Source organism: Glarea lozoyensis (assembly GCF_000409485.1).
Source record: "Glarea lozoyensis ATCC 20868 chromosome Unknown GLAREA8, whole genome shotgun sequence".
NCBI classification, from domain to species: domain Eukaryota; kingdom Fungi; phylum Ascomycota; class Leotiomycetes; order Helotiales; family Helotiaceae; genus Glarea; species Glarea lozoyensis.
In genome coordinates this window covers 680041-747555 of record NW_007361003.1, presented here as the reverse complement: position 1 = coordinate 747555, position 67515 = coordinate 680041, and the positions used below count along the sequence as shown (strand labels likewise).

The 67515-nt window shown below is 46.7% G+C and overlaps 24 protein-coding genes across 24 annotated transcripts in view; 13 read left to right on the top strand and 11 right to left on the bottom strand.

Moving 5' to 3' along the window:
• Window positions 1-86: 86 nt before the first annotated feature.
• GLAREA_11638 (uncharacterized protein) lies at window positions 87-236 on the bottom strand (the record flags this gene model as incomplete). Its single annotated transcript, XM_008089781.1, has 1 exon — window positions 87-236. The coding sequence occupies one exon, from the start codon at window positions 234-236 to the stop codon at window positions 87-89; it is 150 nt and encodes a 49-aa protein (XP_008087972.1).
• A 3132-nt stretch (window positions 237-3368) lies between these two features.
• Window positions 3369-4936, bottom strand: GLAREA_11637 (Protein kinase-like (PK-like); the record flags this gene model as incomplete). Its single annotated transcript, XM_008089780.1, has 2 exons — window positions 3369-4141; window positions 4201-4936. 2 exons carry the CDS (start codon window positions 4934-4936, stop codon window positions 3369-3371), a joined length of 1509 nt encoding a protein of 502 aa, XP_008087971.1.
• A 6229-nt stretch (window positions 4937-11165) lies between these two features.
• On the top strand, window positions 11166-11702 carry GLAREA_11636 (Acyl-CoA N-acyltransferases (Nat); the record flags this gene model as incomplete). Its single annotated transcript, XM_008089779.1, has 1 exon — window positions 11166-11702. The coding sequence occupies one exon, from the start codon at window positions 11166-11168 to the stop codon at window positions 11700-11702; it is 537 nt and encodes a 178-aa protein (XP_008087970.1).
• A 1191-nt stretch (window positions 11703-12893) lies between these two features.
• Window positions 12894-13480, bottom strand: GLAREA_11635 (Prefoldin; the record flags this gene model as incomplete). The annotated part of the gene is made up of 4 exons (XM_008089778.1): window positions 12894-12959; window positions 13011-13071; window positions 13122-13246; window positions 13295-13480. 4 exons carry the CDS (start codon window positions 13478-13480, stop codon window positions 12894-12896), a joined length of 438 nt encoding a protein of 145 aa, XP_008087969.1.
• Window positions 13481-14058: 578 nt separating this feature from the next.
• GLAREA_11634 (P-loop containing nucleoside triphosphate hydrolase) lies at window positions 14059-15454 on the top strand (the record flags this gene model as incomplete). The annotated part of the gene is made up of 3 exons (XM_008089777.1): window positions 14059-14684; window positions 14734-15184; window positions 15233-15454. The coding sequence occupies 3 exons, from the start codon at window positions 14059-14061 to the stop codon at window positions 15452-15454; spliced, it is 1299 nt and encodes a 432-aa protein (XP_008087968.1).
• A 440-nt stretch (window positions 15455-15894) lies between these two features.
• GLAREA_11633 (Nop) lies at window positions 15895-17553 on the bottom strand (the record flags this gene model as incomplete). Its single annotated transcript, XM_008089776.1, has 3 exons — window positions 15895-16164; window positions 16212-17331; window positions 17384-17553. 3 exons carry the CDS (start codon window positions 17551-17553, stop codon window positions 15895-15897), a joined length of 1560 nt encoding a protein of 519 aa, XP_008087967.1.
• Window positions 17554-18291: 738 nt separating this feature from the next.
• Window positions 18292-18994, bottom strand: GLAREA_11632 (uncharacterized protein; the record flags this gene model as incomplete). Its single annotated transcript, XM_008089775.1, has 2 exons — window positions 18292-18878; window positions 18970-18994. 2 exons carry the CDS (start codon window positions 18992-18994, stop codon window positions 18292-18294), a joined length of 612 nt encoding a protein of 203 aa, XP_008087966.1.
• An 875-nt stretch (window positions 18995-19869) lies between these two features.
• On the top strand, window positions 19870-23392 carry GLAREA_11631 (Bromodomain-containing protein; the record flags this gene model as incomplete). The annotated part of the gene is made up of 3 exons (XM_008089774.1): window positions 19870-20986; window positions 21033-22183; window positions 22232-23392. 3 exons carry the CDS (start codon window positions 19870-19872, stop codon window positions 23390-23392), a joined length of 3429 nt encoding a protein of 1142 aa, XP_008087965.1.
• Window positions 23393-24611: 1219 nt separating this feature from the next.
• GLAREA_11630 (uncharacterized protein) lies at window positions 24612-25699 on the bottom strand (the record flags this gene model as incomplete). The annotated part of the gene is made up of 3 exons (XM_008089773.1): window positions 24612-24699; window positions 25103-25363; window positions 25425-25699. The coding sequence occupies 3 exons, from the start codon at window positions 25697-25699 to the stop codon at window positions 24612-24614; spliced, it is 624 nt and encodes a 207-aa protein (XP_008087964.1).
• A 713-nt stretch (window positions 25700-26412) lies between these two features.
• GLAREA_11629 (NAD(P)-binding Rossmann-fold containing protein) lies at window positions 26413-27512 on the top strand (the record flags this gene model as incomplete). The annotated part of the gene is made up of 2 exons (XM_008089772.1): window positions 26413-26877; window positions 26925-27512. 2 exons carry the CDS (start codon window positions 26413-26415, stop codon window positions 27510-27512), a joined length of 1053 nt encoding a protein of 350 aa, XP_008087963.1.
• Window positions 27513-27858: 346 nt separating this feature from the next.
• GLAREA_11628 (GroEL equatorial) lies at window positions 27859-29734 on the top strand (the record flags this gene model as incomplete). The annotated part of the gene is made up of 6 exons (XM_008089771.1): window positions 27859-27883; window positions 27953-28019; window positions 28069-28277; window positions 28325-28915; window positions 28963-29600; window positions 29648-29734. The coding sequence occupies 6 exons, from the start codon at window positions 27859-27861 to the stop codon at window positions 29732-29734; spliced, it is 1617 nt and encodes a 538-aa protein (XP_008087962.1).
• Window positions 29735-29935: 201 nt separating this feature from the next.
• On the bottom strand, window positions 29936-30526 carry GLAREA_11627 (DUF1168 protein; the record flags this gene model as incomplete). The annotated part of the gene is made up of 1 exon (XM_008089770.1): window positions 29936-30526. The coding sequence occupies one exon, from the start codon at window positions 30524-30526 to the stop codon at window positions 29936-29938; it is 591 nt and encodes a 196-aa protein (XP_008087961.1).
• Window positions 30527-31085: 559 nt separating this feature from the next.
• Window positions 31086-32742, top strand: GLAREA_11626 (Phosphoglycerate mutase-like protein; the record flags this gene model as incomplete). The annotated part of the gene is made up of 3 exons (XM_008089769.1): window positions 31086-31140; window positions 31230-31685; window positions 31751-32742. 3 exons carry the CDS (start codon window positions 31086-31088, stop codon window positions 32740-32742), a joined length of 1503 nt encoding a protein of 500 aa, XP_008087960.1.
• Window positions 32743-33759: 1017 nt separating this feature from the next.
• On the bottom strand, window positions 33760-35927 carry GLAREA_11625 (Protein kinase-like (PK-like); the record flags this gene model as incomplete). The annotated part of the gene is made up of 2 exons (XM_008089768.1): window positions 33760-33796; window positions 33847-35927. 2 exons carry the CDS (start codon window positions 35925-35927, stop codon window positions 33760-33762), a joined length of 2118 nt encoding a protein of 705 aa, XP_008087959.1.
• A 763-nt stretch (window positions 35928-36690) lies between these two features.
• On the bottom strand, window positions 36691-36894 carry GLAREA_11624 (uncharacterized protein; the record flags this gene model as incomplete). The annotated part of the gene is made up of 1 exon (XM_008089767.1): window positions 36691-36894. One exon carries the CDS (start codon window positions 36892-36894, stop codon window positions 36691-36693), a length of 204 nt encoding a protein of 67 aa, XP_008087958.1.
• A 4147-nt stretch (window positions 36895-41041) lies between these two features.
• Window positions 41042-41555, top strand: GLAREA_11623 (uncharacterized protein; the record flags this gene model as incomplete). The annotated part of the gene is made up of 2 exons (XM_008089766.1): window positions 41042-41420; window positions 41476-41555. 2 exons carry the CDS (start codon window positions 41042-41044, stop codon window positions 41553-41555), a joined length of 459 nt encoding a protein of 152 aa, XP_008087957.1.
• A 1993-nt stretch (window positions 41556-43548) lies between these two features.
• On the top strand, window positions 43549-44669 carry GLAREA_11622 (uncharacterized protein; the record flags this gene model as incomplete). Its single annotated transcript, XM_008089765.1, has 2 exons — window positions 43549-44127; window positions 44178-44669. 2 exons carry the CDS (start codon window positions 43549-43551, stop codon window positions 44667-44669), a joined length of 1071 nt encoding a protein of 356 aa, XP_008087956.1.
• A 798-nt stretch (window positions 44670-45467) lies between these two features.
• Window positions 45468-46394, bottom strand: GLAREA_11621 (uncharacterized protein; the record flags this gene model as incomplete). Its single annotated transcript, XM_008089764.1, has 1 exon — window positions 45468-46394. The coding sequence occupies one exon, from the start codon at window positions 46392-46394 to the stop codon at window positions 45468-45470; it is 927 nt and encodes a 308-aa protein (XP_008087955.1).
• A 787-nt stretch (window positions 46395-47181) lies between these two features.
• Window positions 47182-47982, top strand: GLAREA_11620 (uncharacterized protein; the record flags this gene model as incomplete). Its single annotated transcript, XM_008089763.1, has 2 exons — window positions 47182-47591; window positions 47649-47982. 2 exons carry the CDS (start codon window positions 47182-47184, stop codon window positions 47980-47982), a joined length of 744 nt encoding a protein of 247 aa, XP_008087954.1.
• Window positions 47983-48499: 517 nt separating this feature from the next.
• Window positions 48500-49311, top strand: GLAREA_11619 (uncharacterized protein; the record flags this gene model as incomplete). The annotated part of the gene is made up of 2 exons (XM_008089762.1): window positions 48500-48564; window positions 48633-49311. 2 exons carry the CDS (start codon window positions 48500-48502, stop codon window positions 49309-49311), a joined length of 744 nt encoding a protein of 247 aa, XP_008087953.1.
• Window positions 49312-51280: 1969 nt separating this feature from the next.
• GLAREA_11618 (uncharacterized protein) lies at window positions 51281-52948 on the top strand (the record flags this gene model as incomplete). The annotated part of the gene is made up of 2 exons (XM_008089761.1): window positions 51281-51757; window positions 51806-52948. 2 exons carry the CDS (start codon window positions 51281-51283, stop codon window positions 52946-52948), a joined length of 1620 nt encoding a protein of 539 aa, XP_008087952.1.
• A 6149-nt stretch (window positions 52949-59097) lies between these two features.
• On the bottom strand, window positions 59098-59931 carry GLAREA_11617 (Ribonuclease H-like protein; the record flags this gene model as incomplete). Its single annotated transcript, XM_008089760.1, has 1 exon — window positions 59098-59931. The coding sequence occupies one exon, from the start codon at window positions 59929-59931 to the stop codon at window positions 59098-59100; it is 834 nt and encodes a 277-aa protein (XP_008087951.1).
• A 928-nt stretch (window positions 59932-60859) lies between these two features.
• Window positions 60860-63229, top strand: GLAREA_11616 (RING/U-box; the record flags this gene model as incomplete). Its single annotated transcript, XM_008089759.1, has 3 exons — window positions 60860-61743; window positions 61794-62306; window positions 62356-63229. The coding sequence occupies 3 exons, from the start codon at window positions 60860-60862 to the stop codon at window positions 63227-63229; spliced, it is 2271 nt and encodes a 756-aa protein (XP_008087950.1).
• A 726-nt stretch (window positions 63230-63955) lies between these two features.
• Window positions 63956-67515, top strand: part of GLAREA_11615 (alpha/beta-Hydrolase) — a gene marked incomplete at both ends in the record, with an annotated part of 3594 nt that continues 34 nt past the window's right edge. The window contains one exon of the mRNA XM_008089758.1: window positions 63956-67515. This exon is cut by the window's right edge and continues 34 nt beyond it. Within this exon, the coding sequence (XP_008087949.1) occupies window positions 63956-67515 (3560 nt within the window).

The following is a 67515-nucleotide window of genomic DNA, read 5'->3' as shown; positions in this document are numbered from 1 at the left end:
GAACCTCAGGCATCAAAAAGTCAAAATCTCATCACGTCAAAAGCAAGAATTTCACCCGCCCCACACCGCTCCCCTATGCACATTCCTCAAGCTAAAACGCCCGGTCTTGATGCAGACGTGTGCATGACTTCCACGACGGGGGTTCCATCTGCATGGTTTCCGCTAGCCCATGCTTGGTGCATGTCAGATTGTCTTTTTGTGTCCATGCTAATCCACTTTATATCCGTCTTGCCCATGTTTGGCCTGTTCGAAATGCTCAGCAGCCAATAGCCAGAGACGAGAGATAAATGACTGGGAAGGAAAGGGCGAGCGTTAGCCTTATGACGGGGATTCTGGGTAATAAAGGAAAGGCAAGGCGAACGGTGGCGTTTGCTAGACATGGCCGAGCGTTTTGGGCGTACGAACGGAGGTCGGAGAAAACAGCGCTAGAATTGATTTCAGTAGCGGACTCAGTAGTTGGGCGGATGTGACCAATTGAGAGGCGTTGGACACGAGGTGTGTCACCGTCACTGTGGACGTCGAGGCGTTGACAGCGTGGTATCTGGGGCGTATCGTGATACCGTTTTCTTTTGGAGCAAGGGGCTGAAGTTTAAGATTATTATGACTTTCTCCAAGACATATTTACGGGAAGTTACGGCGCTGCTGTGAGTCAATACTGGAAGTCGGTCCCATGTTTTACGATGTGTATTTTAGGAATTTTTACGGAGATTGGTGCTGGTGTGGCCGACGTCGAAGAGCAATCCTTCAAAAACAGCTGACATGAAGAAAGCTTCAGAGAGGCACAAATCCCATCGCCCCTCAAGGACGCCGTAGATCGCCGTAGCCGACGATGAAGATAGAATTGTACATCTCGAGCGTCACGAGAAGGAGCAATACACATCTCATCTCACCACGACCAACGAACTGACTTTCGTGAGGGAGGAGCAAGCGGTGTAACCCGCTGTGTACCCTCCATCACCAAAATGTTTCCCATGAACCGGAAAGGACTCCTTCCTTAGAACTTACGGCAGCATCCAATCACAACCACCCTTCATGGCAGAGAATATGCAGAAAGACTCGGTTGTTTCGGTAGATGGGCCTTCCATAGAAACATCTGTCTGCAAACTCAAGGCAAAGTGCTTGCACATCCGATTTCCATATCGGTTGATTTCCCTGCAAAGCAGGAGTCTCGCTCGGTTAGCCAGATTTCCTGAGAGTTGACTGCATACGATTCTTGAGGAAGACGCGTATGGATTTATCTCCCAAATTAACTGCTCGTCATTGCAGACGTCAAAAGGCAGTTTTGTCTGGGAAAAAGAGTGGTTTGCGCGATTAATGAAGGTGTTGCACCGCATCTTATCGTCAATGTACAGTAGGAGATACCTGCCTCCGTTGCACCCTCGAATGGCAAGATTTCATCTATACCAACATCTCCCCACCGCCGAAACCCCCATGCGCTCATGATCTTGTCCCAGCTTGTCCACACCACATCTTCAAAGAGTCAGCAACACGCAGTCATCAATCTAAACATCTCACTCTCATCCGCATTTGCATCCCTCTAATCCTCCTATATTGGAAGACACCGCAAACGCTGGTTGGATGTGGTGGCCAGACGGCTGGTCCTTGACGTATGCGAAGGAGGCCAGAGCAGCATCACCGCTGGGATTCGACGTACCACCCGCCGACATCTCATTTCACGGGATTGGATATCGACAGAAGATGTTGGTAGAGGGAGTCGTAGTGTACATATGCACAACCATATGCATGCCCCTCAACCAATAACATTTCGCCGCTGCCCTCCCACACCAATACAGTACACAACATCTCCTCCCCCCAAGCACCAACCAATACACCAACATATACCTCCGAGCACTGACATACGCAGTGCGTCCCACCCACCCTAAAAACCAAAACCAACCAAGCCCAAAGACTCGTCGCCTCGTTTTTCCTCCCTCCCTCCTTGCCTCGCCCGGCTAAACTGCCCCCCCCCCCCATAGATTAAACACTCACCAGAACAGTCCAGATTCCCAGAGATAACGTAGGGCTACCACTAACCAACCAGGCGCTGTTACATTACTCGCTCTAACGCAACCGCCACACCACCACCCACGCAAGCGAACCACACACCACTGAAAGTCTGAACTGCTCGATACTTCCAAGAAATGACGGTGAATCGGTTAAACCCCTCCGCAACGAGCTTAGAATACCGATACGCAAAAAGCAACGTACAGTACGGTATTCGCATGCCCCGTCTGAAAGTTCTATGGGGTGGTGTTCAGACCTCGTCTAGGAAACAAGATGGGGTTTACTGTGCTGACTGGGTGCTGTTTCGTTTCGCTTCCTGTTTTCGGTTTTCTTGCATGATTGCGAAAAAAGCCAAGGGCAGTCAGTGGTGTCGTCGGTATTCGGCCAAATCTTGGAAGAAAGCCTCAAAAGATTCCATGAGATGGATTGTGAGACCCAGGTCAGCGGATGTTGTATCCAGAACCAGAAGATACCGCGCCCCAGCCGCTGAATCGTCCCAGCTGTTAACGTGCATGAGCAACTGAATTTACATGGTTCACTTTTCCGATGAGAGAAATTTTTGTTAGAGAATTATAATCTAATAGTATATTTTTTGCTTTTCTCCACGAGCACTTCGTGGAGATCCAAAAGTTTTTAGCGTGAAGATATAGAATAGTACATATCTAAAAGGTGTGAGCTTTCAAGCTCAACACCAACGTATTTCATTCAGGTATCGCTAGCGATCCTTTTCGGCAGATAAACTGCAATCAAGCCTCTTCCACTTCAACGCACACACCAGGGTATCTGTTGCCATAAAAATCCGTCCGAACACCGCGAAAATAAACCACCAGTATATATATCCAAGCAAAACGAAGAGAAACATCCCAAACATCTATAGACAAATAAGAAGTGTAAAAGCCCCAAACTCCAATGCAAGCGAATTCTCCCGCTGCATGATGCAATGCCCATCTTTTGTCGTCCTCTTTCAAATGAGCGGACGAGCAAGCCAGGCTCCGCGGCAGAAACTTCCGATCCAGGAAATAGTAAAAAGATCTGAAGTTCATCCGCAGGAAAAAGAAAGTGTGGAAGAATTGCCATATTTTCCAGTGCACCTTATATGCGAAATGAAAATTTGCGGTCTGTACAGGTATAAAATGTGAAACAGCCAGCGCGTGGTCCGTATTGTCTAGGTTCATGTGGCGACGGTCCTCGAATAATTAATTTGTTGAGTCGACTCTGAGTGACGCAACATGAAGATGAGTCTAATCAATCTCAGCCGACGCATATGGGGTAAAGCCGGCATCCATAGACTAGTCCAAAACGAATGGGAAGGTCACAAGGGTCAAGGCCATACTCAACCAATGTCCAGGACAGGACACCATCCATCAGTATGCTTGAGCCTGTTGGCTGTAAAAGTTGTGTGGATGGTAGTAGAACGGTTGCCCATGGTTGAAGTTGCCATACGAGTAAGGCTGCTCATACGGCGAGTAGCAATGAGCAGTGGGTTTCTGAAAAGTGTTGCCGTGTGGCGGAAGCGAGTAATATTGCATAGGCATCTGGTTCGTAACATCAGCCAAAGGCTGACGGTGGGTGGGACCTGTAGTCAGGGCAGAGGTCGAGCTCTCATCCAAGGGTTGTGTAGGGGGTTCAACATCCATTGAAGTAGGAGAGGTCTCCGGACTGTCACAGAAATCAGACTCGTCCGAGGAAGATGACCCAGACGAGAGCATGGAGCCTTCATCCGAATCATACGATGACTGTGAGCCAGAAGAGGTGGATGATATGTTGGAGACATTGAATTGAGCGGCGTGTGGTGAGGCGGGTGGTGTCGCAAGCGAGATGCGTCCAGTTTGCTGTGGTGGGGCGGAGAAACTCTGGCAGTGGAAAATGCGACTCTTCAGCTCGGAAACGCTAATCCTGTCCCTTGGGTCGCTCTGGAAGACCTCACCAAGAATGTCGTTCAGCTCATCTGATAGAGGCAAGATGGTCTTCAAGAAATTCGGGTCCTTCTTGAACGCCTTGTAGGTGGAATCTTCATCAGAAGCTTGCTTCCATGGATTACGGCCACAGGCAAGGTTGACCAGAATGACGCCAAGAGACCAGACATCGTTAGGGGCAGATTTATATGATGGTTTTCTTGAAGATTGATCCAGGCATTCTGAGAAGAAAGGATGTCAGTAGGTGAAAGAGATATTCGGGACTCTCGAACGGGCCTACCTGGGCTCATATAAAACGTGGATCCGCAACCATGGTCCTCGGAGTCCTCTTCGGTGGTCGCCAAGCCAAAATCCGCAAGCAGGACATCATGGCCACCGTTGGAAACCAAGATATTCTCGGGCTTCAGGTCTCGATGGTAGATCCCAAGTCGATGGCAATGCTCAACCGCATCCAAGATCTGGAGGAAGGCTCTCTGGACAAGAGTGTCATTACTCACGTATATGCCCTTCTCAGTGATGTTTGAGAAAAGGTCTCCTTCTGGACAGAATTCCAGAATAACGTAGATACACTCTGGGTCATCCACAATCTTGAGCATAGAGACTATGTTAGGATGTGCAGACGCCGCATAGTGAAGTTGGATTTCCCGGGATTGGAACTCTCGCTGTCTCCTGTCCAAGGGTTCTCCATTTGGGTTGGTTTTGCTCAGGGCCTTGACAGCATACCAGGTATTAGAAACGTAGTCGAACGCAGAATAAACAACTCCGTAGGCACCAGTCCCGAGGATACTTCGAAGCTGTAGCGACTTTCCCAGGATGATACCTATTCTCGACTCTGGCGTGGGAGGAAGAGAATATCGACTTGCTTTCGCTTGTTGAGGTTGGCGTGCTTTGTACCCGGGTTGGGAAGAGGCAGGTGTAGGATAGTCTGCGGAACAACCTCGTGGTCCACGGAAGTTTACTGATTCTGAGCCGGCTGGGGATTGTGGTGGTGAAGGGGGGAACTGAACATTATGCATGGCAAGAAAGGGAATCCAAATATTAAATCGTCGAAAGGAATGGCACTGTTATCTGGTTCCCAAAGAACAGAAAAGAAAAGGGCCAATATATAGATCTGAGGAACAGAACAGGACCTGGATGTGTCGTCGAATTCGATCGCAGCCCAGGAGAGAGAGAGCAGGTGGAAAGTTCCAGACGGAGGAAGTGAACTGGAAGTAGTGGCTAGATAGATGCGACGGAGAAGGAGTAGTGATGGTATTCGTGACGAGAGTAAGTTGAGGTGGAGGTGGAGGTGGAGGTGAGGTTAGGTGGTGGATGGACTACTATCGTGGAGGGGAAGGTCCAGAGTAGTTAAGTCGACGATGGACCATTGGGAGCAGGAAGATGCGCATAGTCATAGCGTGGGCCAATTCCAATATCGCTGGATTGCAGGTGGGCTAGGCGGGCTAGGCGGGCTAGGCTAGGGCAACAGGGTGTGGCTGTATGTCACTCTAGTCACGCCAATAAGCAGCCCTGCTTGCGTGGTGTTGGTCCCATGCAAGGGCTGCCCAGGTGGCAGAATGAGCTAAATACGATCTAGAAAGAACGAATTAGACTCCCAAGCGGGAAGCGTAGCAGCAGATCACTACTTCGAGTAAGTGGCCCGCTACTACGTTAGTTTCTTGCCCATCCCGCCGTCGACGCCTTGGACCCCATCGGCACAGCGACTACGGTACAGTAAAGAAAAGGCTATTTCGTTTCCACGTACGCACACAACCGCAACCATCCCAATAGCTCTGTGCCGATGGGTATGACATAGATGCTCGATTCGACATAAAAATAGCAGGTGGTCGGAGAAGGCTGGCGACGGGTGAAGTTGAATCACGCCAACCGACAATTCCGGTCAAACTGCACGCTTGCAGATGAAGTGACCACTGAGCGGTGGCCTGTCTGACTACTGCAGAATCCTGCTCTGCCCCTCGACTGAGAAATGGGAAGGCTTCTGCTTGTCCTTTGCTGCTGAGTTTGGCACTGGCAGTGACTGGCAGCCTGCTGCTGGGTTCTGTGTTAACCCGAGCCTGCCAGGATGTTATTCACGGCACGCCATTGAGGAGGCACAGATGCAGACGCCCCAAAACAGAGCTGGTCAGAGACTCAGAGGCATCGGTGATTCGGACAGGGAAGAGGCCGCCGCGCCTGTGTGATTGGTTTAGGTGAGAAAAGCATCAAGGTGGCCCGGTGGCGGGTTGCTCGACTGCTGCTCTTTGCCCTGTGCCGTGCAAGGAATTGGTCTGATCGGGCGCATGAATCGAGCTTGCACCAGAAACCACAGACCCGAGACTTGAGACCTGCGCCCAGCCAGGACCAGGAGATTTTTCACCACAAGCCAGCACACTGAGCACAGGCGAGACCAGCAAAGACCAGGTGACGGGTCTCTCAACTTTGGGACACTTTGTTCGCCATCCACGCTGTCCCTCGTGGCTCTCAGCGATCAATGCGACATCTTGCAAACTCTGTTATGGCCGCGCGGTTATGATTGGTCATACAAGGAAGTTCCATCTCCACAAGATTGTTCCAAGCTTCCTTTCCAGTTCGACAAGTCTCTTCCACCTCCTGCTGATCCAAGGAGACGCTCATAGGCCGGTATGCATGGTAGGGGAATTGCGCTGCTGCATCATGATGTGTCGACCGTACGCTCCACTGCTGCTCGTCTCAAAGAAAGTGTAGGATCTCCATCAAGCTGCCAAACCACCCAAACGCATCACGATAACCAATCTCCGACTCGATCCTTCCAGACCGGCAAGCGTTAAAGCGCCGTGTGGTAGCAGAGATTAACAATTGTGTAAAACCAATAGCAGAGCGTTGCATGATTATCAAAGGTTCAATGTCCCCATTTCCTGGCTGTGACTGGCTACAAATCTGCCGCCGGTGTAAACTCCCCGCTGCCTTCAGCGTGTATCGTCCGTCTAGCACTCGCTTCCTGTAAGATCTAGTTGTGGAGCATGTTTGTATCGTGTAATTCGTGTACGGCGCTGCGCCCGATCGGTGTGACAGCCCTGTTGACGACTACTCGCAGCCACACTGGTCATTCTCGAAGTTCTATTTTCCCAGCGATCACCAATCATGGGTCTTGACTGGGCCATAGTGAGGCTGCTCACGGTTTCGGGGCTGGTGTATTGTGATTGATTGGTCTAAGATTATGTATGGGTGTGGAGGGCTAGGCGACTACTGCACGAGAGTTAGTTTTTGACCAGGTATGAAAGTTATGGAAACATGACCTGTAATAATAATTCTCCTTTCCATCTGTGTGTCACAGTTGCGAATACGGAGTAGTTATCCACCATTATATCCTTCTGGCCAATAACAATGCTTCCGTGACAGAATTCGCCTCCCGTGTTATATAAACTAATTAAGGCGACTGCATTATTTATTGCATAAGTCTATGCTTGTACGGTACGGTACGTACTCATGGGTCAGAGTCACCCTCTCAATTGTCATCGCTGATTATATGCAGAGAGAATGCTGTCTGGTGCACCAGGGTCCAGGGAACAATTCGTTTGATGTTTTCCCCAAGCTTCGGAGCTTTTGATCGATCAAAAGGCATAATTGTGTATGGAGAGCATCCTCTGAGCTGAGCGCTGTGACTGCAAATCTTCTTAGCCGTTCGAAATAGAAACGTCGCAATTCGGCACTTGCTTCAGCCGTTTCCCTCTTCAAGCAATTCTTAATCGATCGCTTCTGACGAAATTCCCGAACCAGCCCTGAAACTCACCGCCAAGATGAAGTTCTCCCATGAAATAATTCCCAAGCCGATTAAATATGCAACTTGGGCTGGCGTACTAGCCATGCTGTACTATCGATTTTCTATGGCCCTTCCATGACCCCATACGCGTGTGAAGCAAATAGCTTCATATTATCCGAGGAAACGAGATTGTGTTGGTGGACCGGGAAAGGTTTGGTACTCTTCGTACTCCGTATTGTTTTGCTCCGTGTTGTTTTGTGGTTCGTGAAATTGCTCAATAATCTCAAAACTGTGGGCTTTTACCGGGACCCTCGTAGTTGTCGCATCTGTGGCAGCAGCGGTACGCTCGTGCGACAATGCCCTTTTCGTTTCGTTTGGTCATTGGGTACGGACGATGCGTACCGTAAGCGCATAGGATTCCTTGTGATGTTGTAGTATTGAATACTTGCCCTTCCACGTCTCGGTGGCCTATGCGGAGGGCACAATAATACGCTTTCGTACAAACCTGTTGGACCGCTCGGTCTAACAGTATAATGGTCGAAGGATTGACGATCATCATGTGAGTGATACTGATGAGGGAAAGTCCTGACAGTATTCTTGAGGTTGAGCGCTGCCGTTCTTGGGGCAAAGGGTTCATGTTTTTTTGTGTGACTTGTCGCGATTGCGTAGAGGTGTTTTGTGGAGGGGTCAAGCTGGCGCAGGGTCTTTCCCCACCACGTCATCATGTGATCCGCCCGTTGCTATTCTCCATCCTTATTAGACCACTTAAACCTTCTCAAAAACCCCCAAAGACTAACATCTTATCCATCAAGGTCCTTTGATTTAATCGATGATAATACAGCCCCGTCGGGGGCATAAGATCTCTGATCAAAATATGCAGAGTTACAGGGGAAAAAAGCTTCTGAAACTTTGATATCCATGGCATATTTTTACACTATCATTTTAACATGATCCTCTTCGAGTACTGAGCAGCTTTATAAGGCTTTAGCTGCGAACTTCTCATCTATCTGGAGCATGTCTTGTCGTTCTATGCCTCGGAGTAATCGATTTAGCCCTTAAGCTCCATCATGCTTCCGTGTTAGGACTTGCGTGTCACTTTTCTATTTCTCGGGAATTGGATAAGCTCAGAACCTCTGGATCTTGCTTTCATGTCGGGACTTATGAGCTGATTAGTTCTGGAACTTGGATAGCATGCTTCGCAAACGAATCGATGAATACCAGGGGCACCTTCCATTCCGGGTGGGTTGATTTTGTATTCCTCAAGCTGCTTGTGATGTGCTCAACCACTTTTGTTATTTGTTGTGTTTCCATCTTGAGCAACGGTCCAGATCGTCCGAACATGTTCCCATCATACAACTTCTTAATCACTAATATCTCTAGGTGTGGGAACTGCTTGAAGCTCAACAGCCATCTCGATTCTGGCTGAGTGACACATATACCATCGCCATATGCATAGGCAAACACTTTCGATTTGGGCCTGAGTATGAGTTCTTCCAGCACCAGATGCTTAATATTCGTACAACCGATCATACTACGTGGACACTCAACCTGCCATGGGCGTGCGAGGTATAGAGGTGTAGCTAGATTTGCCATAAACGTTAAAGCATATCGCCTTTCTGATCTGAATCCGTGGCCTGCCCAAGAACGAAGGATTGCAGCGTTCGATTCAGCGTGTTTTATATTTGGAAGTTTAAAAAGCAGTCAGAAAAACTCTCTGCGAGACTCTGTGGATGCGTTGAATTGCCAAAGCGTGTTTCCCCGCCTGGGGTGGTCAAGTTTCTTCACCGTGACGCTGTTTGGCAAATACACAATTGCACTCTGGAAGTGGTCTTCGAATGCAATCTCCCATATTTGGCACCTTATCTCATATGGAAGTTGTGCGAAGTTTCGGAACTGATTGTGTACTAAAGTGCCTGTCCAAATCCGTCCGCTTCTTTTGATTTTGGTATTGTGCTCGATTTGCTGGTCGGTATTCGCTCGAGGAAAACATTGTTGGGACACATGCCTCAAATTCTTTGCGGAGTTATCTGCCACCAAAAGCATAATTCCAAGATTTGGTCCACACTGCTTTAAGAGAAGTTAAACTATTTGTCAATCATCGCCTGCCGAAGAGTAATAAGGTTGTAGAGTGAGGGTCGGAATGGGTTGCCAAAACTGGTCTTGGGTTTTTGTTACGATTGTAAACCTTTCAGATTTTCAACCGATCTAAGTGACACTAGAAACTTTTTTCTAGGTTGTCTTTGTTGTTTGGGACTTATGTTTGCTTTGGGTAATGGATGCATGCAAACAATCAAAGCGCATGTTGATTTACAAATTCAGATGAACAAAGAAACTTAACTTTTCTTTTGACAACTGGTTGCAACGTTGAGCATTGTTGAACAGTTTCCTTCATCTTGTCGAAATGAGAGTATAATTTGACTCGTACCGCTCTTCTTATGCGAGATTATGAAACTGTGTCTTCTGAACTTGGGGAGGGAAAATTCCCAAATTCCAAAAACACTTGACAAATAAGGCTCTTCTTTCTCACGTATATAGAAAACGTATAAGAGGTTTGAAATACTCATACCCTCCTCACCTCCTCTCACTCCATAAAATCCACAGCCCGTGGGTGTTCGTTCGGCTCTGAGATGAACTTTTAATGGCTGCATGGGACTTCTACCCTCGATCAATATTTTGGTCAATACATTTAATTTAGAAAGGTGTATTCACTTTACTAATGAAATTGATTTCAATTAGCCAAAACATACCCCATAAAACACTTTGAGCTTGCTGTGACAAACGTTAGGTGGAAACGAAACTCAAAATTTGAAGTACCTTAAAAGACGGCTTTCAAACCTGTGAATACAACGGCAATTAGTTACTGTACCGACTGTATTCTCTGATATGCTGATATCTGTGGTTTCTTGATGAAACCGACATGGGAGCTCTGAAATACTTCTAGCTGCCTTTGAAGTCCAATCAACATAAGTGACACTAATCACCCAGCTTGTTGATACCTTAGATCAATGGCTACAGACTCAACCCACGTTTGTGTTGTTACATATAAACTTAAAGCTCATTTCGTATACTATGGGGAAAAGAGATATAAGCAAATTCTTAAAACTTGAGTAAAGCAAAAGTTCCTCTATCGTGGATTTTGGCCATTAAGACAAACCTATGTCCAAAAAAGAAGTTGCTGAGATTTTTGCACGGATTTGCCTAAATGTTTTTATTGGATTTGAGCCTTTAATCAGTGGTTGTTACATGTTCTAATAAACTGAAGCTTTGACTTGAGTCTGACTTAGAAGTACTTCTACATTTGAGGTGTGGATATAATGACAAGACGTAATTTTGGGAATTATCACTGCTTAACCCCATTCTTGGAACACTTGACAAACATACGATTTTATATAAGCAATATAGTTTGAATAAGCGAAGCATGAGTCAGACGAAGACAAGAGTAGGTACACAAGCAAATAACATTTGTTTAGCACCATTAAAATAAATTATCGACAAGGTCCCAGAATTAAACATTATCATATCGTACCATGACCGATTTCATTTCAAATTCGGAACATCCAGGTTTCCAAATTAAACAGGCAACGACATTCACAGAAATCACCCAGATCCGAGACCTCTTCACAGCATACACATCATGGCTCGACCTTGACCTTAGCTTTCAGGGCTACGAAGCCGAACTCGCTTCACTGCCTGGCGTATACAAGCCTCCAACTGGTGCCTTACTCATCGCCACCTCGACGTCGTCATCTTCATCACTACCCGAGGGCTCGGCAATAGGTTGCGTGGCTCTGAGACCACTCAAATCCACGTCTCCGTCAAAGACGTGCGAGATGAAACGTCTGTACACGGTATCTGAAGCTCGGGGTCTTGGTGTGGGAAAAGCTTTAATTGACAGGGTCCTGGAGGAAGCGAGGAAGTTAGGATATGAAGAGATGGTATTGGATACGTTGGATGCTAAGATGGAAGGTGCTGTAAGATTGTATGGGAAGTTTGGGTTCCAGAGAATTGAAGCTTATTATGACACACCGTTGGAGGGAACATTGTTTTTGGGACGGAAGCTTTAAACCCTGGAACGGCGCGGCCTGCCTTAGATTCCTTATTATTCCTTATATCGGATACTTTCTTCCTCCAATGTTTTCTATTCTACATGTTCGGTAGTCTTGCTAGGATGAAATGGAGCGAACCGAAGCTCGGTCGAGGTAGAAGGCTCAACAGGAGCCCGATTGTATGGCCTACAAGAGAGAACTATATTCCAAGTCAGGCTTCGATCAATGGAACTAGTTGCTGACTTAAAGAAGGGTCGACTTGAATCTGTATAAACAATGTCAAAGTTTATCAACCCAGCTAATTGATAGATAAGCCCAGAAGTGACTCGTTGCAAAGGTAGACGATGGCTCTCGAACTGGGATGAACTGAATAATCAATACGAACTCCAAACATGAAGTTCAAGTGAGAAACTTCTTCGGAGAGACCTTTGTTCTCCAACTAGAATTTATTCTGGGTTGAAGCGAAAGTGAGGACTGCACTTAACGCAACAAACTATAGTAAAGGTCGAGGAATAGATACTCCACATGGGTAAATGAACACTAAAGGGAATTGATATCTAGAAATTTGAAATTTGACCGCCCAACTGACAACTTTGAAAGTGGGAAATCATCCAATACTTGCTTGTGTCTCTGAAATAGCTTGTAGGATGACAGCATGAACGAATCGTTGACTCTTAATGGCAGAAACAATTTATACAAGTACGCACTGCATCCAAGAATTCGCTTGAGATATACCTAAACTTTTGCTATAAGTCAGAGAATTTCAAGGCAGGTGGAAACTTCTATATTCAAGTCTCCAACCAAGACGTGACTTTCACATTCTCGCATGAGACATTGATCTCCTTGAATTCAAAACATACGACAAAATCTAGAAGTATGTAGATTCTCCATGTCTGCACGACTATATTCAACACTGGCATTAAACGAGTTCATCCGCCGACACATAGGCCTCTACTGTAGCAGAACCCGGTTGTTTCTACTTGATGAATCTCATTCTTGCCAGTGGCTCTGCTTCTGACGTGTTCGGCTGGGTATAGGATGGAATCGATAACAACAATCTCGAAACAAGAAAGCTAACCCCATGCTCACGCTCCTTCGCGACTTGTGTTCCTGATCTGATCTAGATATCCGTCGTCTATGATGGAGACACTTTTTATACGCCAAGCAATGCAAATACCGAAAGCAATGAATCTTGCAACATCGAAACTGTTATGCTGCAACTTGAGCTTGCGAACCCTGATCCTGTGGCTGCGCTTGTGACTGAACCTGTATTATCTGGAATATCGTTAAATGTGTACAGAACCACTTCAGAACGAAAAGACACACCTTTGATCTAACAGCATCACTCTTATCCTCGGTATCCTTGATCTGTTTCTCAACCCTCTTGCTACCCAGGAATTAGCTTCCATCACCCATTCAGAGACAGAGATGCCATACATCTCGTTCACAATGTAGTCGAGCCGTCCGTCCACCGCCAGTACCGCCTCGGTCTTCTCCTGCTTCAAGAGCACAGGCCCAACCAATTTATAGATCTTCGCGTCATCTGCCAGGCCTGAAAATTCCTACATCTCTTAGCCGCCGACTCATTCATCGTATTCCATTCCTCGAACCTTCTGAACGGCGCGGTTTTCTTGTTGCTGGGACTCGAGTTTCTGCCGTGAGTTTACATGGTTCTGAAGCTCTGCACAGAAAATTAGATTTTTGTGTTCACTCCCATGACGGCGCATAAGGGTACCTTGCTGAACTGCTTGATATTCGGCACTGAGAGCTTGAAGCTGTTGCTGGACTTCTGCCATATTTTGAGGTTGTCCACTAGAAATGTTCAAAAAGACCAAGAGCCGCGGCAAAATAGCAATAAAAATCTCGATTAATGTCTTATGTCGAAGAGAGATAGTATAGACAAATTCGTTGCTTTTGAAATTCTTAGCTCACAGAATCGCAATTCGATGGTCTGGATGCTAATCACGTCCCGCTAGCGCGGTTGCCGCATGGCGGGGCAAGGCAACGGGGACTTCGACCATGGAAGTAAACATCCTGTACACCGTACTCTGTGACTGATTTTCTCAATCAAAAGAATACAGACCTGAATCCCTTCAATATCTCGGACTCTCATCCGCCTGCAAACGATATATGAGAACTGGTTCTGCGAGTCTCAAAACCGCAACCGCGTGCCAAGATCTTTGGAAAGAATCACCACACTTCCGCCCACAGCACCGTCATCAGAAGAGTAGCTTCGCAACGAGTTCGACAGGCCTCAGAAGAGCTGCAAACGCTATTCCGCATTCTAGACAAGCATTACTGTGAAGGTTTACACCGTAATCGCCTCTGGTCTCGATCACCTCCGCCCCCGCGATTCGATTACCCCACCCCCAAGATGTCGAATACCGACTTTCTGGGTCGTGCCATAGACATTGTGAAGAAGGCAATCGAAGCAGACACAGCTGCTGAATATGAGAAGGCGTACCAGTTATACTATCAGTCCCTGGAACTTTTTATGCTAGCTCTCAAATGGGAAAAGAATGCGAAATCAAAGGAGATGATCCGCGCGAAGGCAGGGGAATACATGGAGCGAGCTGAAAAGTTAAAAACGCATTTAGACACAGACGGCGGTAAAAAGAAACCTGGGATGGTAGGCAGTAATGGTGCGACAACGGGAGGCGCTGGAAAGGGGGAGGAGAAGGAGGGCGAAGATGCTGATAGCAAGAAATTGAGAAATGCGCTTGCGGGTGCGATTTTGCAGGATAAACCTAACGTCCGATGGGAGGATGTAGCAGGGTTAGAGGCTGCGAAAGAGGCGTTAAAGGAGGCGGTTGTACTGCCTATAAAATTTCCTCATCTATTTACCGGGAAGAGACAACCTTGGAAAGGAATTCTACTCTATGGACCACCAGGAACCGGAAAGTCATATCTTGCAAAAGCAGTTGCCACAGAAGCGAACAGCACTTTCTTCAGTGTAAGCAGTTCGGATTTGGTCAGTAAGTGGATGGGAGAGTCAGAAAGGTAAGCTGGTACGATGATTTGGCCTGTGAAGTAGCTCACACGATGTTAGGTTGGTGAAACAGCTGTTCGCAATGGCGCGGGAAAACAAACCCTCTATCATCTTCATCGACGAAATTGACGCTCTATGCGGTCCAAGAGGAGAAGGAGAATCTGAGGCGTCCCGACGTATCAAAACGGAGATGCTTGTTCAGATGGACGGAGTAGGCCGTGATAGTAAAGGAGTTCTAGTACTAGGAGCAACCAACATCCCTTGGCAGCTAGATGCGGCTATTCGTCGCCGTTTCCAACGTCGTGTACACATCTCTCTTCCTGATGCCGCGGCGCGAACTACCATGTTCGAGCTTGCAGTAGGCACCACACCATGTGACCTCAAGAAAGCAGACTTCAAGAGACTGGGAGAGTTGAGCGATGGATATTCTGGAAGCGATATCAGTATTGCTGTACAAGATGCACTCATGCAACCTGTCCGACTCATTCAGACAGCCACTCATTATAAAAAGGTATGTATTCCCTTTCTCCATTGAGCCACCGACTAACAATTTGTCTAGGTGATGGATGGAGATGTCGAGAAACTGACACCCTGCTCTCCCGGCGCGCAAGGAGCTATGGAAATGAATTGGACTGAAGTAGACTCCGACAAGCTTTTAGAACCACCACTCCGCTTATCCGATTTCGAAAAGGCCGTTAAAGGTGCGAGACCGACGGTCAGTCAGGAGGATATCATTAGGAGTAAAGAGTGGACCCAGGAGTTCGGTAGTGAGGGAGTTTGATGGGATTCTAGAGCCGATCTCAAGGACGTACACCTGGGAGAGGAATTTTGAACATGTATGCAATGGTGAAGCATGGCGTTCTTATAGGAGTCAAGGATTTTCTTGCATCCACGAGCGGGTGACGGAGCAATGGGTGAAATGTCATATAGAAGTATAGCAGACTACAACGAAGCAAAACGACAAGTAGAGGTGATTGTGGATTGAAAGACATTGCAAATACTTTAAATACAAGGTATCTACTAAAGTATCATGCTCTAAATCGCAATCCATACCATGAGGTGCATTTTTCATTACAAATAAACAAGCCATGTCCCCAAGCGCCAAGTTGATGTTATTCAACACAGGAAACAAACCAGATGAATCGTCCAACTCCGTGCCAGAAGCCCCACCCAAAATATACAAAAGCAAAAGTGTTAGATAAATCATGCGCCAAACTTGTTCTATTCAGAGTCGGCAGATTCTTTCTTGCTCTTCTTCTTACTCTTCTTTTCTGATGGCTCCTGATCACCGTTTACTTCACTATGTCTTCGCTTCTTGTCTTTCTTATCTTTTTTGGCATCCTTGTCTTTGGACTTTTCCTTCTTCTCTTTCTTGTCTTTGGCTTTCTTTTCCTGCTTGCCTACCGCTCTTGGGGCGACATCAGCCATTTCAGTGTCCGCTGTTGGGTCTGCAATGTTGATGTCACCTAGAACCGCATCCATTGCTGATTTCTGCAAGACGTTAGTGGATGCATTATTTTGCGAAAGTCAGTAATTACCATAGCATCCTCATTCTTTGTTGGCGCAGCGCCGGTAGCATAGAAATCTAATCTCTCCTCAACCTGTTTTCTTAAAGCCTCTCCAAATTTGGTAGATGGCTCTTCGGAAAAGTTGTCAATTCTGCTTGCAATACTGCATTTGTTGGCAAGGAATCTTGAAATACGGCCCTTATTCTTGGCTCCGGCACGACCAATGAAACTTGAGTGGTAAATCAGTCCATATTTCGGTGTGTTTCCCTTGGTTTTCAGTGCTCGGAAAAGGGCCTTCTCAGCACCCAGAATTTGAACAGTGGAAGCTGGGTACTTGGACAAATTGGTGAGAGATCCAGCATGGGAAATAAGTCTGGCAGCAACAACCTCGCCAATCAGGGAAGCCAAATTTGGCGCGACGATGGCCATCTTGTTGACTAGGTATTGAAAGAGTGACCGGCGGTATTCGGCAAGCTTGACGACTCTGTTCGCGAATGACGACACATTCTCCATATCAGTCACAGAGATTTCCTGGCCCATACTTACACGAGCAGCATCGATGATAGCCTGTGCGATATCTCCATCATCGTTAACAATCGCTGCGATATCATGTAACGACTCTTGGGATAAAGTCTGTTTGTCGCCAATTGCTAACGCAAGTTTTGCGTATGTATGGTTGTCGGAGACGATACGGACAAGTTCTGGGAAATGCCATCCATACCATTCTCTGACGCGCATAGAAAAGGTGTTGACAGCCTTGTCGAGGTGGTCAAGCGTAGCGATAGCTTGGATAATGTGGTTGTCGTTCTTCTGGACTGAGAACTTGACCTTTGCACGAGAGTATGCGTGACCAAGACCAAGCTGAGCCCGCTCAACATCTCCCTCTTGAAGGCCCTTCAACAGTTTTCCTGCATGAAATCGCAATCCTCGGAGCAAGTCTGCGCAGACCTCGGAGGTCTCGCCAGTTTCGCACTCGACACCTGAGAATGCAGCCTTGATACTACCAGCCAGATTCTTATCCGACACACCCAGTACGACCTTCTTCTTCTTGGAAGTTTTTGGGAGGTTCAACTCGAGGTTCGATCGTAGATACTCAGACAGGACACCTTCAGAAACAAGATTTATGTTTTCAAGAGCTTCGGCAGCTCCTCTGAGAAATCCTGTCAGTTCTCACTCTTGTAACATTAATTTTCGCAGCGTACCTGTATGGCGCAAAGTTTACAAGCTTCACCATCTTCCCGAACTTGGCAAGGTCCTGAGTCGCATCCTGAACCTCCTTCAATCGGTTTCCCACCGTATCGCCTTGGTGAACGACTTCAAAGATCGCATACCCCACCGAGCTCTCGTGGAGCAAGTAATTGATATCCGACATGTTGCAAAAACACAGTAAGGTTTGCTTCCTTATGCCGTCCCTCTACACCACATTGACAGGTCGATCCTGCAGTTTGATATTTGTTGCGTGGGTTTGGTCGTGATCGTCTTTTGCTCCCAAAATTTCTCGAAGCTCTCTGGAAATTTTCTCGCGGCGGTGCGATTGGATCTGCGGGCTGCACGCTAACCACTAGCGGCAGGGACCTTTAGACTTCCACGTGACGATACTCCCCTCCAAAGTTACTGATACTTGCAATATCATATTAAGATCATATACAGTAATAGCTAGAAATTCCATAGTGCAACAATGAGATTATAATACCATGGTTGATATAATGTTACTATTTCAGTATTCGATATTGGGACTCTTCATAGCTAATTGCATTTAGACTACCATGCTGCCTCCAAAAGGCAGAGGAAATGGATTGCTGGAGTGAGATACGACTACGCTAGTTTAGTCACTACCTATTATACAATGCCTGAATGATCGAGAATGCTAAGAAAAATTGAATATGGTGAGTTCCCCTCAGAACGATCAGATATACAAAGTGACATCTTTATGAATTATGGTCAGACTCCTATTGCAGAGTCCACGAATGATGAAAATGTCAGCATGGTATGGCTGTTACAAACGCCGTTCCTGAATAGAAACACATGAGCAGACTGACCCTAAACCTATAACCCTGTTCGCCTGGCATACCATAAAATCGTCTCACTCGTACATTCATGCCCCTGCCACCTAGTCAGCTCTCTTTTTAGTTTCCTCTGCTTCCCCAGCACTGCTGGCACTCGGAGTCTTAGGACCGTCGCCCTCGTCCGTCCCCGTAGGTTCATCATCATCCCAATTATCCGCAACATTCTCGTCCCAATTATCAACCTCCTGCTCGAGCGACCTTGTAACCCCAACCGTTCCACTCTCTTGTACTCCAACACCTTCTCCAAGCTCGACATCCTCATCGCCTGGGATGATTTGGTAATTCTTCGCAAGCCGTTTCCTTTCCAACATCCTCGTGTGGTACCATGAGCTCAACGCCAAAGCGGCCAAACTCCCCACTACATTGGCTACTATATCATAGACATCGAATTTTCTGTCATTCGGCAAAAAGTACTGAAGAAACTCAGAACCGACTCCGAGGATGCCTGTGCAAAAGATAAATGTCAAGTTGAGATTCCGCCTTCGCGAGGTATCAAGGATCCAGTAGAAACATGTCGTCAGCGCGAAGAATGTCAAGCTGTGTAAGACTTTATCGTTGACTGGGAAGTTCTCTAGCTGCAGAGAGGTGAGGCCAGCGTAGCCTGCTGTTGCGATGAGGAAGAGGAAGGCGCCTACAGGAGGTGGGGTATTAGGACTAGGAGATGGTAGAGAATGGGGAGCTCCAGCTGCATCAAATGGAGCACCGTGATGGGCTGAACTTACCTGCGAAGGGCAGTCTTATGCGCATTGTGAGGGGTTAGGTTGGTTCGAGGCTGGCCTAGAATCAACTTGGATTCATAGCTGATCGTTGGAATTGTGTAGATTGTGATACTCGGAGCTCCAGCTTATGGTGCGTGTTCAACTGGTCCTCTGTGTTACCTGCTACGACGCAATTGATGCTTGTATATGGATTCCTCGAATGTGAGGCAGAAAGTGCATCGCGATGTGCGGGAAAAGCGGCAGTCCATGTACATTAGTAGTAGATGTGTGCATCATTGGTAGGTATCATTAATGAGTTTCAAACGGCCGAGTACAATGCAGTTAAGCTGGCCATAGAGAGGAACTTGCAATTAAGTTTGTTTTTGGCAGTATAGCAGAATCTTGCTTCTCGCATCGAATTCCCCATGCGGAGAGATCACTTGCCGCCCTTCCACGAACGATTCTTGAACATGGTTCGGGAAAGCGCAGATAGAAGCAGAACAGTTTATATAACCACCTTGGAATGCGAAAAACGTTGCTTGTCTGGATGTAGCTTGGATCTCCAGACCGTAGCCACATGTGCAGCCCCAAAATAATAAAAACATTCACAATTGTGCTTGCGCTTGCTGCAAACGTGTAGTTCTGGCTCCAAAATGATGAGCCGCTAAACCCCTTCCCCAAAGGTCCGCAACGACGGCCGTCCTGACGACACCTCAACTCCTGTGCCAAAAACGACGAATTTCAGCCATCAAGAAAGCGACCACAACCATCGAATTTCGAGATTAATTCAACGGAAGCAGACCAACCAATGTGGGAAATTCGCGATTTCGAGAAGTAACGAACTTCCAGCGACGTTTTTACGAAAGTTGGTGCATTGTCGCGAACGCCCATTTTCCGCGCTGGTGCGCGTGGGAGGGGGAGAACATGTCGAGACCTGGGCTTCAAGGACCCACGGTTTCCATCACCAACGGCGCCGCTCATCACGCCCAACACCACTGGCTGCCTTCATCGTCACATCTCAAGTCTTTCCACCATCGCGACGATTCTCCCGCACGTTCAAACACCATTACTCCCAATCATTTGCGCGAAGATGCCACAATGGCAGAACCGACCGCCGTACAATCTGAGGGAGACAACGCGGAGGAGGAGCATCAGAAGGCCCTCTTCCAGGACCTATACCGGCGCAGTGAGGCGCGCATCGCTGCAATCTTCGGCGGAGGAGAATATATAGCCAGCGAGTCTGTGGAAGATGCAGCCGCGGCGGACGAGGACCAATTGGCGGAGCAGTTAGGTGTTGTTGAACCTCCAAAGCAGGAAGCTCCCAAGAAGGCCGCGCGGGTGATTGACGAGGACAACTATGATGATGACGATGAGGACGAAGACGAAGAAGACCTGCCAATCTCCGCTGTCAAAAACAAGAACGCTAATGCATTGATGTCGCCTTCGAAATCCGGGAGCTCGCCTGTCTCTTCGGACATATCTCCTGTCAAGTCTAACGTTGAGTCAAAGGCAGATGGATCGCGGGATCAACCCAAGTCCTCGGAAGATGCGCGGAAGCAGCTGGAGGAACAGAAAAAAGCTACGGAGGAGGCAGCAAAGCGCAGCTTCCATACTATGTTCTATACGTTGGAAAACGACCGGGTAGCTATGTTGGAACAGCAAAAGCTTGAGGAGGCGGAAAAGCAGATTAATGCAGAGATGGACAACAATGGAAACGAGCCCAACACAAGTGGCACCAATGGCGAACACCATGGTACTCTAAGTAGTGCCAACCTTGGCGCGTCAAGTTTGACATTAAAGCATCTCATCGCCCGGATCGATCTCAAGCGCGACCTGGTCGCGGCCTCCGACGCTGAATTGCGAGCCTTGATGAATGAGGTTCGTAAAAATCGAAGTAAATGGGCAAGCGAAGAAAACGTAAACCAGGAAGAGTTATACGAGGCAGCTGAGAAGGTCTTGAGCGAGCTCAAAGCTATGACCGAGTATTCGGCACCGTTCTTAACGAGAGTAAATAAAAGAGAGGCACCCGACTATTACAACAGTGAGTCTTTCTGCTCTCGTCAATAAGTGCAAGCTAATATGTCCAGTAATCAAAAATCCCATGGACCTTGGTAGCATGACCAAGAAGTTGAAGTCACTCGGCTATAAGTCTAAGGCTGAGTTTGTGTCTGATTTGGATCTCATATGGTCAAATTGCCTCAAGTATAATGCTGAAATGACGCATCCATTAAGACGCAATGCGAATGCGATGAGGAAAGAAGCTGAGAAATTGGTCCCGCTCATTCCTGATCTTGTTGTAAGACCTAGAGCAGAAGTCGAAGCAGAGGAAAGGCGAAAGCAGAATGGCGGCGACGATGAAGCGGTTGATGACAGTGATGACGAGCCGATCATGTCATCAAGAGGTCGCAAAGCTGGTGTCAAGGGATCAACAAAGGCCAGGAAATCAATTCGGGACGAGGGAACCCCTGGAGTTGACCAGAAGCCGTCACTCCAAGTCAATGGCGTATTAAGCAGTCTCCAGCATGAAGGCTCGGAAGCAGGGTTTGATGGCAGCAACGGATTTGCTACCCCGCCGATTGGTTCCATTACACCAGGAGGCATGAATGGCGTACCGGGCCTTGGTAGTCAGGCTGATGGCATGGACGTAGATGGGCCTTCAGTCAACGGACTTTCCCTGGGCCAAGCACTGGGAGCCGCTGCCGACAACCTACGAGAAGATGAAGAATATAAGACCTGGAAGCAAGTGACAAAGAAGGACCGAGCACTTGTGGCTAAGGAGAGACATCGACTGTTTAAGGGCGACAAACTTAACCCAGAGGAGCCTGCCCTGATAAGAACTAAAGCTGGCATGAGGAGGTGGCTTCGACAACAAAAGCAGGCTCATGGTGATGTCTCTCGAGCCGAGGCAATTGGTAAAGATGGCAAAGACGCAGCACCCCAAGCTGCTGAGACTCTTGCAGAAGGTATGGAAGGCGAAGAAGAAAAGATGCTACCTGATTATTACGAACCCTTGTCAGCAATCCCAGATATCCCACTCAGAAACCAATGGATTGAAGATTCAGAAGGGCACGTGATAGACCAGAACTCTGAATTTCTTCGTTTGGTCCCAGCTGGCCATTTTACAGCACCAAAGAGCTTCCTGGCCAGCAAAATCGGGGCCAACATGAGGCAAATGCAGGAGACGAGGAAACTTTGCTCGAAGATTAGCGTCATAAAGCAGATGCAGATCCAAGCTCAGGTGAGTCTAGAGCTCTAATACGATAAAAACAAGCTAACCATATATCAGATGTACAATAACCAATTTCCAAAATACGACCCGGAGCCATTTATCGAAGCTGATATAGAACCTCATGTTACTTCTGACGATGGACCTATCATGTCACCTTGGGTCTGCCAAGCAGCTTTACAGCGCTCCGTAGCCGAGCTTTGTTATCATGCTGGATTTGAAGAACTCCAGCCTAGTGCTCTTGATGTGATCACTGAAATTGCAGGAGACTTTTTCACTAAACTGGTACGGACGGTTAGTGTATATAGGGAGACACCAAAAGTTCCTGCAACAGGTTTAGCTGCGGCAGCTGGACAAAGATGGCAAGAACGGTTCACCGATGAGGAAGTCCTGCTTCATGCGCTTAGCGAAAATGGTCTGGAAGTCGAAAGCTTGGAGGGCTACGTCAAGGATGATGTTGAGCGCCAAGGCACAAAGCTTGGGGTCATGCACGAACGTATGAAAGCTCATCTTTCTGATCTTCTACGGCCTGCTCTTACAGATGCTGGCACCGACGGGTCAGGGGCTTTTCATGATGGAAGTGAACAATTCGTTGGTGGTGACTTTGCAGAAGAATTGGGAGAAGATTTCTTCGGATTCAAGGCTCTCGGCCTCGACTCAGAATTTGGGATGTCAAGTCTCTCAGTACCACTGCATCTACTGCACGCCAAAATACATCGAAGCTATCCGGGACCTGCGGCAGCAGTACAGTCCGCGGAGATATTCCCACCCTTACCTCCGTTGGAGCCAGTCACTCGTGAGAACCTTCAGGACCAAATTGGCCTTATCAAAAACTTCTTCCTGGCAAAACTGCATGCCAACGATGATGAGCCTCTTCTCGAAGACGAAGAACTTCCTCCCAAACAACGACCATCGCGCCCTCGTCTTGGCCCTACAGGGAAGATCACAAGTCCACGCAAGAGACCTCTAAAAGAGCAAGGCGGAAATTCGAAGAAGAAGAAGAAGCTTGATAATGGCACAGCCATGGATACATCTGCAAAGCCTGGTGGTGTCAATGGTAGTCCCGAGAAAGGTGGAGCAGCTGCTACAAAGAAAGCGAAGTTAAACCTTCCGAATGGAATTTCAATGGAAAGGGGAGAAAGCGGACAAGGCAGCGTTCATACAGAGAAAGATGACACCTCTGCTGTCGGTATGATGAGCCCGGAAAGCATCGAAAGATGAAAATTCCATGATATTTAGTACTTTGCTTTAAGGCATTTTTTGCCCCCACTCGGTTCCTGGACTCATTACAGGGACATTAATCCGCTTACACACTCGTTCAAATCTAATTACGTACATCTGGAGATTACGCCATCGTCAATCTCCGGGGCTCGACCTTCGATTTACCAATACCTTTCTTGTGTGAGAAAGCTTTTAATATGTACTACGAGCCTTATTCGCGGACCATGTTCTGTTCAGTGGAGTTTTGGGAATCATCAACAAACGCAGGAAGATAGAAGAATTTTCCCTATATCACTTGGAGTAGGGGATAAGATATATGCAGAAACATGGGGATATGTTTCGAGGAGATAGACTGGAAGTTATGGGGATATTTTAGCATGAAAACACAACGGTATGCTGGTGTTTTCTAATTTTTATTGGTCCCATCAATCGGTTGGAGGATTTGATGGAGCATCTTTCTCTGGGCTTGGGTAGCGGGAATAGGGTATTGGGTGGGAATTTTGAGGGGCATGGATACCTGGGTCCCTACCTGTCTATGAGGTTGGATGCTTTGATCGTGAAGGGTCGTGGTGTACTTTAGGGATGATAGGTATAGATCAGTGGTGTGATAATATATACATTATTAGTTGTACCAGTGCAATTTGTCTGATTTTCGACTTACTTGATGTAGCATTTCGGTAATCGGAAATACATCTGAGCTAAATTTGCTGCTTCATATTTCCACATCAAGCCAAAGTAATTCAGCCACTGGATCGACCACTGGGGGTTAGAATGAAAAGCAATGGATGCTTTGAGCAGTGAGCTCGTTTGAGGACAACCTTCCGTGGGAAATCTGGTATGTAAATTCGAAGCAGACCAGTTTATGCAAACTCCAAACTCCTTTACAGCCTTCGGCTTTTCCAATTCGTAAGAAATAAACATACATTTCAGCAACAAAGTACTTCACCCTCCAAGCATACATTCGAATTTCGGAATACACAAAAGTATAACAGGGAATATGATCCCATCTTGCCTTGATCTCAACGCCTCTAATGTGCGAAGCTTAATAAAAACACACTATTATTCCACATCTAAAAGGATTCGCACACTAGTAGCTCCATGCCAGACCGTCCCAAGTCCATATACTGGTATCAACCCATAATAAAACCACGACATTAAATCCCAGATACATTTCCCAAAAGCCGCTCAGACCCATGAAGCCCCCAATTCCAAACACCAATTACACCGGCCCACCACCTTTTCGAGATCGCTTTTTGTCGCCGTGCATTTTCTTGAATTTCAACCTATTGAGATTCTCTGCTTTTTGTCTGTGAGGGAGTGTTAGCAAGTGTGTTGCAGATGAATGATGATGTGTGCACCTCATCGAGTTGTAATGTTATGCTCGATGACTGTGTGTGTGTCACTTTTCACTTTCGTGGGGATTTGACGTTTTTGCTGCTTTCTGGAGCAGGAGTAAAATTCGCTTTCCGATTTTTCTTACACTGCATAGCGAAAAGTTCTTTTTTTCTCTCTTTCTTCCGCGCTTGCAGCAATTGCTTGTATTTCTTCTGCTCTTTGCCCTCCAAGCGATAGTCATGCCGCGTTCTGTGAGGCAAATGTGTGGTATCAGAGGTTATGGCAAGTAACAATGATGCAAATCCCACCCCAGAACGCATGGAAGCAAGAGTATCAACCGCCTGGTGATTCGAGAAAGAGAAAATGGCTACTTACAGTGCTACTACTCTTTCTTGCTTTACGGCTGTAGTCACGCCTGGTACATTGGTTTTATAGATTTTCTCAATCTCGTGGGCTAGCCGTTGGTAACACGTCAGTTTGTTTTGCGTCTGGCTTCTTTGCTCATCGCACTTTATCCTTATTGAGTCGCTGGACGCGACATAATAGGAGCTCGCTCGAAGACCTTGGTAGAGTATTTTTGGCACGACGGTTTCCAGGTCCTTCATACTCCATTCTGTGTCTGCTTTGGTGCTTGTCCTTGGAGAGCATTAGACTCATACATTCTCCAACACATATCGACATGAGAATGACAACTTACTTATTGGTTTTCTGACCTCCAGGCCCGCCTGGTCTAACGAATCTTGTCCTGGCTTGTTTTAGCGAAAGCATATTTGATTGTTGCTCAGTCATTCCGGTTGATTTTGACATTGGGCTGGGATTCTGGTCCTTGGAGTGGAATTTTGCGAACCACTGTCTGGCTGCCTCGTAATCTGCTTCCTCATCACTGTGAGAACGTGATGAATATGCGCTCTGCAACGAAGCAAATTGATTGGGGAGTGGTCTGATGTATCTCAACACATTGGCTTGAAGCATGATGAGGCCAGTTTGTGAAAAAGGAGCAATGAGTATATGATTTCAGTTCGTATTACTGTTCACAGAGACAACCTGAGAACGTTCGAAGCAATGCTTCTGTATTTATACGCCACCCCTAATAAAAGCGGGCTAAGATGTCTCTCTTGCCTTGAGTCTGCCTGAATGATGGCGTCAACTATTGGAATGACAGACAGGTTGGTGGTCAAAAAACCAACACAATTCTGCTGTATACCAAGAGTAGTCACACAAGCGCCTCAGTTGGATGCCCTGCATACAATTTACAGATTGCAAGCCATAGAGGAGTCCGCTTGCACAGTGTTTTGCGAACGGGCGCAATGACACGTTAGCCTCGTAAAAGAAGGATCCAGCACCTGTCGCTTTGGTAGAGTAAGAAATGCGATAGACACGAAATAGACTGATACTGTAGTTCGGTTAATATGTTGTCCAGAAGGAGCCCGAAAGGAATATGTTTGGTGCGAATCGCTGAGCTGACGAGCCTGCGAGGAACGAATGAGGTCGAGGATGCCCGTGCGACGATTGGCCTTACACACACTCCGTCTTGAAACAAACTCCTGCGAACCCCTCCGTTTCAAAACCTCATCCGATCTACAAAATGTAGCCAGATGTCTGATCTTTCAGTTTCCTGACATTGTTTTCATTTCTTCAATCTGGCATTTAACTTTCACCTATAATCTTTACTCCCTATTCAAATCATGTCTTCTCTACCGCCAGACCAAGAGCTGTCCTGGGCAAAGCCTCTTTCGATCGACCTACTTCTTAAAGTCCTCAATGTAACATTTCTACACCCGTTCGTGGCGTGGATGATTCCGCTGTGTATGCGCGCGCAAGCTATGCGGTGGAACAATCCGTATATTCAAGCAGCCATCGGATACGCATCGTTCTTGACGTTCCTATTCTTCGCCAACATCCTGAATAAACAGATCGCATATTCGAAGCCACGCAAGGTCAAGCATTCGGACGAAGTAATTGTGATTACTGGCGGTGCAAGCGGATTGGGGTTGTTGATCGCAGAAGTTTATGGGATGCGAGGAGCTTCTGTTGCCGTGTTGGACATCAAGGGACTGGATTCCGGGGAAGCGCGAGGAGTTTCGGTATATCAATGCGATGTGGGAGACAAAGAGCAGGTCGCAAAAGCCGCATTGGAAATTGAGAGAGATGTGAGGATTTCAAAACCCCGAAATGGGCTTTACTGACGTGTGTGTAGCTTGGGGCTCCAACTGTCCTGATCAATAACGCAGCTATCGTCAACGGGAAACCACTTCTGGAGCTGTCGGCAGAGGAAATTGATCAAAATTTCAGAGTGAACCTACTCTCGCACTTCTACACCATCAAGAGATTTCTCCCCAACATGATTGCTGGAAATGGCACTATAGTTACTATTTCCAGCGTTCTTGGACAGCTGGGAGCTGCTCAATTAAGCGATTATGCTGCGTCGAAGGCCGCCATCACAGCTATGCACAAATCTCTTGAGCAGGAGCTGAATTCTACTCCCAATGTCAAGACTGTGTTAGTGACACCGGGGCAACTAACGACACCACTATTTCACGGCGTGAAAACACCTTCTTCCTTCTTCGCGCCAGAACTAGAACCCGTGGAAGTTGCGAAGGAAGTCATTGCGGCGATAGACGCAGGTAGTAGCATGGAGCTGTCTATGCCCTTGTATGCTAGGTGGGTTGGCTGGATGAATGTGATGCCTGTAGGAGTACAGACAATTCTGAGGAAGTTCAGTGGTGTGGACACTGGCATGAAGTCGTTTATCGGAAGAAAGGGAAATAAGGAGTCCTTGATATGATACCCTAGTATGGTGCCGGCGCCTGGATAATGTTTAGACATGTAAAATATGAATCTTTGTCTGAACTATGATAATGTATATCTGATCAACTGCGTATTCTACCACATTGCTTTTCTAAAGCCATGTGGCATCAGGCGTCAGCCCAGTTGAAGCTATTCAAAATCCCGGCTCAAGTTCGGCAAAAAATTCGCGTCTGGAGTCGCGATTCTCAGCACCCCAGAAACACAAAAATAACATAGAAGTCCCCGCCAGTCATCCAAATTACATCCAAATTGTTCACTACCCGGCAGCACATCAGTTTATAATTTAAAGATACCCATATCCTGTTTTCTGTACAGCCGTCAAGATGCAGGCCCCGGTGCTGGTTATGAGTATGTTTTTATAGCTTCTAAGCTCTTCCACATTCTACAAGCTTGGTCTCCTACTAACTCAGCTATCAGACACGCAGAATAACGATAGACAAACTGGAAGAAAAGCTCAGTTATCGAATATTACGGCTGCTAAGACGTAAGCTGGGCACAATATTTTATACCTGACAGGAAACTTATATAAACAGTGTCGCAGATATCATCCGATCATGTCTAGGTCCAAAGGCTATGCTGAAGATGTTGTTGGATCCTATGGGCGGTATTGTTTTAACAAATGATGGCCACGCTATTCTGCGAGAAATCGAAGTTTCACATCCAGCGGCGAAGAGCATGATCGAGCTCAGCAGAACACAAGATGAAGAAGTTGGAGATGGAACGACGACAGTTATCATTCTGGGTATGCACTCTCCGTTTGAATGTGGAATCCATCTGACAATTTTCAAGCTGGAGAGATCCTTGCGCAAGCACTTCCGCAACTCGAGCGAAACATCCACCCCGTTGTAATCATCTCTGCCTTCAAGGCTGCCCTAAAAGATGCTCTCGAAATTATTGATGAGATTTCTCTCCCCGTTGATATTAATGATGACAAAGCCATGTACCAACTAATTTCGTCCTCGATCGGCACAAAATTCGTCTCGCGGTGGTCAGAACTTATGTGTAGTCTTGCGCTCAAGGCAGTACGGACAGTGCAGCATGAGGCAGGTGGTGGAAAGATGGAGGTGGACATCAAGCGTTATGCGCGGGTAGAGAAGATTCCAGGAGGGGAGATTGAGGACAGCAGAGTGTTAGACGGAGTCATGGTTAACAAAGATATCACTCATCCCAAGATGAGGAGACGGATCGAAAATCCAAGAATTGTTTTGCTTGACGCTGGGCTGGAGTACAGAAAAGGAGAATCACAGACCAACATTGAGATCACAAAGGAGGAAGACTGGAATAAGATTTTGGAAATCGAGGAGGAGCAGGTCAAGCTTATGTGTGAGGCAGTTCTTGCGCTCAAGCCTGACTTGGTCATCACAGAGAAGGGTGTTTCTGGTAAGTTCATGCCACTTTTCAGGAGAAACGACTGCTAACATTCTTAGATCTTGCCCAGCACTATTTCGTAAAAGCTAATGTAACAGCTATACGTCGTGTTCGTAAGACCGATAACAACAGAATTGCACGTGCTACGGGCGCAACTGTTGTCAACAGAGTGGATGATCTCCAGGAGTCCGATGTGGGTACGCTTTGTGGTCTATTTGAGATCGAGAAGATTGGAGACGAGTATTTCACATTCCTTACTAAGTGCAAAAACCCTAAAGCATGCACCATTCTTCTCCGTGGACCATCGAAGGATATCTTGAACGAGATTGATCGAAATCTGGCTGATGCTATGGCTGTTGCTCGAAATGTCATGTTTCACCCAAGATTATCACCAGGTGGTGGTGCTACAGAGATGGCTGTTGCAGTCAGATTAGGACAACTAGCAAAGAGCATCGAGGGTGTTCAGCAGTGGCCGTACAAGGCTGTTGCAGAGGCGATGGAAGTCATCCCAAGGACACTTATCCAGAATGCCGGTAACAGCCCTGTGAGAGTATTGACAGAATTGAGAGCCAAGCACGCCGAAGGTGGTAGCTCCTGGGGTATCGATGGAGATGTAGGCAAGCTTGTCGACATGAAGGAATACGGAGTTTGGGAACCAGAAGCTGTCAAGCTTCAAAGTATTAAAACAGCTATTGAGGTACGTCCATTCAGTCCACTATTTAGATGTATACTAATCTATTGTAGTCTGCGTGCCTGCTTCTTCGAGTTGATGATATATGCAGCGCGAAGGCTGCTCGACAAGCCGGTGGCGGTGGTGGAGGAGATGAGTAGATGGCTTTGCTTGCTTGTTAGTGTAATAATAAAAAGCAAATGATGATATGAAGCGCATACCCCTGTATCATAGTATAGAATCTCGGGCAAAAGCATGCGAGAATTTATGATGCCAAAGCTCTCATCCCACCTGATGGTCAAAGTGACCACCTCCCTAAGTGTGTATGTGTCGCCAAATCTGGACGTAATACAAAGGCCATCTCAATCATCATCATGAATTATAACCCCCACGGGCTCAATTCCGACATGCTCCTCCATTCCTGCTCCAACAGACCGATCATTTTCATCACCACCCAACTTGCTGACTCTCGGCTTCATCCCGCCTACTTTCCCCTCGCCATCGGCCTTCTCATCAGCCTTGCCCCCCTTCTTCTTATTCTTCAGCCTCTCCCTCTTCTCCCTATTCTTCCTAGTCTTCTCCCTATCCCTCTCCTCCCTCTCCGCCTTCTCCTTCTCCCACAACTTCCCCTCCTCCCCCTGCTTAACCTCCTCATCCATCGCCCTCATCCTCTCATATTCCCTCCTCCTACTCGCCTTATACACATGGAACTCTCCGCTTCCAGCTCCAGCACTACTTCCCTGGACGTTGGCTACTATTTCTGGAGGCGCACCGCCATGGTGTGTGCTTAGGGACGTGGAGCCTGGAACTTGGATTACTTGGTCTGGTTTCGCGAAGAGGGCGGATATTGAAGATGCGGTTTCTGAGCGTGGTGTTAAAGCGCGCTTTTTGGTTGGGCGTTTGTTGCGAGGATCGAAGGATGTTGGGACGGATTCGGGAATTGGTTCTGACATCGTGGAAGTGAGAAGAGGGAGTATGCTGTGGCTTTGGCTGAGGTGTGTATAGTTTGTTTCCAATTGCGCCTGGAGACACCTTCCTCGTACTCCGGGATTTACAATGGATGTTTCCGTCCCTGCGGTAAGATACTTGGTTGCTCTACTACGTGGGGGTATGTGGTAGTAGTGTCAGCGTTATGAGCGACTTAGGCGTGAAGACAAAGTTGTTGTAGTCCAACATTGAAGTTGACCTGAGCTCGTCGGAAATATATTACTAATTCAAGCCTCTCGATTCACTAAGCCGACCCCTCCTCGAGGCACCCCTACGTTCTAGAAGCGATATCGCCTCCAGCGCAGCCCGATAAGCCTTGCCACGATTTGCTTTGAAACAGCTCTCGAGACAAGAGCGCCCCTCTGTTCTTCTGGATTTAAACATTGCAAAATTGCTGCAGGAACTTTTCTTTGACACATATCATAATTCTGACCTTCAAAGAACACATAAAACTTATATCTTGTGAGATTTAAATCGCATATTCCAAGTACCACTCGCAAGGCTCGAGGCGGGAAAAAAGTCAGGATGGGGAAGCCTCGCATGATTATACTTATTCGACATGCTCAGAGTGAAGGAAACAGTACGTTGCCACAAGCTTAAGTTCTTAGCATTCTACGCTCCCAAATATTTGTGGTTTCTATAAAAGAATCAGCAACTAATTCCACATAGAAAACCGCGATATCCACCAGACAATCCCTGATCACCGAGTAAAACTAACCCAGGATGGGTGGACACAAGCCTACGAGGCCGGACGACGTCTACGCACTCTTCTCCGCGCCGATGACACCCTTCACTTCTTTACTTCTCCATATCGACGTACGCGAGAAACTACAGAAGGAATTCTCTCTACCCTCACCTCAGACGAACCCTCCCCATCCCCGTTCCCCAGACATTCTATAAAGGTGTATGAAGAACCACGGCTGAGAGAACAGGACTTTGGAAACTTCCAGCCATGTAGTGCGGAGATGGAGAGGATGTGGCAGGAGCGTGCAGATTATGGTCATTTCTTTTATAGAATTCCTAACGGCGAGTCTGCGGCCGATGCGTATGATCGTGTTAGTGGTTTCAATGAGAGTCTCTGGAGGCAGTTTGGGGAAGAGGATTGTGCGAGCGTGTGTGTTCTTGGTAAGGTTTTACATCTTCCCGTATTTTGCTCTCTCAAGAATCTTAACACTGACATTTGCAAATAGTGACTCACGGACTGATGAGTCGTGTTTTTCTGATGAAATGGTACCATTTCAGCGTCGAATACTTTGAAGATCTCAGAAACGTCAATCACTGCGAATTCCTGATTATGCGAAAGAAGGAGGATTCAGGGAAATACATCCTTGAGAATAACCTACGAACTTGGTCAGAACTGAAGCGAGAACGCATAGCCGCTGCGGCAACGAAGGAAAAGTCCGGCTCAAGTACCCATCTATCTGAAAAAGACAAGGAAAAGGAGAAGAAACTACTTGATGCTGCAGCTGGAACTTCATCGCCTATACCAGTTCGTAAGAAGTGGGGAGGATGCCCAAATGGATGTGATCATGGAAAACATTACTACAAGAAAGAAAACTCCATGCATGCCATGCAGCTCAATGGCAAGCCACTGAATCACAGCTCTCCTGGCACTTCACCAATTGCCGGACCTGGCGAGTCTCTCGCCTCACGCCGTCCAGCTGCTCGCCGCTGGCAATCGTCTAGCGAAGAAGAAGACGACCCTAGGGGCCGTCTGGGTCCCCCAGCTGTCGATGTGCAAAGATCATTAGACGAAGTAATTTCAAGTCCTGATGGAACACCTTCCTTCATCACGGTCGACGGTCGTCTACGGAACCACATCCACTCTCCGCCCCTTAATAAAGACACCCTTCTTGTACGAGGTGGTCGCGATTTTGGCGGATCTGCGTCTGGAAATACGAGTCAGGCGGGCTCTGACACGGAATTCAGCGCTGAAGAGGACGCTCGCAAGCGTCTAGCGAATGGAAGAGGTTTCGCGCACCTCAAAAGCGAAAAGAGAGAACAGAGTGGGATGAGGAAGAGCGCGATGGCTGATGCTCTGGGCGACCAGATTGACGTCGGGAGTGATGCTGGCTCTGAAGCGGAACCTGAGAACGAAGCAAGCGCGGAGCTTGAGGAAAGTTTGGTGAAATTGGAGAAGGAGGAGAAGAGGGATAAAAGTTTGAGAGGGAGTGTCTACTAAACACAAATCTTTCTGTTGACCTAAAATTCGAGATTGAAAATTCAAGGTGCATGTGTTGTTAGACTGTGTTTTGGGTTGACTACATAGCATGCGAGAAGCATTTAGATGGCGCAGCGTGGTGCTGGGAATGGAAATTTTATATCCTACACATATCCTTGACATTAGTGTCATGCTTCGAGTAGATATCTTCGGCCGTCCAACTTCAGTCTTTGCAGGAAATTGAGCCTACATAAGCACGTCGGTTTTGTCTGGATGAAATATGGTTCGTCTCGTTAAGAGGGTTTTGTAAATTCATCTATCCCATTTGGACATTGGAGAAGTTTTTGTTGCACATCGCATATTCAAGTGAACTTTTACATCTTTTCATTTGCTCAGTTCCCTTCCGCTAAGGTGATGTCTCCGTTGACCCCCCTTGATCGACATGTTTTGTGGAAAATAGACGTATGTTTGGTTTTCCATTGCCCCAAGAAGAAGAGGTTCCTCGAGCTGTAGAAGCCGAAAGATAGCGATCTACAATCTCTCACTCGTTGATTATTTGTGGCATATGTAATAGTTTGTTCATAAATCGAAAGTTGTACTCCCCATAGAGAGTTTATCATTTTTGATTAATTTGAGCGATACTACTGAGTACCATTGAACTAAGCAATGTGAAACTCTTGCTTCAGACGCACAAACGATCATATTATACAAAATCAAAATCAGAAATTAGTGGGTAATACAAGAAGGTATTGAATCAAGCCGACCAACTCCTGCGTAAAACGCTCACTCCTGTTGCTCCTCATAGCTCTGCCGTTGAACTCCACCTGCACCGGTACGCAAGACGAAAAGATATATCAGAACACCACCTATTTACTCCATGTACCCTACCCTGCCGTTCTGTTGCTCTGCTTTTGAGAAGTAATGTGAACTTCTTGAAGCAAGATTGCCAACTGACTGAAGCATTCGGCCTGAATTTGGGTCGAATCAATACAACATCCGTTCCCGTTACGGCCATCCTAAGCTTTTCCAGTGCCACTTTCATTCCCTCTCAGCACTCAATATCCCCAAGTCATTTCTGCTACCAAGTCAGCAATCGAAAGCACATCTCGCGAGGACAGAGCTTACCCACCGGCATAAACTGGCGCCTGCCAGGCCTTTGGTTTCGGCTTGATTTTCCCTCCTCCGTTACCACTTCCCGCTCTCGATTTGCCTTCACTACTCTTGCTATTCTTAGTATGAATACTCGATTTATCTCCATCCTTGTCACTTCTTCCCCTAGGTGCTGGACTACGCAAGACAGTCCGGTCTGCAATCAGCTTTTCCAAATTCATTGTAGGATAAATGACGGTAGTGTTACTGCTGATATTACCGATGAGCGTGCTCACCGGAGCGACAGAGGCACAAGCTGCTGCGGCCGCACGCTGAGAAGCGAGACGGAGCTCATCGAAGCCGAAATTCCATTCGGTGGCTTTGTTTTCGCGGGTCTCGCAGTGTATACGACCACGGTTCTCGTCTGGAGGTCCAGCTTTGGGTTGTCCCATCCCACTGTATTCCGAGAGAATAGCATACAGACTTTCCTGTACCTCTTTGGCGGTGGGCCGATCATCCGGGTGAACTGATAGCATGTTGTTCACCAGTAATAAAATATGACTGACGCCTCTAAATATCTGATCCTCCTTTTTCGAAGCATCTCTAGCGAGAGTACTCATCCAGCTCTCAACTTGTCCTAGATTCTTGTGGAATGATGAATCTGGAAGGCCGCCACCACGACCAGGAGTCTTGTTCTTCGAAGCTCGGTGCGAGGCAAAGTTACGAGATGCCCTTTTCAAGAGAAACGTGATGATCTCGAGGAAAATCGTACCTAGAGAGAAAATATCTGACTTTTGAGGGTCGTGAGTCGATTCCAACCTCGAGGAAGATTTTGTGGGGGAACTGGGTGGATTTGATCCCGTCGAGGACGTTCTTATCGATGCGGTGTCAGAAAAGAATGTGGCAGACGTGGTTATTGTCGGAGACACAGGAACTCCGTTTGTACTGGGACCTGTTGACCTTCGCGCCATCGTCCCTCTTGTAGTTGAGCGAGTGTTTGGTGAGTAAACTGGTGCTGCCTTTTCTGTTCTTGCGGCTTTTTCTGGTGCGGAATAATCGTAAGTCTCCTTGTCAAATCCTTGCTTTGTGTTCAGCATTGGAGAGCTATTGAAAATGCTGCAATCACTTAGAAAAATGTGATTATCAATATCAAGCATGATATTTGAAGGCTTGATGTTGCGGTGTGACAAGCCTTTGCTGTGCAAGAAGGAAAGTGCATCAGCGAGACAATGCATCCAGTTCATCATCATTATGCGACGTTCCTGCTTCGCGAGGATCTTGTACGATTGTGGTGTAACAGTCAGGAAAGATTTCAGTGAACTATTGTCGACTGGATTCATGATGAGGTAGCCATGTTCCAAGTGCGTATATGATGCCCAAAGGCATGTTAAATGGTCATGCTCAACATTCTTCAGAGATTCGACTCCAGCGAGGAAGTCTTCCATCGGCAACCGACCTGGCGTCGTTCCAATGGGTATCTTTCGTCGAATGAAGATATCATCTGGTCGTCCTGGGAGATGAACCTTATCGAAGTTGCTTTGGGTAAGTCCAGGTACTGCGCCCACTGGCCTTTTCTCTGTGAGCTCTAATGGAACTACCTCATCGTCCGCATAGACGAGTTGGGCTCCTTTTTGCAAACCACGAAGCAAGTAGACAAATTGTCTTTGGAAAAATCGCTTATCCATCCGCTCGTCTTTCTCGTACGTCAGCCGAAGTCGCTCAACATGATCCAGCGGAACAGGCAAATCATCATCATCCCACGAGTCGTCAAGAACACCGAATATTTGATCAGGAACCCCCAGGTCGACCAAGATCAGAAATATCCGCTTCGCCTTCGATTCGATCCATTCCATATACGTATCATCTGTTAAACCCTCGCCGAACCGCAAAGGCTCGTCTAATCGCAGTTGTTCGTCAGGTCGTAGGTTCGCTAAGACGAACTGACGAGTAACCGTCGTCTCGATCCGATCTTCATCCCACCACATTGTTGGTGTTTCGGCAAGAATTCCATTTGCGTTGTTTGTTCCAGCGGGCCCGGCGAAACTGGCATATATATGAGCATTTGCGATAGCCTGCTGTTTCCTGTTCACCACCAGCGACGTCCGGCGATAGTCCATCGGGAAAATCGCCCGGCTCCTACTGGCTAGAACCGAGAAGGATTATTTATTCTGATTGGTGAATTGTGGGTTAAAGATAAGCGCCACCAACAATCTGGGGTGTGGGAGGGGGGTGTCGCAGCGTTGCGTGGGATGAGATATTAAATCGAACTCGGTTATTGAATCCACGAGCCACTGGTGTCATGAGTGAGGCGAGACTTCAGGAAAAGAGCGCATAACAGAGGGGCGAAGCTGCAGGTCACGAAAAGAAAAGTCTAGGAGATGGAAAAATCTCCAAACTACAGCCGGGCATCGACTCAATTTTGACCCAAGTTGTGGTGTCCAGCTGCAAACACAGGCGAGCTGCTGTGCAAGCGGCATGGGTGACGCTCTGTGTGAGAGCCGTGGTCGTTTCTGGGGCAGATCCGAAAAGTGGCATTATGGGGGAAAGTGGCCTTGTGTTCATCAGTCTGGTGGAGCTTGTTGGGTCGGAAAAAGCAAGCAATTGTTATCTCGATCCCTGCAATCTCATTGATGCAGGGCCGCCGCGGGGACATTGTTCTATCACGGCGCCATGGTGCAGGTTTTCGTCTTCTCTTTCCCATCCCGCATGCTTGGGATCCAGGGATATCGTCACATTAAACCATTTGTCGGGTTCGGCGGCGTTGCTCTGGCTTCTAATTACGCTTAGATCCCGCGCTGAGCGTGTGGCAGGGTGAAGCTCTTATAACATAGCTTGCACTTTAAACCATCAACTAGGAAATCAAGCAGACCAACGGCAGCGTCAACGATATCGTTCGCGATATTCGCTTGCCACGAGATATTTCTGCGGCTCCCCACGAAAGAGAGCGCTCTGTGGTCCAAGTTGAGGGTCATAGTTCTCGCTACATCGGATTCCAATGTCGTGGCTGCCTCGTTGCAGATGCCATTGCACAGAGGCAATGAGGGGAGTGCGCTCCGCCTGTTGTTCAATAGCCTGGTCATACATCGCGGGATCGTGTAACTGAAATTCTGTACTCGTCGAAAAATAAGCCCACAGGGTAGGGTTTCATTGGCTTGTTTGTTTCCAATTCCCATCGAAGAGACGATATGCCATGTGTGGAGATGAGTTTGGTCTCTCTCATATAAGAACATGAACGTGGGCAGATAACAGAGACGATGAGCCTCCCATAGGTACATACTTTTGCAGGTATTTTCCAAGAGGCATTTTGAAAGCATATGCAAATCAATCGTTCCAGTCAGATACGTGACGTGTAAATTGCTGATTCCTTACACGTCTGAAGCATCAGCTCTCATCTAAGCAGCTAGCACCAGGTCGCGTGGCTGAGTGATACCATTCTGATTCGGTCTATAGTGGTTGCACGGTAACACGCTTCCTCTCAAGCCGGGCCACCGCGGAGGCCATGTGAATGTGCTATTGACCGTAGAGATACCGGGCGTCCAAGATCAAGCAGACTACTGACCGTTGAATATGCCACGCTGCTGAACTAATGCAAGAAGACCTCGACCAGCCCGTCAGCTTACTCGACTGGAGTTGTGCAATGTGGAGTTTGAATGAAAGCGGAATTTGAAATTCAAGAAGAAATGAAATGTAATATGGGTGGCTGAGATGCAGTCTGCCGCATCCAAGAGTTCATTAACTTCATTTTGCAAGCATATCGACGATAATGGAGAGATTCCGCGGGCGTACGCGGCTTCTTTTGTCCGGAGGCTGTGGTCTCCAAATGATAGATCAACAGAAGGAAATGGAAAAGAAACACTGGGCGTCGAAAGCCTGGACAGTTATTCTGTGCTCCTCTCGCTGAGTGTAGCCTCGCGTGGATGTCATTGCCGTCGCTGCGGGCGTTGCCGAGACTTGAGGATCTGAAGCACGGATCTGCACCTAGGTTGGGTGCGTCTCCTGCAGAATCGTGGTTCGCATCCTGCTCTTGCTGTCGTGTACCGGGGGAGTTGCTTGCGATTGATTCGTATCCTGTAGAAGTCATGTAACCTCGCGGAGGCATGTTCAGATCAAAAGGTCAGAGACGAGGTTGCGAAGAGCAGGGGAACATTCTCGCTTATCGACGATCACATGACCTTGGGAACGTCCTCGAAATCGTTTTTAGCTCAGTCGCTTCTTGTTCTTCAGCAAGATCGCCGATGACGTTCATGAGGAGTCCATCTCAAAATAGAGTCTTCTTTTTGGAAATTTATATGTTTCAACCCCTTTGCGCGTGCCGCATGAGAACGTGGGGTATTATTTCCCGAAAAGCTGTGAGTCGGTGCGTATCTTTTGTTTTTATTGCAAGGGTTCGCGGCATGAGACCATGTGGCTTTCACATGTTTTAAAGAGACGAGTGCTGAATTTTAGACACAGTGTAATTGTTATTTGTTAGGAAAATTATCTTTAGATACACAGTTGTGGTTTGGAGCCTGATTGAAAGTGGTTGGGAAACCAACTCCCAGCTTTTGGTAAATATCAGTGTATTGTAAGACTGACGGAACACCTTATCCTAGTAACTACTGAGTAATTTGACTTAATACAGCACGTCAGGTACAATTCATGAACTTTGCCTGGAGGTAAGTGTCCCCTCATTCTCGCAATACACTGTTGGAAACGTATCTCTTACTACAGGCGCAATAGTGTCTAGAATTTGTTACACTAGATTTATTGTCATAACTTTAAATGACTCAAGCATTTTATCTATTTAGTCTAAGCCGTTACCGTCTGGTTTTTGGGCCCCAAGTGCTAACCCTGCTAGAAGTGCTGCCGACCTAAGAGACTGCAAGCATATGAAAGGTTCTAGTCTAAACAGTGTAGACTTTCAAGGTACAACATCTCAATGGTATTCTGAAACGCTAAAACTTAGCCTATAGTTACCTTTAGTCTTACACATCTTTCATCTAACTGATCTTAAGCTCAACATTGCTCGCATATCATCAGACTATGAGAGAGGTTATACTTGTTTTCCAAAAACCATCCATGTCAGGACAACTTGGGCTATTTTAGAATTATGAGAATTTTCAAAGAATAAGTCAAAATATCAGTCAAAATAGCTTAATGTAGACTGTTTAGAATGAAGATCAACACTCTAGAAGAAATCACTAACCGTCGAACAGCCAGCATGTACGCCTCTCCTTCTCAGGGAAGATCATTGAGGGACCCTGAAAGTATTCTACTACCTGACCTATCGGGACCATCCCGTCGTATTATTGTTTTGATTAGCGAATTGAAGACCAAATTCGAGTGCGAAGATAGATGTTCGAGCCGCATCCCGGGGACACTTACTAACCAGCATTTCACGTCTGGGATAATGATGAATAAGTATATGCTTTTGGATTCGCCCTGCACATTATACTAATCATACCACCCCACAAGAAACCCAGAGCGATTTCTGGTGGACGTCACGGGAAGTCATGGATTCTGGGGACGTTCCATAGCGGAACTTCAAATTTTCTCACGATGACTTTGTATTGCCTGCTAGCATACTAAGCCGGAAGGCTGGATGGAAATGTGATAACAAAACTAGTTATCACATTTCAGATGTCACAAACAGCCACCTGAATAACATCTCTGAAGCTTCTGAACAAATACGAATCGTCGGACTGCTAGATGCCATCTTGGTTCGGCAGGAAGCGGTTCAGTTGGTTCCGTATTTGTTGTCGATTGAAAAACTTGGGTGACGAATCAAAGAAAGCTGTCAGGGAAAGAAGCTGCGATTTCCTTCACTTGAAAAGAAGCCTTACTTCAAGAGGTGGGTTGAAAATAAAGCTGGTGATGATAAACATTTGCCATACCATGTATTTAGGACACTTCAAATCTGTGAACTGCAAACATTCAAAGGCCCTATAACTCCCGAAATCTGCCTTCTACCTAAAAGTAGATAATTATACTATGTAATATCCAAGCCATTTTTAGACAAGTGCGGTGTTACAGATCAAAACTAGCCTGCGTGATGGCACAAAGCCGATCTCGCTTGTGGCAGGATTGACCCCGCAAGCGGTTGTAACAAAAGTCTGGATGCAACCATGCGGCCAACGCTATGACCAGATTCGAAGATGGATGGGATGATTAAGAACCAGATGTTGAAGATTAAAGATAAGAAGGGCAAATCAAAAACACTGATAACGTAGTCTCAGTCCAGAATTTGCAAACCTGTCATAGGGCTAGTTTTCTGAAGTTTGACAGCGGCCCGTGCGGCTATGTTGACCTGATGACATATGGGGCCTGACAACTCATCTCAGATCATCATCTCTTGACGGTCTAGAACTGTCACGGGAATAACCCGCTTTGGACGTTTGAAGCCATGATTCCACTTCGAAGATTCTTTTGCAACTCCAAAACGGCATCCACTTCGACACTTGTACCGCAAGTACAAGCTCATGACTGGATGGAACCCCTGTCTCGGCAGTCATCCCTTTTTTCCTCGCTTGACTGCTTCCTACGCCGACCCTCACCATGCAGAAATGTACTCGAAAAACGCAAAACCTTTCATACCAAACGTCATGCCGTTTGTTGACAGCCTACGTGATTCGAGTCGTCAAACTTTGATTTACACATAGCTGTTATATCATCGGCAAACATTCTTTCACCGCCCCACAAGGACAATCGGTCACCGAGTCACGATAGGTTGAGATTGAATATCGTAAGCACAGTGGGCTTAGCTGTCCTGTATGTATCTGTCGTGTTTGGTGCAGTCGTGCTGACCACGCATCATCTTCGGATCCAGCGGAGTCGAGAATCCTGGGTAGGAAGAATACCTTTTTCCTAGTAAATTGTAACATACGGCTGTCTTATGTGGTTGACATAAGGATTTTTGATAGGTTTGGGTGGGCTGATGGATTCCGTGCACACGACACCCAAATGCATCCGTGGTTTAAGAATGCTGGGTTCCCCTTTCCTCGCACACCTCCTTTATTTTTTTGTTGTATGCTTTAGGATTATCCTCCCCGCATGACTCAGTGGTTATCTTGTTTTCTTTGTGAGTCTTGTTAGCTGCTTCTTTATATGAAAGCTAGTCGCCCTGAAGTATTTTTCAACTGCAAAGATTTCGCAACAGTACCGACAACTTCAGCCATCACGTGGATCAACATTCCTCGAATATCTTGAGATCAGTCAAATTCATCACCTGATTCGAGGATTACAAACGTTCAAAATGATTTCAACTCCAACATTCCTCCGTAATTCTTCTCCACATCGACGATATCTCTCTTCCCGTCGTTCTTCAGCTCGCTCCTCAACTTCCACCTCACCAGCACCATCATCACCAAAGCTTCAAGCTGCAACTCTCACACTACCCACTGGTACTACAAGAAATTCAAGTTATACAAGCACTCCAACGTCGGAAAATGGAAGCCGCAATGGAAGCAATTCAGGAGCTGGAAGCGAACTTTTTAGCGAAGTGATTGGAGAGACGGATGCACAGTGCTGGCAAAGAATGTTACGGATACAGAGGGAATATCACTGCTATAACTCAGCGAGGTTGAGCGCCGCAGTAGAGGCTGAGGAGAGAGGAGAGACCAATGTTCCTGTTCGTAAGTAAAGCACTTGTGCAGGTTAAATTCGAAAACATGCTAATCAATATTTTAGCAAGTAGATTGTGCTTGGATCTGTTAAACGAGAGTTTGCAGAGTTGGATTGAAGCACATAACGGCGGTTATGTTGCTTAATCACTTCGTCGGCCACTGGATTCTGGACTTTCTTATCGTAGGGATTTTAAATGATCATGTCGAGGTCTGTCAAGCGAGATCACCAGCTTCAACTTGGAATCAGACCGGTTCGGAATTTTAGCGATTTTTTCACCAGGAAAAGCATTGAGCGCATTCGGAGTTTTGTTTTTTGGGGCTTCTTCATGGAGACAACGGACTGGAAGCCCGTCAGATTGTTTGCAAGTCGTAATTTTCGATGGCTTGTGGTAGCGGTGGCGTTCAAGACTGGATACCTGTTCTCATTAGGACTTTAATTGTCGTTAGTATACCATTACAGCCTTCTTGCCAGAATGAGCTATTAGCAATTCAACATTTTTAACAGATATACGATGCTCATGAAATTTGTAGTTGACTTCTGAATTTGATAAGAACTGCTTTACTCTTGTGCTAGCTGCTGCACTCCAGAAAGCCTCTCGACTTGTGGCTTCTAGCTTTTGAGTCTACAGATACTGCGATCTATTTACCACCAATATGGTTTCCCAGATCGAATATTCTAGGTCTAGATTCTCTCGTCATCCCTATACATCTCCTTAATACCCCTACGTCAATCACCCGAAGTGTTGAACCCACTTGTTTTTCGCAGGGTGTAGCTTGTTTTGAAATCTAAAACAGTACAACACCAGCTCCACTATTTGCAGCAAGGTCCAGGCGTCAGTAGAGTGTGCTGTTCGTCTGAACGCATTGTTGAGGCTGACAAGCCGGCATGTTTCAGTAAACCTGTTAGCAGAGTTGGGAAATTTGCTGGAAGATGTATAAATCATGCTTTACATTCTAGAAATAGGATCGTCTGCGGAAGTCGGTTTAACTTCCGCTAGGAGATTCTTTGAGATGGTATCTTATCAGATGATCACGGACATATTTCCGCAAGAACAGTGATTCTTACGATTGGAATTAGTCTGAAAACCCTTTAACGTGAGGTATTCTCGACGAGTAGGTTTCCTGCTCTAAAGTTATAACATTACGAAGATATGTTCTACTGATCAGCAAGGAAAAGGGCCTCACCAGTATTGTCAACCGTTGGAAAAAGGTTATTGAGTTTGCGGATCGAAACGTAATAACTCAGACTCATCAGAAAGCACCGTTAAGGACTTCTACGTTGTAATTCTTTTGGCGAAATACTACTTTCCGTAATGGTTTTCGTGACGCTACTAGTACAGTAGTCAAGACAACTACATTGGAGACAGTCAAGATCTAAAATAAAGGCTAAGAGTTGAGGCTTTACCATATTCTAGTTCCTTCCAAATTCCTTCCATTTTCTGTCTCAAAGAGTGAGTATTAGATCAAACTGCTCGCTCAGTAACCTGTGACCAAGGTACTTGTAGCTCAGGAGCAGAAGCTTGTGGATGTATAGTGCATGCAGACTTTATGACAATTAGTATGTTCAGATGGTGAAGTGACAAACTCCGTTTCATACTGTTTGGATGCCATCTCCAATCCGAAAGTTCAGTAAGTGTTGAATAGCCAATGAGATCCAAGTAGATCGATCTCAAACCCCTGTCGATATCCTGTGTAACCAATATCCAAGTGCCTTGTAAAGTAACTTGTTGGCAGTCAAATCGAAGATTTAATCACTGTTGTAGAAGAAATACACTGATCTGTTTGTTATATCACTCTTCGATAAATTAAATATCCGACGATAATCTTGCAAAGCACTTCAGACCTGGAATCAATCCTGGTTGAATTTCTCGCTTAAGATTTCCCTGACGTCAAGTACAAGCTTGCTGAATTGGGGAAAGCTCAAGCCAAAGAGCTCTTTGAGTTTGGAACCACAACAACTCAGCTCTCCTCTCCTCTTTCAGACCATCTCGTTGCACAGTCCGGAAATCCCGTCCTTTCAGCACCGCGTTCAGATTTGGATTTCCGTGGGGATCTCAGATCTTTTCAATTGCTCTCGACGAAGACGTTCCTTATCGCAACAGATTGCGGGGAAGCTCTATACGAGCAACACGACAAGATGCTTCGTAACGCAGCCACGCGATCGTTACTGAAGAGCTTCCCGAAACCTACAACATCACGAGCAAGCTTCACTGCAGCTTCCACCAAGTTTCGGAATGCCACACCTCGTCAATTGACACCGTTATCGCGTCCCCAGATCCTCTTACTCGCCCGACCAACCCAGATCTCGTTCTACGCAACTGGTCCTCCATACGACAGGAAAGATGTAAAGGTAGAAGAGAAAATTGCTGGAAAGACCTTGCAACCACATCCTGAGGAAATCTCAGCCGATTCGAGTGTCCGTCCTGTATTCGAGGAACGAAGTCACCATGATGATGAGGATATGATGGCTGGGATCAAGGCGGATCTGAAAACAATCAAAGAGACTTTTACTTTGGCCGACGTGCCAAGAGACACGCTCTTACTTGGTGCAGCTGGAGCCATACCTTATGCTGTCACATCTTTGTCAACGGTATACCTAGCATGGGATATTAACCAAAGTCATGCTACAAACGGTGCTGGAGTTTTGTTCAGTCCAGAGCAGGCGCAGCATTATTTGGAACTGATTACGCCTGTGCAAATTGGATGGGGTGCCATTGTAAGTTTAGTACATTTAGAAAAGGAGACGAAACTAACAACATGGAATAGATTATTTCTTTCTTAGGCGCCATTCATTGGGGATTAGAATATGCCGGATACGGAGGATATCACAGCTACCGTCGCTACGTATACGGTGTTGCAGCACCTGCAATCGCATGGCCAACTATTTTCATGCCTGTGGAATACGCTCTGATCACCCAGTTCCTTACCTTCAACTTCCTCTATTTCGCCGACGCGCGTGCGACTGCCAAGGGATGGTTTCCAGCTTGGTACGGTACATACCGTTTCGTCCTTACCTTTATCGTTGGAGCTTCGATTGTCTTTACCTTGGTTGGCCGAGGTCAGATCGTGAGCGCGGAACATACGACACTGAGAACCGCCGTTGATTATTTGAAAGAAGATAGAGACGCACAGTGGGAAGCTCTAGAGAAGGAGGAGAAGGAGAGGCGAGCGTTGGCTGCTAAGAACGAGGATGAGGACGAGGAAGAGGAAGAAGATGAAGACGAGGAGAAGTCCGACGAGGACGAGGACGAGGATTAGACGGTTGTGAATACTGATCGAGTTGTAGAGCGTTGAACTGCAGAGCCTTGGGTCCTGCAGCGTTGCTTGAAGAGATGTGCGCTGGAAGATCGAGAGCGTGTGTGAAGTTGTTATGCGCCGATAGGGGTCATATTGTGTAATTGTATTTAGGCCACTGCCCTTGCCCTACACGCAGAGAGGAAATACCATTAATGATTGCAAACACTATTCTTAATCCGACTAAGAAATTGTCAGTCATCTATATAGCTCATATATCGCCGAAAACATACGAACGAAACTTTGGGCTACAACATCTTCAGCAAACGCGGCATTGGGGCGGCAATACTACCGACGGATGAACTGCCCAATCCACATTCCGCTCTACCGAAAATATACACCCATGATGATTGTACCACCGCGGGTCGAGTTCGGACAAATCTGTAGATTTTAATCTCTTTTCTAGAGTACCAAATATATTAGCAGAAAAATAACAAGGAAGCACTGGGGAGAATAGATAGGTAGATGTTGTAGCAAGTTACTCTGGAAGATAGAGAGGTGTTGTGAAAAGCAAGAAAATTCAAAGTTGCCATGAAAACAAATCTAACTAAAGGCTGCCGCTATGCTCGATCGAAGAATTTCCTCCCTCCTATAATGCTATGGTATGCTAATGTAAACGCCCATGGTTTCCCATCCGAAAAGTCTATCTATGTGTCATGCAATCGTTGCTGTCATATCCATCGTTCCAAACGTATATTCAAATCTGCCTCCTGAACGTATTGTCTTTTTTTGATTTTCATCCCGGGAAATGGTGACTCATGTCTAGTCGCCGTATTCATCCTCATCTTCCGAATCCACGTCCATGTCCTGCACATAATATGGCAATTCTCGTAGACCCTGTCCCTCGATATCGCTGTGTGTGACCTCGACTAATTCTTCGCAGGACTCTGGTTCCTCCAATTCGTCGATTCTAGGTGGTGGGTCGTCGAATATCAGGCTACCACGATCTTCAACCTTCCTCCTCAATCTCCTAGCGCTGTTGGCACCCTCAAATGTGACAGGCTGGATATCTTCGTCGTCCGTGTCACTGCCAATGCTTTGACTTAACGTCCTCTTTTGTACGCTTCCAGAACTACGTCTCTTTCGCCTCTTTTCGGCCCGCATCTTCAAGTGCCATGCCTCCCTCTCTAATTCTTCTGGGAGTATGTCATCGGTTTCGCAATGTAGGTTTTGCATGTCGTCGTAGAGACTAGGTTCAAGTTCAGAGGCAGCCTTGACCGAGAGCGCTCGCTCCGATTCGGCGTCTTCGTATTCGTGCGGTCTTATGACCGAGTCTTCGTCGCTGTCGAAATCTGCATAATCCGAGTCTTCAAACTCGTCAATCGTGAATGTGCCTTCCGCGAGACGAACTTCTTTCCGTAATGGCGGATCATCTTTATGATTCTGGACCGGTGAGGAAGACATCGATCGTGGAGGGTTGCCAGATGCAGACGACTGGACTGAAGAAGTGGGGGACGAAGATCGTGGTGAAAGGTCTACGGCTCGCGCCGTTGGCATATAGCTGAAGGTTGGACCTGGTCCATTGGGGAGGATTCCAGTTTCCAACTCGGGAGGAATTTTTTGGAAATGTTGGCCATGTCTGCGGTTCTTTCCAAAGCTATATGCTGAGTTTGCAGGATTTGGTGTTTGCGGCGGGGAGGAAGGCCCTGCTTGCTGGGCAAAGTTAAAGTTGGGCGTCGCAGGCCGCATGGCTGTATCTATCTTGGATTTTTGTTGATCTCGCAGAAGTGCTTTGGCACCAGTGTATGATGATAATATGTAGGTCAAGGCGTCAATGCCCGCGGTAAATATCTCCAACAAGGAGAGAAAAGACGAGGAGGATTGCAGTTCATGATAAGCAGCATAAATTTGAATAACAAACAGTTCGCAAACCGAATTTCCGGTCTGGTTCTGGATTTGTAAAGGGGCGTCGAATATCGAGTACTCTCGATATAATGCGAGGAGTCCACTTGTGCGGATGTGTAAGGATAAGCCGTGGAAGATCAAAAAGAAATGTCCGGCAGGGCACCCAATTGCAAGCCGGGCAAAGGGGAGCAAACAAGACAAACGGACTCGTTTCTTGTTTCAAGAGAAAAAGAGGCGGAGTTTGTCTTGTTTCCGCAGGGAAGGGCAGTGGAAGATAGCGTGGGTGAAAGACGACGTGGTGTAGTGTCCGAGGTATTAATCTCAAGGATGAATGTAGGTGTGGAAGCAAAGGTGCGGCAAGCCGAGGATTTATACTTCAGTGGATATTGTCCCGTTGAGGCAGAAATTTGACCAAGGCAGCCGAGGGCCAGCAGAGCCAACACCGATCTTATTCGCCGTGGAGAGAGAGTGAGTGGCAGAACTTTGCTGGAACCACTGGTGAGAGAATATACGAACGGGTCACGACAAGACTCGTCGGGACGAAAGTGATGTGTGGGATGTGGGATGTGTGATGTGTGCTGTGTGATATGTGCACCGAAAATAGAGAAGAGGCTCCTGCTCTAGTCTGACTATGATCGCCGGTCGCTGGTACTGGTGTTGCGTCTGGCGGGATGATGTGATGCTGGGTATTTTGGTCTGTTGGCAGGCAAATTCTGGAGTGCCGGTGATGGTGTTCGTTTGCCCGGACTCGTCGTTGGCCAGCGGCACGAAAACGTTCGAAACGATTCCAATAAAACGGACCCAGCAGGCGGATTCAAGCAGTCAGACCTACGATGCTCGTCGAGGAGGTTCTGTGGTGGTTCCGGGTTCAGCCTGTCCACGGTTGTCGGGCAGCAATGCAAATGCTCTCACTCAACAGGGTGTGCCCCCTTGGTTGCCCGGCGCCGGATGGCAAAGCGAGGAGAGACTGCCACCACACAGAGTGGAAATGCACTTTGGCGGGTTCTCTTTCGCCGTGGTGTTGATCAAATGGTCCCAGTCGTAAGACGTCAAACCGTCACGGCGAAAGGGCACAAATTGATGTCGCAGATGTTGCAGACGAGCACCGTTGTCCTGGCACAGGTCGGTCTGGCGCTTTCTCAATGCAGCTGAAGCATTCCTCGGAATAGACGAGGCATTGCGAGCGAGTGTATGTCCTCGAGCAGATGCAGACCGTACATGGCGACTCGTCTGTCGCGGCGGTATGGCAGCTGCCCCTGAAAAACGACATAACTGTTATATTACGAAGGATGCGATGCGCTGGCAGCTATTCACAGCGACTGGATCTGCATACAGAACTAGTCGCCAGACAGCAGTGCTCATAATGGGCGCGAGTGAGATTACCGGGGCCATTTTCGGAAAACGGAGGAAACAGAAGCAGCAAAATAAATAAAAACGCTCGACGAGCAGTAGAGCGAAGGTACGAACCGGGATGGAGAGGGTCGCAGAGGGTCCCAAATGCTTCTTCAACGCGCTGAGACGTCCAATCGTGCTGCCGGCGAAAAACGCATCCTGTGAGGGCCGGTCTGGCTGCTGCAGGGCCGGTTCAACATGATTGTGTGCATTCTCCGCATCGTGACCGTGGCCAATGGTGGGGAGACGTCGACAGAGATGCGCTGGTTGTGAGGCAACAGAAAGAAGGGATTGAAGAAAAAGACGCAGGAAGAAAATTAATTTGACTGGGATCTTTGCCATGACGGTGATCCGATGTATGGACTTACGGCTGACGGGTATGCACATCACCGTCAATTAACGTTTTGATTGCAGAAGTGCTGGTCGAGAAGCCGGTGAGGTGAGTCTGGCCCACCGTAGGGCGTGGGGAATCTGGGATGTGGACATCCATAAGCCAACCGACGCGTTTGACTTGACAGAATACAAACACACAAACATCCCCTCCGAGCAAACAAATCATGTCACTGCTATCTCGGCATCTCGAGCAAATATCTCTCTCCGCAGAATCAATAGCCACGTTACCGTAAGCCAGCTGTACAATTGCAATCGCCAATTGATGGTAAACAAATTGCAACTAACCCCGCTAAACAGATTCCCCCCGCCCAAAATCTTTACGAATGCGCTCCTTTCCACTCCCGATATAACATCTCTGATACGAGACACTGAACCTCACGAACGAGCTCTATTCTCGGTTCCTCCTCCACCTCCACTCGTTTCCTCTTCGAATCCTTTCCCAGATGTCAAAGCACGACGGCAGACCATCTTCAGTGTCGCGTCCGGAGGAGAGGTAACGACTGCTGCGAGCGCGACTTCACGGGTACCGAGACGGAATACTGCGGTTGCTGCAGTACTTGGCCCGGAGCTACACTCAGAGGTACGGAAAGCGGAAGGAAAGGGAGAATTTGACATTGAGGTACTGTTGCGTGGTGTGGAAAAGCTCAATGCTGTGTATGAGGTTCAGGGAGTTCCACAGCGGATACAAAACATTCGATCAAGATACGGCAGGTTGCAGGATAGTGTAAATCACTACGAGAAAAGGGTGCAAAGATTAGGCAGAGAGCTGGATGGCATAAATCGCAGCGACAGATGGGAAGATGAAGACGAAGAGGACGCTGAAGATGGATACCGGGAACAGGAAGAGGAGGTAGAAGTCACAGATGAAGATCTGAGACAGGAGGAGGAGGAAATTCGAGAACTAGAACGAAAGAAACGCGAGCTGGAGGAACGAGTGAGCGGCATGGAAAGGGATCTTGGAGGCTTGTTGCGATGAGCATTGATACACTGGATTTTACGGCGTTTGATACCCATGGGCGATGTACCTCGTTGGTCTGATTGACAACAATCAACTATATGGCACATAATCTTCTCATGTTTGATTGCAGTATTTGATTGTGTAACTAATACCGTTTCTTGGCTATAAAGCATTTCTGGTGTTAGCTCTGACTATAAAGAGAGGCAATATAGAGGTCTTAGGTCTTCTGGTTGATGTCGGCATGTACCTGCTTGGGTAGGTACCATGGTAACCTATTCTATGTTGAAAAGTAAATCATATCAAAATTAATGAGAGCAGGTAGCGATACGAAATCTCTTTAAGTAGTTTTTTATAAGACTCTTCAAATAACAATACCGCTACCGAAATCGATACTTCGCCAGAACACTCCATTTCATCAACACGGGGGACCTCACTGTTAGGCTATCATAAGACTCGATTATCACCTCAACAGAATCCATGCATATCATCTCAATCTTCACCATTCGTTTTGATATGAGGTAGTGTGTTAGTACGCTTTAATTCCCTTACAAGGTTACATTTTATCAAGTTCATCGCAGATAAACTCTACTACAACCACAACTGAGCTCCGGGAACGGACGATAGTAGTCATGTGAATATTGGCTTTACAGAGCACTTTGCTGAGAAGTGAATTGGCCTTCAGAGCAATACTGTTATTCACATTTGATGATGGATAGTACTTAGGTACTAGGTGGTACGTATAGATAAGTGACCTAAAAATAGTGATTGTGCTAATTGTAGGCAGCTAGCTAAGTGAATTATGCTTGAATTTGAGAAGGTTCTTGGAACTGACTTGCACGAGACCTTAAATTCTTCTTCGATGCCAAGAGTTTACGCGAGGGAGAAGGGGGGTTTTTCAAATAGACACAGAAGGTGAGTGTTAGGTGAGGGTATATTAATTAACATGCGATTGACTACTAGACAGCTTTGGTTAGAACATGTACTGTTTTTCTTTTCCCTAGAGTGACTGCAAATTCACACTAAAAAGGCAAGTTGTGCTTGTGATGAGATTGGGTAAAGTAGAGATGAATTATCTGGTGAGTTTTGCTCGTTTACAACTTCCCAGAAACAAGATACCCCGAGATAAAGCTAAAATTTGACTCAGGTGATTCATGAGCCCTTGCTTTCGAGGTTGCTTTAGACCTACATTCACTATGGTCGGTTTCGTTGTACCAATTCTCAGTTGCCTCCAAAATCGGAATTTACAAAATGAACGTTGAAGTTACTCTGAGATTATTTCTCAATGTTTGAGAAGTGTAAGAACAGAAGATGCTTCCTACTATCAATCCGTTAAAGTTACATTGAACATAAAGAAAACACATACATGAAAGGTGAAAACAGCGAACAGTAACCCAAATTTCACCATTTACCAAATTCGGCTCCACTTGCCCACCACTTCACCTTTTTGAAATTGCTGTAAAGGTTTTAATTCACATATTCACCATCACTCTCTGTCTTCCTGACAGTTAGCGCGAGTCGCCTGTCTACAAAGCCTTTCCCTCGAACCATTCTTCTCAACATAAATTTCTTCCAACTACAACTTTTTTGGAACCTCCATTCCTCATCCACAACATCAACCCCTCTACACACCTAAACCTCCAACGATCTTGCACCTCTACAACAGAATTTTTGTAACATCATTTGTACCTACAACATTTGCTCTGACTTCAATCACTGTCAATCATTGTACCCAGTTTACAACGACTTTAGCTCAACTTTGTCAGTCTGCTATCAGGTGAGTATCCTCCACAAGTAGGTCAGGCACCGATAACGGCTAACCTGCTTATTAGGCATTGTCCACAGTTCTTTGGTTCTCTCCGACTGTTACTCTCGTGTACCGTACCATAGTCTTCTTTCAACTGCTCGTTTTGGTAAGATCACAGTGGCTCACTTGAGCTCTTCATTGGTAACTGCAATTACTGATTTGCGCTCGATCATCAACAGAAAAATGGCCGATTTCAACACTCGTCGATACAAAATGGTCAGCATGACTCCTAAGCGTGGTCCCTTGACTGTCCAGGAGCTCGTATCTCCGTCGCCGTTGCCAGAAACACCTGCAAATCGCAACAATTTCTCGCAGCAATCGACTAGACCCGTGACAGAATCTCCTATGCTATTAAAGTATCCATCTAAAGCTGGAGTACCTACGGTTTTCCATTCTCCTTCGGATTCCAGTGGGGATACAGAGATTGAAGACGAGAATCTCACCGAAGACGAAGGGGGCGAAGAGAACGAGGAGGATGAAGAGTCTGAAGAGGATGAAGGTGAACAAGACGAAGACGACACAGAAGATGTGAATTCAATTTCGTCAGCCAAACAGACTGATGGTCATGATCAAGCTCAGTCATCTGCTATCAAAGCTGAACCTAAAACCTGGTGGGCTTATCCGGCCAAGGTAAATGGTAAAAAACCCAAACAACGCAGTGTAAGTAGTAGGTGTTCTAAATCTATCGCATCTACTGACAGGTACAAGCACACCCCCCGGCGCCCTCGGAATCATCGAGCACTCGAAGAGGGAGTGGATCGTTTACATGCCAAGTATAAAGTATTCGACCCGTCAAAGTTGAATTTGGACTTTCATACAGAGGCCGAAAGCCCTCCTGGCTCAGGGCAATATAGCAAAGCGGCAGGGATACCGGTCATCAATAGATATGCACACCCGGTCAACTTTGCTGATCATGCATCGGTCACTCGATTGAATCAGTGGCGGTCTCAGATCATCGGTCGGAATTTCCCACCCACTGCCAAAAAGCGAGAATACTGGCTAGAGCTCGAAAAACAGCAGATCTTAGCGCTCATTGCCCAGCGTTATGAGGACCATACAAATATCCATTGGAAGACTTTGACCAACAAATTCAATGCTGATAATATGGGTGCAATCCAGCCCAAGGGATCACCTTTATTGAGCAAAGAGAATAAAAAAGCAAAGGCACTTCAATGCGACCGTCCAGCACCATGGCGTACAAGCGATTCGATCAAGCACGCCGCGTTCAAATGGTCAGAGTACGAAGTATTGCAAAATCAGAGGAGGAGAAAAACCTATCAGAATGCAGAGTCAGTCCACGATGGTGAGGACGAGGAAGAGGAGCCTGAATCGGCTGACGAAGAGGAAATTCCTGACCCTCATCCTGCGCCTCCAACATACGAGGAAGCTCAAGCACTGCGCAAGAGGAAGGCCAAAGAGGATAGAATCCGTCGAAAGTCCATGGCATCTGCGAAGAAAGGTCTTGTGCCTACACCTTCAGGTTTGACCACCGCATCGACAGAACAGGGGTCTTCTGAGTCTAGTTCTCAGCTAGCGGCAAGTGAAGAGCCAGTCTCGTCGTCAGGGTCTCCCATCACCCCCTGCCCAATTATCTCAAGCGGAAAGAGAATTGCGGAGGATGCTGTCACGGAGAGTGTTCCTCAGGTAAAGCGCACGAAGATTCTTGCTTTCCAACCAAAGACTGCTGCATCTGGTAGCAAACTTGCTGCATCTTCCAAAGTGGGCAAGACGCCAGATTCTGCTCGAACAAGTGATCACCCTGGGTCTTCTTCTAAAACGGTCAAAAAAACCACCGAAAGCTACACAGTCGAGACAACCGCTGTGAAGAAGGTTATCAAGAAGACCGCATGAGATAACACGCAAGATTCTTGGATCATCTTGGACTATAGATAATATCCACTTATCTCTCTAGTTGCTATGAAAACTTCACACTCTTTCAACAAACCGACATATGAACCATCTTCCAACAACTTGGCTCTAGCAACTTCGCTCTTTGTTCATCAGACTTGCACAAACTTGCTTCTTTGCTCCTCGCTTGGCTTACACTTATATCAGCCATCAGTTCTCACCAATATCACGACACTTGACGTGGTTGCCTTCTAAACCCAAGAGCAATAATCATTTCTCTATTGTCACCATCAGTTCATTTGTGGAGTTTTTGACACGGAGCGTATACCCTGTATCGTTCTTTTTCATTTCAGTGGAGTTTTCCTGGTTTGTTTTTGTTTTCCTTTCATCATGGAGCTGTTTGGGTTGTTTTTATTTTGAATTCCCAGAATTTTTGGGTTTACGGGTGGTTGTTTGGATTTGGGAGATACAGGTTGGTAATTGTTTTTCTCTTCACTATCTGGTTGGAGGGGATTTTGTAAAGGGGATGGACTTCACAAACTGGTGTATCTGTGTTTTTGTGAAGATAGTATTGGCCGGCATCTGAGGTTGTTTGGTAGTAGTTTATTCTAGTTAGTATTGAGCAATACTTGGACTATTGTAACACATAATAATTCTATTGGAACGTGAACAAAACAAGGTAGGTAATGAAAACATTGCCTAAAATGAAACCTTTAAAAAAAAGTTTACATACAATTTGCAATATTCACTTATCTTTCCCCACCCTCCATTTACCAAAGAAAATCACAACCTCTCCTCTCCTCCAACAACAAACCTACAAAAGAAAATCGACATCCTTTCCAACCCCCCCCCCCCCCAAAACCACAAAAAAGGTTCAAGTACGGTCTATATATCAGATCGCCTACTCTACATCCTTCAGCTCGACAGAGTAGTCTCATCTCGGGTAGTCTCCCCAAGGACCAGAGACTGCTCTGTTGTTGCCTTAAATGCTCAACGCGCTAATCGGTATTTTGCGGGATAAATGTGTCGTTTTTAAATATATAAAGGGTTGTATTTAATGGAGGGCCGTGGAATTGCCGGTGGAGTGGTGGAATGAGGTGAATAGGATAGTATGGGATGGGAGGTGGTGAATGAGTTAGGGGAGATTAGAGTGTAGGTGTTAGGGTTTTGGGGGATAGGTTCTTTTGTGTAGTGAGTAGAATAAGTAGTGGTATTCTATACCGATGAAGTGCGATTAGAATGCCTTTAGAGCAAAGTTATACTTTATATAAATAAGTAATAGATCTAATGGAATTGTAGGTTTTAGCAAGCTTCGATCAATAATAAGAGGTACTTTTGGGGCGATGTTTAGTACTTAGTGGGGATGCTGTTTTGGATTATCTTACTTAGGGATAGTAAGTGGAAGGATTGGAAGTAACCCATCCCCCTTAAGTACCTTTAGAGCAAAAAATGAATGAACGAGGAATTTACGCAATAGCTTGGAAGTTTAGTTTCCTATAAACTTCGACTAATAACAAAAGGTACTTTTAGGGTAGTATTTCCTGTACTTAATAGGCATATTGTTTAGAATTCCCCTACTACTGAGACATCTTTCCACCCCCCCTTTAAAAAAAACAGACCTCCCATCCCTCAAAACACAAAAAGGTTCGAGAAGTCAGATCTTCGCTAGATCGCTACTTCTCTACATCCTCCGCCATCGATCTCCTGATAGAATGACGCATGTACTAGGATACCCCATCGTACACGTTACAGCATGCACATCACGATCTCATCTCGGATAGTCTCCCCAAGGACCAGATATCGGACGACACGAGCTGTGCTCAACCATGCGGTGTATTGCTAAAGACTCTTGGCGTTTTTGGATTTATATAATGATGGAGACAAGATAAGTGGGGCTGGAACCGAGGATGTGCCGAGTCGAGAGGAAGATGGGAGAGAATGGAAGGGGATAAAGGATGTTTTGAGTTAGGGTTTTGGGTAATAGAAAGTAAAAGAAGTAGTAACTTACTTTTCTAGAATCTCTTGCTATATTTGAATATCCACAGCTACTTTCAAATGTCATCAAGACATTCGCACTCGCTTAGCCGGCCTTCCCCCTTTTCGACCCAGAAGAGACTAAATAGAAAGCGCTCGTTATTTCCATCTTTCTTATTTCTATTTCCTCTACATTTTTTCCCCAAAGAATAAAATAACACGCGTTTGAATTATTCTAGTAAGGGTTCGGCTATAAAAATGTAGTGTGCAAGTTTAGAACGAAGTTCTCGGGTCTCCTTACTCTAAATTACGTCGAACAACTTCTTTCGCGCTAAAATTGCAGTGTAGATCTGAGGCAGCCCAATCAGAAATCTGGAGGGAAGCCGACTAGCAAAGATACGTTATAGAATCCCCGATTGCTGTACTGTATAAATAGGACTAGCCACTGTCTGCATCCTCTAGGGTGTCTAATCTCATGAGTTTACACAATTTTGTTTAAACAGAAAAGGCCGAAGCAAGAAAACAGTACCTAAAATTTACCTCCTCGAAAACGTACTCGAAGTCAGCTCGTGATACTCGCTTACCTTCCCCTCTCCCCTCCCTCTTCCAAAAAAAGCAATCAAAAACATCACTCTCGATCAAAACTCCCTTCCATCAAAGCTCCAAAAGGTTCGAGTATCAGGGCAATCTTCTAGACTCCCGCTCTACATCCTCCGCCATCCATCGTCAGTCATGACTGTTTGATGTGATGCGCGCTTGTACAAGAAACGGGGCGTCCCCCGAACTTTATTGTGAAATACTCGCGGACTTTACCCCTATGGGAAACTGTTCCATTTCACTGTGAAGGACCTTACCACAGTGGGTTTTATTCTCTTCACACTCAGCTCAACCACTATGGGTTTCTTACTGAGAAAATGCGGGGTTTTTGGGTTTATATATGGGCAATGAGGGGGTGAGCCGAGGAGTTGCCGGTGAGTATAGAAGGATATATCACTTCAGGTACCTTTCGTACAGTGACAATTCTCGATTCTTTTCTTCTCAGCCACTTGCGAAGTAGAAGATAAGAAAACATGCATTATTAAAGTCCCCGGCCCCCACATTCGCAAAAAGAAAAAAAACTATCTCCTTGAAGAAGACCTCCAGAATATCCAAAAGGGTTCGAGCTTCAAGGCTCTACGTCCTTTGCAATCGATCGACGGCGAAAGCCGGGCCTGATACAGAATGCATGAGCGGGAAGCGGGATATACATCGCATTCCAAACTGTGAAGAGACAAGTCATTCGCTTTTGTGAAGACTCAATTGTCAATTCACTGTGTGAAGACTTTCGTCGATTCACTTTGTGCTCAATATGGTGGCAAATTTAGTTCTGTTTCTATTTATAAAGTGCAAAAGTTGTGGGGCGCCGAGAAGTCGCCTGTGAGTGGGTCGGACGTTGCGGAGCTGGAGACGATTTCTGGTTCATGGGAATTCGAAGAGGTAGTGATGTAGTAGAAATTCTTTTATTATAAAAGATCAACCATAGTATTTGCAGATTCAGTACAATCAGCTGGACTCACTTGCCAAAGTAGACTGCGCATGCTCTAAATCATCTTGAGTTTGTATCGCCGTTTCCCTAAAAAGCCATTCTCTCGAATAAAAAGGAAACACTCTCTAGACAAAACAGCAAAAAGGTTCGAGCAATACGGTGAGTCTAACTACTCCAGGGCCCTACATCCTTTGCAATTCATCGACAGTTATGAGCCCGGTCAGATACAATGTGCGACAGCGGAAGCGGGGACCATGTCCCATTTCCAAATCGTGAAAGACTTGTCCCATCATGGGCAATGTTCAATTCACTTTTGTGCTCAACCCCTTGATTGGGTATATTGCGGAAGAACATACTTTGTTGAAAATATAAAGAGTGGGACATATGGAAAAGGGGCGCCGAAAAGTCGCCTGTGAAGGGGGTCGAGCGTTGAGTTGAGGGACAGTTAAGATTTGGATATCTGGTTAATGGGAAAATAGAATCAGTTGTTGCAAAGTTTAACTTATAGTTTTTTGATGATTAAGTGCTAGGTAAAGTAAATACAGTTACTCCACCAATCGCTTACCATTTTCAGTCACATAACGACTAAAAGAAACGGAAGCCAAAAAACGCCTTAGAGTTGAATTGCTACATGCCAAACAAAGAACCCTACCTAAAGAGACAAAACATTCGCTTCATTAGAACTACAAAAGGTTCGAGCCTCAGCGGCTCTACATCCTATGTTCTATTGCGACGGTTATGAGCCCGGTCTGATGCAGTGTACGTTCGCGGAAGCTAGGACGTGTGTCCTGTGTGTTCCAATGTGAAGGACGTTTCCCATCTGGGTGTCTGTTCCAGCTCACTTGTCTGTGCTCAACCCGTTGATTGGGTGTATTGCGGTGGAAAAATGCTTTGCTTCATGTTATAAAGATGAAGAGACGGTGAGGAGGGGGGGGGCGAGAAGTCGCCTGTCTGGTGGAGTGGGTTTACTTGGGAGTTGAACTTTTGACTAACAACGTATAACATTATTGAAAATATGGCTATGCTGTGTGAGATTTCTTAAAGTAAATTGATGGGTTACGTCCTTATATCCATCAGTGTTAGGCAAACTTTTCGCGTTCTCTAAAATTGCGGATCTGCCATTAGTTATACTCAAGCTATCAACCTAACACAAAAGAATAATAAACCCGAAACATAACGAGGTATGACTAGGTCGACCATAGAGAGACACATCACATTCAGTCAAAGTCATTCGACTATTGATGTGTTTCTATTGCTTTCTACTTTGTCTATCTCAAGTCTACACCTGAACCTCGCTTAACTCCCAGCCTGACAAAAGTCCAAAAATTCAACGAAACGTCCAGCTGTCCCTCAGAAACCCCCAAATTAACTCTTCAATCACGGTACATAGCAAGAGGTTCAACATGGTGTGCCATGTCTACGTCCTTGAGCCTCGCAGCATTGAAAATCCAAAGAACTTCTAATGCCTTGTGCTTAAGGGGATCTCAAGGCGTCTCAACGGTCGGTTCCCCCTCTTTGGTGATGGATTTCTCGAGCGAGTCAGAGAATCCCGTTTAAACCAGTGGCTCAACTCTAGAGCATGTTGCGAGGAAAATCGTGTTTTTATTTCGGTTTATAAAGGGTGGAAAGGAGGCTGATCGAGGGGAACGTGCGAGGTGTTTGATATTGCTTGACGAGGATGTTGAGCCACTCGTTGCTGGTGATCTGCTGCTAGGTATAACCAGATTTAAAGAGGTTGATGACGCAAGCTCCACTCACAGTTTATTTGAGGATTTTACTTCTGTGGTGTAAATATCTAATCTCATCCAAACTTGTGAAGTCACGCTGGGGGTTGGAAAATTTAACACTGTCATCAAACGGTATCATTTACTTCTACTGTGGAAAAACGCTTGTAACTGTCTAATATTCTCTTATGTCTAGTTTACAAGAGGCCACAAGGTATTTGGCAAGGTTCAATTCAGTGAAGGACCACCTCTGCATTCGAGCCTTTGCCCCAAAGAACTTTACTTGTATCTGTCGAGCTGAAAATATATTGAGACTGTAGCGCTTGTAATGAAAATAATCTGTAACTTCTGAGAATGATTTTCTTCACAATTTTGTAAAATCTACGAAGCAATATACATGAACGACATTGATAGTAATTTGCCTAGCAACGTACTAAGCAATCGCTACTTCCAGGCGACGAAAATGGTAATCTGTTGGTATATTCTAAGATTGAACTTTCAAAATTAAGTTTTGTTGAAGAGGACAGTTGCAAGTATCCCGAAAGTCCGACGTCTGCTATTGTGCAAGTATATTGATGTATAATTAGGGCTGCAATTGAATGATGACCAGTTATTTTTGTTGTTGTCAGTATGGACTGGTACTATCCCTTCACAAGTATAGATCAGTACGAAATTTCTACTAGTAGGGTATAGATACGTATGTGAAGATCCTGCGGGGAAAAACTAATAGTTGGATTGATTCCACTTTATTTAGTATACAGAGACTGCAGAACAGTGAACAACATTGGAGTTTTAAGCTTGATGGGCTCATTGAGAGCACTCTATAATCAATTCATCATCAGATTACTGAATAATAGAATACAGTAAAGAAGCTGTCGACTGGCGTAAGAGAGTATCAAATCGTAAACAGGCCAAGTGTGAAAATTCGCTCAAACATTCGGCGCACAACAGTCGCACACATAGACGGGATTCCACTCGTCAATAGCTGGCAGGGCAGCACCCTCCTTGGCCTTTTGATCCGCCAGTTTGTTCAGCTCCCTGGGTATCTTCCAAAACAGAATTTCGATGCCAAGCTCCTCATAACGTGAAATGTTATCCATCAAGAGCTCCCATAGATCTCTATTCTTCACAGCGTCTCCACTACTTCTCTTCCAGTTGTTGTCCATCCACTTCGTAATCCAGTCAGTGGCTCCATGTACGACATACTCCGAATCGGTGGCAATGACGAGACTTTTCCATCCTTCCGGGCTCCGATCTTTGAATTCCAAAGCGGCGATTACAGCACGAAGTTCGGCACGATTGCTAGTTTGTGCTTCGATGTTGCCGTTGGGCCCTTCATTCTCGAGACGAAAGTGAATCCCGTGGTATTTGCCATCGTGTTTGACATTTGGGGTTGAAAAGACAAATCCACCGCCCGCTGATGGGTTTGCTTTGCCATTATTGAGGCATGCTCCGTCCGTCCAGAAAATAACTTGATTTTTGTCGGTCTTGCGAACAAATCGGGGTCTTGCCATACCAGGAAGTACGCGCTGACTGAAGAGGGAGTCAGGTGTATCTGCTAAACGCGGTGGGTGAAACTCTCTCGGGATCACAATTGTGAAGTCATCGTCGTCCATGTCGTTGTATTCGTAGCCTGTGCCAGCGGCATCTGGAGTACTGAAGCTGTAATCAACCCAACATGATTCACAGCGAATCATCCCATGCCTCTTGCAGACGAGTTGCCCGTTTGCTAGTTCCACAGGAGAGTCTGGTCGCCACGACATGATAGCAGAGTCTTGTCGAATCCTTGGGGTCGAAGCCTATCTTTTCAGAAGAGAGCTTACTTATTGATAGCGGAAAGAAGTACACTCTAGATTTCCGAGTCAGAAACAAAAAGGTTGAGGCTCAATATGGAAGGGGTCACCAAGGTGAATGAGAAGCGCTTGATGTTATACAGATAGGAGCGAATCAGTGAATTGAAGCATCAAACAGAGTACCCCGCAAGCATAACATTCCAAACAATTCCATTGTCTAACATGTACTTCATATCTAATATCTATGGCGCGAAGATTTTCATGCTGAGTGGTGATGATCCAATAGCTTTCCAATTGCCCGGCAAAATCGCTTTAGTACAAAGCATAATCAAAGGTATCCAACGATCTAGTAGAATGGCTATTGAGCTCGTATGCAAGAACAGGGGCAATATGGAAGACTTGTATTAAACAAAGCCCACAAAACTAGCTCACTTGTGAAGAAGAAGTCTAAGGGAGGTGTGAGGGACGTTCGAACCGGCTCCAGATGACCCGTCTCCGTCGCCGGCGGCGCTTGCCTCCCGGCCTTAGTCTTGCAGATTTTGGGGTCCATCAGGGCGAGCCAGAGCCTTGTTGATAGGGGACCTATTTGCCAACCGCCTCCGCGGCCTCTCTTATGGTCGGTCAACAATAACAATAAAGTATCTTATCGAGTCAGCCTCATTTTGGGAATCACTGGGAGTGTCCTCAGTCACAGCGCCCGCCTTGCCCATGCACCGCATTGGTTGCTGCAGGATGCAGTGTCGATGTTGCCAATCAATCAAGTCGTCAGCTGAGAATTAGCATCCTATCCCGCACGAGCAAATGTCTCTCGATATATTCTTCTGCTGATCGCCACCCGCCCCCTTTATGACCGGGTTTTGGGTCGCAAACTCGAGATCAATTCAGTTTCAACAGTGGAATGGCAGATTCCCAGCGAGAAGAGAGAAGGAGCTACAGGCGCCGTGATAGTGACAACGAATGGGCAAACGAGCATGCCGCACCGTCGAGTCGTAGGGAAAGGATTGCACAGGACTCGGAGCTATCAATTCCTGGAGTACGAAGGATCAGAGTCGAAAGACAAGATGGGCGCGACACTGAAAGACGTAGGAGCGCATCATCTAGGAAAATAGCCTCTGAGTCGTATGCGACGCAACCCAGCGAAGAAAGTTTATCGAGCCACAGGAGGAGACGGCACCATCACAGAAGTCCAGACGATGAATCCCCTGGCAAACGAGCGTCGATTTCGAGAGACGAGTCTCCTTCAAGATATCTTCATGGCACGCCGTCAAGGACATCGAGACGCTCCCCCGTCGCAGAAAGTGGGACGAGAAGGCTGGAGTCAGATGAAGAATCGAGTGACTCGGAGGAGGAAGTTAGCAGACGGTCTGGGACGAGCCACAAAAGTCCTCGCAAGCGCAAGGTGAAGGTCGTATATATCACAGAGGAAGACTATCATTCCTCCAAGCAGAAAGAAAGGGGGCAGAGGACAGACAGAAAGCGTGTCGAGAGTGCGAAAGAAGACGACAGTGTACGAAGGTCCAGGACGCATCGTTCTCGGAAATCTGTCGCCGAACCAACAGTTGCACCACCCTCTAATAGGTCTTCATCAATAAGAGAAGTTCCAAATCGCGCCCCTAGCTTGCGGAGGGGGCATTCTACGAGTTCCCATATAAAGTCAACAAAACAGCACGCTCCATCGCTTACCACGACGGCTTCCAATGCAACCGGGAAGAGGGCATCATCACACTTCATAAACAACTTTTTCGGGCCTCCTGTCCATCATACCCAGGAACCCGAGAGACTGTAAGTCAAATTGCTTAACTGTTTTTCTACCTGATGCTAACATGTGCTAGGGTTGAATGCTTGACCTGTCTGTCTGATGACATTCCAAGATCCAAGTCTGCTAAGCTGAAATGTGGCCATCGCATGTGCCACGATTGCTTGCGTCGCATTTTTAAACTCTCTGTTACCGACCCACAGCATATGCCTCCAAAATGCTGTACCACTGACCACATACCCCTCAAACATGTCGAGAGACTTTTTGATCTCAATTTCAAGAAAAAGTGGAATCGCAAGTTTCAAGAGTATTCTACAAAGAATCGTATATATTGCCCAGCACGACGGTGTGGCGAATGGATCAAGCCAGGAAATATTCATTCAGAGGATGGAAAAAAGTATGGTAAGTGTGGTCGATGCAAAACCAAAGTCTGTTGTTTGTGCAACGGTAAATGGCATGGCTCTCGTGACTGTCCAAAGGATGAAGAAACCAACAAACTTCTGGCAGCAGCAAAAGAAGCTGGCTGGCAACGATGCTATAGCTGTAGGACGATGGTGGAGCTGAAGGAGGGCTGCAATCATATGACATGGTATGACAGACATTGATTTGTTTTTGAAACGTAGGCTAACAGCTCCCAGTCACTGTACGGCCGAGTTCTGTATGATATGTGGACTGAAATGGAAGTCTTGTAATTGCCCCTGGTTTAATTACGATGCCGTTGAAGCAGATCGCCTCAATCACATGCAGATACCGCAACCAGTTCCGCCACAAGATGACCCAGTACCACGACCTCCTCGGGATCGTCAACGCAGACCTCGACCAAATACTTATGTAGAAGAAATAGACGAAAGACGCCGACAAGAGAGGGAAGATGAAGGACTGGCTCGCCGTTTACAGAACTTTGACATGAGTGATGACTATCAAGGTGGAATCGGGGATATCCACGGAGTTGGAAATGGTGCCGGACATTTCATGAATCAGGATTATATAAGAGCAGCTCATAATATTCTGACCGGTACCTTTGACCACGCAACCGCGGCAGCCAACTATGTAATGGGAGTACGACAGGCACGTGGAGGCCCCCCACCACCGCCTAGAAGAATGTCAGAACGCTACCCTGTAGCAGCTCCCGCTCCTCCTCCACCTCCGCCTATGCTGAGAAGGCATACGATGATGGAGGAAGTCTACAATAATGCTCCAAGCACGCGGCCGTCAGAAAGAGTTGTACCCCGAAGGACTCGGACGGATTACGAGAGTGAGGTGGCTGTCCACACGCCTTACTCAAGACGACTTGATAGGGAAGTATCTACGCGAGAAGGTCCAAACCGAATTATCCCCCTAAGGGCTGTTGAAAGGACAGCTTCAACGAGGAGTTCAGATCGGGAAGCGTCCACAAAAAGGTCTGTCTTAGCAGGTCTAGGTACACGCCGTGGCGGCGATCGAGTCGGCGCCTGGAGAAGTTTTGTTGAGCCGGGTGTGGAACCCGAAGAAGGAGTGCTATCATTTGTTTGAAGCTTTTTCTTGGGAAGTATATACGCAAATGTTGGTATTTGGGACTATGTCTTGTACAAATTTGTCGGATTTGTTTTTAATACCCGTGTCTGGGAGTATTTTGGTTAATGCAAGCAGACTGGCATTATTGGCTTCTCTTGTTTGAATGTTTAAAACCGGGTCGTTGTTGGCTCTGGATGGCTTAGTTAACGTATACTTCCATATGGCGATGCTATTAGACGCTCCGCCAAATACTTTGTTTATACCAATTTGTAGTAGATGTCTTTCAGGATATACGAACATAATTATATAAGTATTATTATCAGCAGAGCACACTTACTATTAACACTGCATTGCATTTTTCGATTTACTTCGAAGCAGGTCCTAATGACATTTGTTGAAGCTTCACCAGTTCCCAGCTTCACGACGCTGTTGCTGTCGGCACTTGACTTGTAGAGCAAACCCTTAGGGGTCCGTGTTTCAGCCACACATCGTCATCGTCGTATTCGGTCACCCGCCCGTCCTTGAAGCTCGGGCGCTGCCGGATTTTGTGGGATTCAAAGAATTAATATAGAGGAAACACCAACACTTATTCCTCTTCAGACGGGGTGTAATGGAATACATGGCCTTTGAGTCTAGAATGATAATATGGCCTCTTTATAACACTCGAAATACCGCGCATAGCCTCTCTCCAGTCATCTAGAACAACCACTCTCAGTCAAGAGCCCACCCGTCGCCCCTCTCAAGATGCTTCTTCTTTACCAGACGGGCAGCGTCAAGATTGGCGAGCTAGTACGATACGAAGTAACCTATACGCCCTCCCACGATAGGATTCTGCCGTCGCCAACTCATCTCTTCTTGCGCATCAAGAACACGTCCGCCATCGCCCTCCGTGCCGCTTTTGTCCATGGCCCTTATACTCTTTATGCCTCTGCCTACCCTGCGAACTTCAACCCGAATGAGAAATTCGAAAATCCAAGGGCGTATGGTGTGCCAGAGTTTGAACCAAATTTGAAGGCTGGGGGGACGTTCACTACAAAGCTCGCCGTACCGGAACATGTGAGGAAGACTGCGGGAAGTGCGGATCGGGATGGACACAGCGCTGGACAAGAGAGCAAAGGAGGAGAGGAGAACGTGAGCTGGATTATAGAGGTCAGCAGTCAGGTTATCTTTTCTACCAGTGCTGCTGTACACTATGAGGTGCTCCTTGGAAGGGATGAGAAGAGTCTACAGCTAGGATATGTCAATCCTCTTGTCGGAGGCACTCCCGCGCCAGTTCCTGGCCATATTAGCGACCATCAACAAAGTTCTGCAGCGAAGGATGGCCATCATAATGCACAACCGAAAGGGATATTCAGTAAGGCGGTGAAGCTGAAGGTTGACGATACGGCGAGTTTGTGGAACACTCCTAAAATGCCGGAATGGGATGAAGAGCATGTAGAAAAGGAGAAGCAGAAAGGGATCCCCGTGGAAAGAGCTGCCGATAGCGCAGATGATATAAATAAGTCGGATAAACATAGAGGAAAGAGACAAAAGAAAGTTCATCTTGTTGTTTTGACCCATGGGTTGCACAGTAATCTTGGTGCGGATATGTTATATATGAAAGAAAGTATTGATGCATCTGCTAGACAGGCGAGGATAGATGCTAAAGCTCGACGAGCCAAACGAAGAGAGGAGCAGAGACAGAAAGCGGGTGATGATGAAGCACGGCAAAAGGTGGACGAGGACCACAAATCAGAAGCCGATAAGGACAAATCCCCGGCAGAGAAGCTAGAGGAGGATATCGACTCAGATGATGATGAAGAGGAGGTCATAGTAAGAGGATTTTCTGGCAATGCTACGAGGACAGAACGGGGTATCAAGTATCTGGGGAAACGTCTCGCAAAATATGTACTTACGATGACATACCCGGACCAACCATATCGACCAGTCACAAAGAAGACTGCTGCCGAAGCTATATCTCATGCGATGAAGCCTAGTACTTCATCACAAGGGGGGACCGCATCAAAAGGATCACCAAGCCATAAAGATAGTACTATCCAGAAAGAACCAACCTCGGACAGCAATTCTGCTTTTAAGTTTACCAGTATAAGCTTTATTGCTCACTCTCTAGGTGGACTGGTACAAACGTATGCTGTCGCGTATATTCAGAAACACTCGCCAGAGTTCTTTGATATCATCAAACCGATAAATTTCATTGCTTTGGCATCTCCATTTCTTGGGTTGAGCAACGAAAACCCACTTTACGTCAAGTTTGCCCTCGATTTCGGTCTCGTTGGAAGAACTGGGCAGGATTTGGGCCTCACATGGCGAGCTCCAACGATTGCTAGAAGTGGATGGGGTGCTATAGTCGGTGGCATGACTGATAGTGCACACAAGAAGATTGAGGGTGAAGCACCACCTGAGTCTAAGCCGCTTCTTCGAATCCTACCGACTGGACCTGCTCATACTGTATTGAAGAAGTTTCGCAATCGAACAGTGTACTCCAACGTAGTTAACGACGGCGTCGTACCGTTACGCACAAGCTGTTTATTATTCCTTGATTGGCAGGGCCTTGGCCGCGTGGAAAAGGCCCGTCGAGAGAACGGTCTTGTAGGCACTATTACAAGCTGGGGATGGGCAGAGCTCACAGGCCAGAACACAGTATCACCAATGGGTCGCACATTCTCTGAATCCCACGACAATCCTGTTGGTAGTGACAGTGATACTCCGGGAACCAACACACCAACTCAGCACGGGCATGGAGAAGACGTTCCACAGCCGCCTCCTTATGCTACTCAGGATGATAACCGGAGTATCAGGGCCGTCCGGGAAAGATCTGGTTCTATGAGATCTGTCAATAGCGACGGTGATCCCTCACAGCCACAGCAGGAAGGTCCGTTCTCGAGTATCGTGAAATTCTTTCAACCCAATACGGGATCGAAGCCCTCTTCCAAAGTCGAAAGTCAAGGACCAAAACCAAACAAGATATACAAACGAAGCCAAACACTTCGAATAGATGACGAGTCTGGCGAATCGGTACCAAAGATTGCAAGGCAGCCTTCATCGCCTAAGAGAACGCGCGGGAAAGCAACAGCTAATCATTCCGATGACGAAAACTCAGGACATATGTCAGCACCACCAAAAACAACTTTCTTTGAGGCCGCTGGCGATCTTCTCAAGCCACCACTCGCAACAGTTGAATTTCTTATCAATCCTGAGTCACGGGCACGAACTATCTTCCACGACCGTGTCTATCATCCTTCGGATATCCCACCTCCACCACTCAAGAAACGCCCTACGACCTCTCTGCTAACTCGCCGCTCAAGTTCGAATATTGCTCACTCCTCAGGTAGCTCATCGTCTAGCGCTTTCACCCCACCTCCTCGTGCTGGAAGCAATCTTTCAACCGCAGACTACGATGACACCAGGAACACCAATCCTGAAATTGCACCCAACGAAGTCGTGGATGGTTCCGCGATGAAAGTCGAAGAAAAAATTGCACGTGCTTACCACAAGGATTTATCATGGCGAAAAGTGCTCGTGAGACTGGAACCAGATGCTCATAACAACATGATTGTGCGTCGTATGTTTGCAAATGCGTATGGCTGGCCTGTTGTGAAGCATCTCTGCGATACGCACTTCAGTGATTCGGCCGTTGCTAAAGTCCGCGATGAGGATGATAGTAACGCTGAACGTGCCAAGGGCACCGAAGAGAACCCTGATCGAGTAGGCAGAGAAACTCGGGATGATCCAATTACTACTCTAAAACGACAAGACAGAACAGACTCCGAAGTGCGAGAAGCATCAGACGATGTACCGGAGATGAATCATAGCTCTCACCCCAGAAGTCTGGGCAAAGCAATGAATAAAGCCCAAGCGAGCGGCAATGAAAGCGAAGGATGGAGCGAACGTGATTGGGTTGATAGCGCAGACGATAGTGATGATTTCGAAGATGACATGGTTCCTGGACAGAAAGCTAAAAACGATAAAGCACGAGCGTCGAGTCCGTCGGGTGCTAAGAAGGGCGGATGGAATTGGACGGAGGCTATTGCGGGGAAAGGCGCGACTAGTCCTAGAGGTACGGCGCCCAAGGAGATTGATAGTTTTCTAGGGAAGAATCAGGGGAGGGCTGGTGGGAGAGGTCCAGGAAGTCCTATCAGGCATCAGGGCGATTTGGTGGTTGGGAGTCCGGAGGAGTTTGTGCCTGAGATTGAGCGGGCTGGTGTTTCTGCGGCGAGTGGAGTGGCTGCTGGGGGTGATGGGCTTCCTGTTAGAGAGGCAAGAGATGTGGATGTAAAGACGGCTTTGAAATCGGGGGAAGTGGG